Source organism: Chenopodium album, chromosome 17 (genome assembly GCF_948465745.1).
Source record: "Chenopodium album chromosome 17, dcCheAlbu1.1, whole genome shotgun sequence".
Classification (NCBI taxonomy): domain Eukaryota; kingdom Viridiplantae; phylum Streptophyta; class Magnoliopsida; order Caryophyllales; family Amaranthaceae; genus Chenopodium; species Chenopodium album.
Genome location: NC_137850.1, coordinates 15,165,796 through 15,237,884, shown reverse-complemented (window position 1 = coordinate 15,237,884; position 72,089 = coordinate 15,165,796). Strand labels below are relative to the sequence as shown.

General features: G+C 36.4%; 3 protein-coding genes across 5 annotated transcripts; 1 reads left to right on the top strand and 2 right to left on the bottom strand.

Annotated features, from left to right (window-relative positions):
- Window positions 1-2,927: 2,927 nt before the first annotated feature.
- LOC145588701 (protein FAR1-RELATED SEQUENCE 5-like) lies at window positions 2,928-4,678 on the bottom strand. Its single transcript, XM_081645313.1, has 3 exons — window positions 4,123-4,678; window positions 3,646-3,868; window positions 2,928-3,585 (listed from the first exon to the last, which is right to left on the bottom strand). The coding sequence occupies exons 1-3, from the start codon at window positions 4,676-4,678 to the stop codon at window positions 2,928-2,930; spliced, it is 1,437 nt and encodes a 478-aa protein (XP_081501439.1).
- Window positions 4,679-18,219: 13,541 nt separating this feature from the next.
- LOC145588700 (protein FAR-RED ELONGATED HYPOCOTYL 3-like) lies at window positions 18,220-18,930 on the bottom strand. The gene is made up of 2 exons (XM_081645312.1): window positions 18,521-18,930; window positions 18,220-18,469 (listed from the first exon to the last, which is right to left on the bottom strand). Exons 1-2 carry the CDS (start codon window positions 18,928-18,930, stop codon window positions 18,220-18,222), a joined length of 660 nt encoding a protein of 219 aa, XP_081501438.1.
- A 25,862-nt stretch (window positions 18,931-44,792) lies between these two features.
- LOC145589517 (protein STRUBBELIG-RECEPTOR FAMILY 3-like) lies at window positions 44,793-60,460 on the top strand. Of its 3 annotated transcripts, XM_081646117.1 has the most exons (17): window positions 44,793-45,178; window positions 45,584-45,788; window positions 46,640-46,769; window positions 46,864-46,935; window positions 47,298-47,363; window positions 47,436-47,507; window positions 47,599-47,670; window positions 47,748-47,819; window positions 47,901-47,966; window positions 48,086-48,151; window positions 48,696-49,201; window positions 49,330-49,754; window positions 50,469-50,740; window positions 51,895-52,033; window positions 57,821-57,957; window positions 58,045-58,201; window positions 59,846-60,460. In XM_081646117.1, the coding sequence occupies exons 2-17, from the start codon at window positions 45,668-45,670 to the stop codon at window positions 59,945-59,947; spliced, it is 2,475 nt and encodes an 824-aa protein (XP_081502243.1). In that variant the 5' UTR covers window positions 44,793-45,178; window positions 45,584-45,667; the 3' UTR covers window positions 59,948-60,460. The 3 variants fall into 3 exon arrangements, with proteins under 3 accessions (XP_081502243.1, XP_081502244.1, XP_081502245.1); XM_081646118.1 differs by lacking the exon at window positions 47,599-47,670; XM_081646119.1 differs by lacking the exons at window positions 44,793-45,178; window positions 45,584-45,788; window positions 46,640-46,769; window positions 46,864-46,935; window positions 47,298-47,363 and having other exon boundaries at window positions 47,582-47,670.
- The last annotated feature ends 11,629 nt before the right edge of the window (window positions 60,461-72,089 follow it).

The following is a 72,089-nucleotide window of genomic DNA, read 5'->3' as shown; positions in this document are numbered from 1 at the left end:
GGTACCCTAACAAATTACAGTGGTATTCGTACAGTGGTATCTTACACAAATGTAGTAGTATCCTCCTAACTGAAATTTTTCAATGTCATTCCAATACTACATAATTAACCTTTACGTAGTTTCACCTTTAAGAAGTTCAGTTTGACCTTTGGTTGGAGTTGGACCTTTACGAATTTCATTTGGAGCTTTAACGAGTATAGTGGAACAATGGTGGGTCTGATTTTAAGCAGTTCCAGTTGGGTTTTAAGCAGTTCCAGTTGGACCTTTACACAAATATGTGAATATCCTAAGTTGGGTTTTTAAGCAGTTCCAGTTCAACCTTTAACCAGTTCAGTTGGACCTGTAAACAGTTTTAGCGGAACAAGGGTATGTTTGTTTCACTAAAAGTTTGATATGAAAACATTTAATCATCTCCTCTTCACAACCTGCTAATCATATCATTTGCAAATAATCAAAAACAAAAACATCACAAAGATATAAAGCATACAAAAATAAAATAATTTTCTCAACCATCCATCATGTGTCTAAAAGATTTAGGCTTGGTTTTCTTTACAAAAAATGGCAACACATATACCCACCATCATATTACCCACCATCATATGCCTTATCATAAATACAAGTTCCCAAAAGATATAAGTTAGAATTTCTTTACAAAAAATTGACCTTTAAGCCCCTACTAAAACAAAAGGCTCGAGGTGGCTGTTATTAGGTGTTAACCACTATCATAACCCACATCCCAGAATTACTGCACAAAAAGGGTGGGGCGTTGCTAAGCTAGTCTGTTCTGTTGTTAGACCGAGAACGGTTGGGAGTTTGGCTTATACTTCCAGGCGTTGCTGGAGTTGCAGGCCTCACCAAGTACGGGTACTGAGATAAAGTCGTATTAGGCGACATATAACCACCCTTTTGCATCGCCATTCCTTGCATTTGATAGTACTATTGGTACGACACAAAATATGGGGGATAAAAGGGCCTCTGGGATGGAGAATTAGCAGCCCTAGAAGAAGGAGGACGCTGCACTCCAGGCAAAGAGGTGAAATACCCCAAAGAACCACCGCTATCTTGATGAGTGTCATTTATGACACCCTTAGGCTAGATTTTTCTCTATAGTTTTGTGCTTTTAGTCTTTTATCTCGAATTTTTAGGGAATAATGCTTGATTTGCGTGTTTGTGTGTTAGTTTAGAGAAGTGCATGCTCTTAATGGTTTTCTTTCTATTTTATGCATTTCTCGGCTATTTCTCCCGCTTCTTCGTTTCTTTGACTTGTTTTGTAGGTGCGTCGAGTTTCCCGGGATTTAATTATCAAGGAGGAAGCTCGAGCGCATTCAAGGAGTTTGATGGAGCAAAGTTCGGGAATCCAATCATGCAATTTAAGCTAGCTCCGCAAGCATAAGAACCTTGGAAGCAACGCTTTAGCTTGGGATATTCAAGCGCTTGGAGGTTAAAGTTGCTGCCCTTCTCACGAGCATCACCTCGAGTGCACTGATGATAGGGATGCTCGGGAGCGCAGAGTTTTATCGAGCAAGCGAAGGAGCCAACGTACAGACCCAGCTGTGCGTACGCGCGGCTATTGGGTGCGTGCGCACGGCCTTGTGCAGCCTCCTTCGCTCGATTCTTCTATTTATAGCTTTTGACTTTCTTTTTTTACGACGACTTAACTTTTGTACTTTAGATATAATTTTCCAGAATTAGTAGAGAGAGAAAGTCGAGAGAGAAGCTTAGGATTTACTTGTTTTGTACTTGAATTTGATCTTAGATTTCAATTGGATCCTGAAATTCTTTCTTCAATTCAATGAAAATTTGTAAGAATTCTTTCCTTTCATTTACTTTCAATAAAATTCTTTCTAGTTTCTTGAATTTTGGTTGAGATTACATTCCTTGCTCTAGAATTTGTTGATTGATTGATTTTCCTTTTGATTAAGCTTGAAATGAATATGATTTTTATTGAATTTGTTTTGTTCCTTAATTTCTCCATGATTAGTGAGTAGATTAGTTGCTAGGGAGAAGGGGAAGCATGCTTGATTGATGATTTTTGCTAGTTGATGATAGTAAATTGATTGAATTGTTGCAATTAAATTGGTTGACATAGTTGTGCATGTGATTAATTAAACTAGGAGTGATCAACCTATAAGATTAATCTAGATTGCATTGCAAATTTCAATGACATGAACCCTTAATTTGAGAATTGCTTTAATTGATTGAATTTGATTGTGATTTTCCTTGTTAGCCATTCATAGTGAACCCTAGCTTGGCTTATAGGAGATAGCTTTTGGATTCCTTTGATTGCAACTATTGTTTGTCCCTTGTGATTTGAATCGATTGAGTAATCTATAAATTAGCATAATTATTGAGCTTGCATGTGGAACTTATATCCCTAGTGTTTAGCATATTGAATCCTTCAATTTGTCTAGCTTCTTGACACTTTAGTTACCAACCACAACCATTTATATTCTTCGAATTAGCTTGACATAGGCTATGCATCGTTCCTACTCATTCCTTTGGGTTCGACCCTTGACTTACCATATACTTGTATTAGGTTGGTCGAGTGTTTACAAATTAGGTTTGGCTCTAGGGAGAGGTAGATAACGACCTACATTTTTCTCTTGTCACATCTGTCATTTGTATGCCTCCTACACAATGAGGACTATAACCCATCATCAAAAATGGTAAATGTTGATCCTATGTGAATAAAAAACCATCAATCAATAAACAAGCACCTTCAAATTCAAATTTAAAAAATGTATCAGTTCATTGTGGCAAGAACTACCAACTGTATACTTGTGGAATAAAGGATTGCGGGTTGTTTTGACTACCCCAACCAGCAGCTGTGCATTTTTTCCCACTGCTCCTCTTATCCGGATTCTTTGATTTTTCAACACATGACTTGTACCTCGAATTAGTCGTACGGTGAGGAGGTTTCTTCGGAATTAGCGGTCCTTTATGGTAGCAAGTTGTAGAGACAATTCCTTTGCACAACTCCCTTTCTTTTCAGTAGTAGGTGGTGTAACCTCCTTCTCCAAACACACAGAGGATGGTGTCCCGTTACAGCCCTCAGATCTATTCCGGGTCAGCATGGACAATGTCTCTTCTACTTGGATATCAAGCAACTGCAGACCGTTCAGCACAACATCCGACGCACTCTTGCAAATTAATGCCTTAGAACAAATGGGAGAAAGCTTCCCCATCATCTTATCAAATCTACACACCGCCTCCGTCTTGCTCGGATCATGGTACTTCACTTTCACTCTAGTGTGCTTCCTAATAACATCTTTCTTCCAACGACGTAGGATGTACTTGTCCGGAATTTCTCTACAGTTGTTCATTTGATACACCATAATCATATGGCGACAGATGATACCATGGCAGTTAAAGTACCTGCATTCGCATTCTGCTTCTTTGGTGCTGCTATTGTATGTAACCTTATACACATGTTTCCTCTGCGAGGGTACTTCTTTCCTTGAATTCTTTGGTTTCAAACAAACAATATCCTCAAGTACATGTTCTATAACTGTGTCAAAAATTTGCTTCTTCTCCAGACCCGTCAAATATAGCAGCCTACTGCACTCCCTTTGAACTTCTTTGAATCTGGCATCGGTATAGATTTTTCAAAACACAGACTCAGCTGGGAAGGCTGTCATGGGTTGCCTAACATATCTGGAATTGTTATCATCAGCTCTTTTCTCACTAACAACTCTAACCTTCAGAGCTTCACAATATTGCTCCGCAAATTCACAAAGCAATGTATGCTTGCTCAAATAACCATCAAAAAAACTGTGTATACTCTCAACCCTCTGGGTTGTTTTCATGCCGACCCAAAACAGATGCTTCACCAACGCAGGTATCCACATATCGTGTTCAACATACAAGCCTATTTAAATTACACAAACAAGTCAAACCAAAGATAAAAGGCTAACATCAAATATAAAAAGTCATACAAACAATAATAACTACTAACAACAAATAATAATAAAATAATTACTAACCAAACTAAAATAGTACCACCTGTAATAAAATAATTACTAACATCAAACAGTAATCATAAAACCATAAAAACACAAACTACTTTTTATATCATATATTAAAACCAAACAAAAATAAAGGAATAAATAACATCAGACCTACCTTCCAGCCATACGTCCGTTTCACATTTGTATTTCTTGATCACTTCTGGCCACCGTCTTTCAAACTTTTCACAGTCCAAACTATCATACACAACACTCCCTAACTCCTCCTTCAACTCGGGATAATTAGGATGATTTCCCAACTTTGTAGAAATTTTTTGCAAAATATGCCAAATACACCAGTTGTGTGTAGTCCCTTTCATTGTAGTCTTCAGAGCTTTCCTCATAGCAGGGTCCTGATCTGTATGTATCACAACAGGGGTTTTGTTCTGCATACACCGCAACCAATCATTATACACCCACTCTAAGGTCTCAGCAGTCTCTCTATTGACAAGTGCGCACCCAAATAGAATAGTTTGACAATGATGGTTAACTCCCACAAAGTTGTAAAACGGTAACTTGTATTCATTGGTCAAGTAGGTTGAGTCAAAACAAACTACATCTCCAAACTCCTCGTATGCCATGCGACACCTTGCATTTACCCAAAGTACATTCTTCAACCTACCCTCTTCATCTACTTGATATGTGTAGAAAAAATTTGAGTTATCTTCAACCATTGTTTGGAAATAGGTAAACATTGCTTTAGCGTCACCTTAATCAAATATTTTTTTCTCCTGCTTAGCCACTTCATCATGAAGATCTTTCTGTGCAAAGGGCATGTTCTCCACCCCGTTACGCTCCCTCGCCATTTTGTTATAGATTTTCGCCACGGGAACCCCAGATCCCCGTTCATTGAAAAGCTGCCCCACAACATGTGGATTCTCCACCAGAAACTTTTTCCTCAACCTACTAATATTCTTAGCCTTCCCTGGAGTGGGGGTGTGACCACCATGCTTAAGATCTGCCCTCTGAACCACCCATTCCCCACGTTCGTTCACATATGCATACACATTCACAGGACATTAAACTTTCTTACTCCTCCTCTTCACACCAACCGCTTCATCCTCAACAATCTGAGCATCAGTCACTAAACTATCCTCCACCTTCTTCCGCTTCCTATTAGGCAACCTAAAGCACTCACAATTCCACAAACAATTCCTTCTCATTTTTGCATTAGGCCCTTTCCCTACCTTATAAGCACTAGTACGAACTACCCCAAATCCATTTTGCTTCCCATACTCCCTAAAATATTCATCAAGTTCCTGCCATGACTGGAAAACCATCCCAATTGCAAGATGAGGAAGACCAACATCCACTTCAACATACTCCTCTATCTCAAGTGATATTGCAACACTACTAAAGCCTTTCTTTGGAGTCTTATAAGACTCTTCACCAACCACAACCTTCATATAAAACACAAATAATTGATAACCACAACGAAATGCCATGGAACTATAACAATTATAAACAAAAAACAAAGACCAACACCAACAAAAAATTTAACAGATACAAAACATGGAACCATAAACCCACAATTCATGAATAACCAAATTCACACATTAAACCATAATTTCACCTCTTAACATTAACTACAAATTTCAACACATTCAATTACATAAAACATTTTCATGTTCCGAGCTAATTAAACCCATATTCCCAAATAAAATTTCACATTTTCTTTATAAATTATTACACAAAATCTGGGTTCATTTCCTTACAATTAACACATCTTTTACAATATTTGCTTTACCACATTCTTATTAATAACTTCTTACCACAATTTCAATTTTTGACTCCCACTCATTAAACCCTAATTTTAAGAATTTATCTACTACTGAACTCTAATTTTATATACTTACCCCTTTCAACAACTCCTTTAAAGCAGCACCGTCGCCGGCCTCATCGTACTCAAATCCTCGTTCGCCGACGACTCCGCCACCATCCTTCACCAGAACCAGCACCAGAACATCATCATCGCAGGTGTTACTAACGACAACTACGTCGTTAGTAACACCATCCATTGTATTCACCTTAATTCCACACGACTAACAAGTGCTTTTTGCCTCCTTCGAGTTTTTTCCACCCTCTCCCATGGGGTTTTCAAATTTTGCCTTTTCCAGTGAGAAGGGACAACGGAGAAAGGAGAGGGCTGAGCTTTTTGATTTTCCAACAATTCTTTCACTTTTTTAATCAGCTGTCACTATCCTTCTTTTGGGACCACACCGTTCAACATTTTACTATACCGTTTTACTTTTTTTCCACTTATTTGCGATTTTGCCATTGAGAGACACTTCAAAAATTTCTCATAACCCTAGAATAATACTTCCTCTAATAATACAAATAACAAATGAAATCTGTCACCCTTCCGTTTCTAAATTTTTTTAACATGCAAAATAAAACATAACCTTATTAATAATTCTTTAATGTATTTTATGATTACTTCATATCCGCCTCTAACTTAATACAAACTATATATGGGTGCAATGCAATTGTCACTGCTTCCTCTCCCTTTTAAAATTTTCATTTATTTCAAGAATAAACAATTATTAAGTAAAGGTAAATACAATAACATATTTTTTTCTAATTTAACTAATAACATTATTAGCTCGTGCATCGCACAGGCCAAAATGCTAGTTATTAAAAAAAATGCTTGTCGACACCTAATTGTGTCTCCTCGAAATAAAAGTGATGAATGACCTTTTACCGTTAATTTTTCAAATTGCGCATCAAAATTAAAAATTCCTTGAACTTCTAGCACAAACATGAATTCAAACCCTTTTAATACCCTAAAACCCACAAACCACAGCCCAATTTTTTCTTATCTTCACCACAATCTAAAACCGAGCAAATCTGACTTTTGTAGGCCATAACTTTGATTCAAATCTTATTTGGTTGAATAAGCACTCAAAATAAACTTTTCAATGATGCATCATAAGCTCAAATCCAATTTAAAACGAAAAGAATATGAGCAAAATATTAAAACTCGACCCAAAATCAACACCCTTGCACTCAAACGGCCATATTTTTAAAAGCGACAAAATATTTTGACCTAACTCTTATTTGTATGGAAAGTAGACTTCCATTTATTTCTAGCAATATATTATATGTCTTATTTCGAGAACATATCAAAATTTCTGAAAGTTTTAAAAATATGGCAAAATTAAGTGTCCCGCCGTGGCACAATGTACTGTGTTACGGTGCATCCACTGTGTCACGACAATTTTTTCCTTTTTTGTTCTTCTCTCATACTCTATAAATACCGAAATCTCTTTTTAGGAAATTTTGTCAATAAGTACCATTTAAATGATCACTTATGAAATACCTTTTTAAAAAAAAAACGAACTGCCAAATAATCTTTCCTTTAGGAACCCCTTGCTCATGAAATCTTAACACAACGTTGAAGCATGCCTTGCCATCTTAGAATCACTCATTATCATAATCATCATTGCATCATAAAGTATGAAAAACTTATCCTCCGTGCCTAAGTTATCTAAATACTTTCATCATCGAGTCAATTATTGAGATAGTCTAGGATGCTACAATCCTTGCACCATGAGAGATAACGTTAAAGCATACACTTGATCGAGCTCATTCAACATGCACCATTAAATACTTTACTTTTTTCTTTTCACGACTTTCTTTTTTCGGGAGAAAGTCAGTATCCTCCACAAAAATGACATAAAGTTTTTGTTTTTCGGCATTTTCGAGTCACACAAGAACAATCACAATACAATGCACACACGAGTCATGTACACATTGAGTCATGTCGTGTCATCACATCGAGTTAAGTCTATGAACACGAGTCATGTACACTTTGAGTCATGTCGGGTTATTAGATCGAGTCAATTTGAGTACGTCGAGTTACACATCGAGTTAAGCAAAAATGTTAAGTTTTACACAATGAGTCAAGTAACACCAAGCCTTGAGTAAACCTTAAGCAAATCAACTGTTAAGGTCCTTTGGCAAAATTTGATCTCTTTTGCAGGGCTTAAGAGCATCTTCTTCAAACGACAATTTTTCCAAGATTGGATTGTCATCTCAAACTGACAATGTTTCCAAGAGTGGATTGTCGAGCATCTTCTTCAAGCGACAAATTTCCCAAGATTGGATTGTCACCTTTGGCAATGTTTCCAAGCATGGATTGTCGTGCTCTTTCTCTATTTGGCAAGTTTTTCTAAGATCGGATTGTCATACATTCATCCATTCTTCAACAATTTTTCCAAGATTGGATTGTCATCTCAAACTGGCAATGTTTCCAAACGTGGATTTCCGTGCTCCTTCTGGTAATTTCTTTCAAGTTCAGATTGTCATACACACGGAACCCTATGGCAATATTTCCTAAATGATTGTCGCAGGACTTTATTCAACTTAATATTTTGGCAAAGGTTCCTCAAACGTGGATTGTCATTCATTTTAGTAGTGGCAAATTTTCCCAAAGTGGATTGCCGATCGACTCTTTTTTGCAAATGTTCCAAGACGCGGATTGTCAATTATGGCAATATTCTCCTAAAAGGATTGTTGCATAGCATTGGTAAATTTCCAAGGCGAATTGCTTTCAAGAGTTATGTTCCAAGGCGTTGATTGTCGATCGTAGCAAAGTTCTTACGACAGATTATTACGCAACATTGGAAACTTTTCCCAAATTGGATTTTGGCAAATTTTCCGAGATGCGGATTGTCGTTTCATCGTAGCAACATTTCCTAGGACGGATTGTTATGTGGCATTGACAACTTTCCCTAAACCGAATTGTCTCTCATCATTCAAGAGTTGTGTTGGCAACTGTTCCTAAAGAAAAAGAGGATTGTCACCACCCTCAAAGCACGCATTCAAACGAAGCATCAACAAATTGAGGATCACAAGGTATCGCGGTCTTTGATGATGTTCCCTCGGATATGGAAGATTATCACAGCAAAACTGAAGATAGCTACAAGCAGCGGTTTTCGACGATGTTCCCTAGGATGTGGAAGATTGTCGCCGCAAAATTAAAGATGGCTACAAGAAGCGGTCTTCGACGATGTTCCCTAGGATGTGGAGGATTGTCACAGAAAATGGAGATAGCGAGGCACTATTACCTTCAGATGGCGTTCACGAGGCACTGTGGAGGTCGTCACAACAAAATACAACAAAATCGGTTACTTTCGAGACGTGTGCTCAACAGTGCAATATATGCGTTTCTAACTCTTTTGCTTGTTTAACTAACGCTGGTTTGCAGGTTTCAACGTTAAAAGAATGATTTAGGATCACAAAACGTTCCGAATCATTCTCCGTCCGTATCTCTACTTTGACTTTTGTTTTCGAAACTTATGTTTCTCCAAACCCAGTCAAAGTGGGGCTTCTGTAGACACTTGATTGCGTCTCCCCAAAAACCAAACGCAGTGATGAGTACTTTTCACGTCATTGAATATGGAACGAAGTCAAATGAGGAAGAGTCTCATAATTCCTCTGTTTTTAATAAAAATACTTCTTTCTGTTTTCGAAAATACTTCTTTTCATACCCTATTTATGAAAAATGTCCAGTAAAATTTAATTTGGTCCATGATATGGGTCCAATAATTGTGTAGTTGGAAGGGGCTCGAAAAAATCTTTCCAACGATATATTCTAAGCCCAATTCCGATAAATAATGAGGAAGTTATGGTCAAAATACTAAATTGGATGTTAAATGTGTTTTATGGGTGACCCATTGATCAAGTGGAGGGTCCATTAATTATTCCTAAAGTCATTAGGAATTAGTTTAATTTTCTAGGATAATCTAGAAGGTTATTTTTAGTTCTAAAGAGATTAGGATTAATAATTATATTTTTATTTAATTTAGAAAAGATAAAGAATTTTAGTTGAAATAAAACAAATGTTTTTAAAAAGACTTAATCTGATTTTAATGATAAAATACGGACTCTAATTACCCAATTATATTGGAAAAATGACTTCGTACAACAATTTTTATCATGCAGCACCATCGCGCTTCGGCAGGTCCATCGCGTCGCTATAGCCCTGTTGCGTCGCGATGGGAGCAGTTTTATTCCTATTAGAATTCGATCTTTTCTGATCGTTTTCGGACGTTTTTCTCTGTAAATAGGGTCGTATTTCCCCGTTTTCAATTATCAACAATCATCTTTCTATTCTATTCTCTCTTTCTCTCTCTCAAATCTAGAAGCTTATTCTTTCTCTCTCTTTCGAAGCCTTGCCTTTTTAAATACAATATTCCTCCATCACAAGACTTAAACACACCTAGCCAAACTCGAAGTTGCCTTCACCCTAGACATGAAAGGTTGATAATTTCTGAGGGTTTGGTCCCAAATCCCTCTTTCAATTATTTAAGTTAATTGTTTGATTAAATATTTTTATTGAAGTTACTAACGTGTGTATTCTTTTGATACAAAGAGGTATGAGGCATCAAAGTAAGTAATTAGATTGCTTCTTAATAATTCTTTTGATATAGAAATCATGCTTAGATTATTTTTATTAATTTCTTATATCATGTATGTCTCTAGTATCATGTTGGGGTTAAAGTTTTGATTTTTATTGTTTAGCGACGTGCTAGGATTTGTTATTAATCATGTTAATATCATACTTAGGATCTTGCTAATATTGTTCTTCTTTGATGAGAATATCGTTATGATGATGATTGTTGTGTCAATAATATTATGTTGCTTGATAATATTGTTGTTGCTTGATCACGCCCTCTCTTGTAGGTTTAATGGGAATTTGTACTTGAAATCACGCTTAATAAGATAATTAATTATTTTATTTAAGATAATATGATTTTAATTCAAGTGATCGCCAATAATAGATTCCCAACAAGAAGTTGATGATTTGAGGCAAAACATGAACAATCTGACTAAGATGGTGAAGACTCTCGTTCTTCAAGTCAACGATCCTGTCAAGCAAAAACAACTTGAGCGCATGGAAGAAAGCCTTAGCAACATTTCCAACGATTACAAGTTTCAGGGGATTAGCTCACAAGGGGTCTCGGTGGACAAAGAACTTCTTCCATAGAAGTTCAATGCCAATGACATCCCTAAATTCAAACCAACTGACAACCCTTACTTCCACTTAAGAGACTTTGAAACTATAATGAACATTAAGGGGATTGATAGGAAGGTTTTCCACACTTTGTTCTCACTATCTCTAGAAACCGTTTGTCAACAATGGTTCTTTTCCCTTGAAAAAGAGAAGACCTCTTCTTGGGATTCCATAATAAATGCTTTCGTAGATAGATACAAGTGCAACGTTCAAGTTGAAAATGATCATAGAGAACTTGAAACGTTGAAGCAAAAGGAGAACGAAGGATTTACTTCTTTCTTCAACAAGTGGAGGGAGACTTTGGCTAAGATGGTTGAAGTCCCTACTGAAAAGGAATCTGTGAGGATGTTCATCAAGAACCTCCAGGACAAGTACCAAAGGTACCTAAAATATCAATGCAATTTAAACACTTTCAAAGTTTTCTATGACATAGGTATTGATATTGAAGACGATCTTGCAAAACAGAATGCTACTAACCATAGTAACAATAATGGCTGGAAAGGAAAGAAGAACGACAATCCTTCTTCTTCCGAAAACACCTACTCTAGTAACAATGTTAGTACCTTTGACCTTAATGAAGTCTTAGCCATGGATAACCAAAAACCTAAGAAGCAACTAAGGAAAGAGTTTACCCCTATTGGGATGCACTACGATACTACTTTCGATCGACTCCATGCCAAAGGATTCATCACTCCTATTGGACTTCTTCAAGATCCATCACCCGAAAACAGGTCAACCAACTGGGATTCTAACACTCATTGCAAGTACCATCAAGGTAGACGGCATACTACCGAGAGTTGTTGGAAGCTAAAGGAGGCCATCCAATATTTGATCGATAATAACAAGCTTCCTATACCTCCAGTTGGCAACAAGACCAATTGATGATAAAGCACATTAAGACACAAGGCGAGCTTCATCGACAAGATTTCGCGACCTCTTTTTCTTTTGTTCCTCCTTTCCCCAATAAGTCTAGCATAGGCACCTTTTATTTCCCTTAGTTTTTATTTTGTAGGATTTTTTATTTTTTCCTTCTAATAAAATGAGCATTTCTTTCCTCGCATATGATCATTGCATTGCATTGCACTCATAAAAAAATTAAAATAAAATAAAATAAAATAAAAATCCACGTCAGACTAAGCACAAGGTATACTAGTGATTTGAGGCACCCCTTGTAGCCATATCATATCATCTTTACCTTTTAAAAATATACAATCCTTTCTTGATAAACCACTTTGAGCCTCGTCTAACGATAGACCTCTTATTTTTTCAACCCACATCTGCCTAACCTTGGGATGGGATGGTGTGCAACTTATGCAATTTCAAAAGCTTGAGTGATTTCAAAAGATTAAAATAGCAAAAAGCAAATAATAATAAAAGAGTGCAAAAGGGAAAGTGTTCCAATGTCATTAATATGAACATGTCTTTGATATGAACACGTCTCAAATTCAGTCTCTTATCGAGTGCTCGGTACCGTGCCTGAGAAACATGAATGCCAAGTGAGTGATAAACCGCATGATCGGGATTGCCCACACTTATCAAAATATTAAAAAAAAAATGCAAAAGCAAAAAAGAAATAGAGCAAATATATATATATATATATATATATATATATATATATATATATATATATATATAAACAAAAGAGAGTTCAAAAGTGAGAAACCTCAAATAAAAAGATTCAAAAGCAAGGTTACGCACCTTGGGGGCTTATCTAGGGTCTTGAGCCTTTATCCCTTTCTTCTTCGACCTTTAGCCTAACAACGTTACAACCCTTTAAAGACCTCTTTGAGGTATATACACACTTGTGCGAGGTTCGGCTAGAGGTACGTTCAACCTGATTCCTAACGGATACATAGGCAACCTCACATTGGGGTGCGGCCGTAATAAAAATGCATTCATTCACATTAACATTCATACAAGATCATATCAAGGGATCTCTAATGTTCATCCCTATCCATTTAGAGCTAGACTTGGGGGCTTGATCCTTACATCAATAGCCTACCCAGCCTAAGAGTCACCATTATTTGACTCTTTTTAATATATTTCCACACCCTTAGCCTTTGCGGCCTAACTTTAGTATCACTTTCGCATACATCACAGATACATGACCAAATAAACCTTCCTTTAGGAACCCTTTGTCATGAAATCTTAACACGACGTTAAAGCATGCCTTGTCATATCAAAATCACTCATAAACCTCATTGCATCACAAAGTATGAAGTACTTAGCCTCCGCGCCTAAGTTACCCAAATACTTTCATCATCGAGTCAACAATTGAGATAGCCTAGGATGAATTAATCCTTACACCATGAGATACAACATCGACGCATACATTGACTATGCTCATTCAACATGCACCGCAAACACTCACTTCGATTCTTTTTCGTGTCTTTCTTTTCGGGAGAAAGTCGGTACCCTCCACAAAAATGACCTCCACAAAAATGACGGAAAATTTTTGCTTTTCTACATTTTGAGTCGCTTAAGCACATTACAATACAATGCACACACGAGTCATGTATGTTAAGTCATGTCGTATCATGTTACATCGAGTTGAGTCTACAGACATGTGTCAAAACACATTGAGTCAACCTCAAGTCAGTCAATGACTAAACCTTGAGTCAACCTCAAGTCAAAGGAATCATAAAGCACAACAAACCTTAGGTCAAACTTAAGAAAAACATAAGCAAAGTCCTGTAGTCCAAAATATAGATGCAGGTACACTAAGTCCCAGACGGACAGGTGATCTTTACAAAGGTTTAAGGCAAAAGACGCAAGTTTTTTCAAGACATGAAAAGCTATCACTTCCAAAGCGTGAAGATGAGAGAATTTGACAAGACGACTCAAGGCGTAGTGGTCTTTGACAATATCCCCTAAAGATATGGAAGATGTCACCTTAATTTGAGAAGATGGCTCAAGGCGTAGTGGTCTTTGACAACATTCCCTAGGATGCGAAAGTTGACACCCAATTTGAGAAGATGGCTCAAGGCGAAGCAATCTTGGACGACATTCCCCAAGATGTGGAGATTGTCGAACAAAACAACTTTGATTCAGCAAAAAATTTGTTGTGTCCTAAGGCATAGACGACTCACACAGCAAGTTTCTCAAGGCGAAGAGACCCATAATTATCGAACAAGTTTTCCCAAGACGAAGAAAAATTGTCGATTGATGCACACTTCCCGAGGTGTAGAGGTTAGCGTTTGCATCCCAAGGCGCGGGTACTTAGTGGAATTTCACTTGCGAGCTACTCAAGGCGTAGGAGCTCACGACAAGACTCTCAAGGCGTGGAAACTGTTAAACTATTAGACTTCCTAAGGCATGGAAAATCATCATTCAGAAGACTGCTCAAGACGAAGGAGTCTACGACATGTTGCCCGAAGCAAGGAAATTTGTCATCATTCATTTGTGAGTTACTCGAGGCGCAGAAGCTCATGATAAGAATTCCCAAGGCGTGGAAAACCATCATCCAATGGATCGCTCGAGACGTAGTGGTTCACAATAAGAATTCCCAAGGCGTGGAAAACCGTCATTTAGTGAATCGCTCAAGACGTGGTGGTTCGCGGTAGAATTCCCAAGGTGTGGAAGATTGTCGTCTAGTGGATCGCTCAAGGTGTGGTGGTTCACGATAGAATTCCTAAGACGAGGAAGGACGTCACAGCAAAGCTGAAGACGGCTACAAGCAGTCGCCTTCGACGATGTTCCCTAGGATGTGGAGGATTGTAACAAACAATCGAGGATGGCTACAAGTAGCGATCTTCAACAATGATGTTCACGAGGCACTGTGGAGGTCGTCACAACAAAAATGCAGCAACAAAATACTCTAGAGACGTGTACTCGACGGTGCAAGATACGCATTTCTTAACTCACTCATCTGTTTAACTAACGCTAATTTGCAGGTATCGGCGTTACAAGAATGATTTAGGGTTGTAGAACGTTCTAAATCATTCTCCGTCCCTATCGCTACTTTGACTTTTGTTTTCGAAACTTGCGTTTCTCCAAACTCAGTCAAAGTGGGGGCTTCTGTAGACACCTAATTGTGTCTCCCCAAAAACCAAACCCAGTGATGAGTACCTTTCATGTCATTGATTATCGAACGACGTGAAAGTTGAAAAGTCTAGTGATGCTGTTATTTTTAATAAAAATACTTATTACTGTTTTCGAAAATATTCCTTTTCGTACCCTGTTTATGAAAAATGTCCTGTCTAATTTAGTTTGGTCCATGATATGGGTCCAATAATTTTTTATTTGTATGGGGCTTGAAAAGAGCTTTCCAATGATATATTATAAGCCCAATTCCGATGAATAATGAGGAAGTTATGGCCAAAATACTAAACTGGGCCCAAACCGGATTTTACCTACGACCCAATGATAATGAGGAGGGTCTAAAGGTTTAATCCCATTTCTAAAATAATTAGGATTAATTGGAATCTTCTATAAGTTTATAAAAGATCTTAATTATCCTTTTAGAAAAGATAAGATCAAAGAATTTGAAATTGAATAAAACTCCTCTTTTTGAAGTGCTTGTCCTGTGCGAAATCAAAGATGATAAGATGTTATTTTCGTGCCTCATAATTTTTATCCAAATCTTATATGGTTGGATATATGTTGAAATTATATTTCCAATGATATATTATAATACTAATTCTGAGCTATAACGAAAAAGATATAAAAGAAATACGAAACTCTATCCAAAACTAACACCTTTCCACTATTTTGGCCATATCTTTTATTCTAAAAAAGATTTTAATCTGATTCTAATTGGGTTGGAAATTAGACTTCAAGATCTTTTCAAAGAAATATTATATGACATATTTGAACTTCTGGATCAAAAGATATGATAAAAACAAAATCCGCAAAAAACTGTCTCAACGCGAAACGACAGCTATGTCGCGCCGCGTGATTTCTGTCGTTTCGTGACAGACTCTGCCGCACGCGACAACTCTGCGACAGAACCAATTTTATTCCAATTCAAATTCTAACTCTTTTCTGTCGTTTTCGAACTATTTTCTCTATAAATAGAGTCGTATTTCCCCGTTTTCAATCATCAACAATCATCTAATTTTATTCTCTTCTCTCTCTTAAGCTAGAAGCTTATTCTTTCTCTCTCTTTCTAATCCTTCCCCTTTTCAAATAAAAATACCGCGTTTATGAGTTCTAGACACACCTAGCCAAGTTCGAAGTTGCCTTCGCCCTCGACGTGAAAGATTGATAATTTCTGAGGGTTTGGTCCCAAATCCCTATTTCAATTATTTAAATTAATTGTTTGATTTAATATTTTCCTTGAAGTTACTAACGTGTGTATTGCTTTGATACAAAGAGATACAAGGCATCGAAGTAAGTAATTTAATTGCTTAATTATTCTTTTGATATAGAAATCATGCTTAGATTATATTAATTTCCTAGTATCATGTTAGGATGCTTTTGTTGCTTTCTAGTATCATGTTAGGGATAAAGATTTGATTTTTATTGTTTAGTGATCGACATGCAAGGATTTGTTATTAATCTTGTTAGTATCATGCCTAGGATCATGCTAATATTATTATGCTTTGATGAGATTGTTATTATGATGATGATTTGTTGTTTCAATATTATGTTGCTTGTTATTGCTTGATTACGCCCTCTCTTGCAGGATAAAGGGGAATTTGTACTTGTAATCACGCTTAATAAGATAATTAATAATTTTATTTAGGCTAATATGATTATAATTCAAGTGATCGCCAATAAAAGATTTGTTTGCGCATTAATGTTCAACCAACATAGGTTAAACAGGTTTAGGATTAATATATTGATTGTATGTTAGTCAGAAAGCACACATGAATATGAGAAAAATAAAGTAGAGGCTTATTTTTAGGGCAGGTTCAATCTCTTTTAGGTTTGATTTGTACCTTCATCCCCAAATATCCAGTCATGGTTCCAGACCACTATGGAGTTAACGATCTCATGGATCGTGAAGGGGTGTAACCTTCACCCTGTGAACGGTTTACAAGTTTCTAAAACTTGTTGGCGACTCTTTTGCTCTAGCTTCCTTCCTTTTAGACGCCACCATAATTAAGTGTATGATCACAGTGGGTTTCAAGTGTGGGATTCTTGAAATATTCCCTACAGGCACGAAAACATCATCTGAACATCTTTGAACGTCTTTCATTTCGAATAGAATTAGGACTTAAAAAGGGAAAGTTTTATTCAATTTCAAACTCTTTAATCTTATCTTTTCGAAAAAGGATAATTAAGAATTTTTAGAAACTCGTAGAAGTTTCTAATTAATCCTAATTGGTTTAGGAATGGGATTAAGCCTTTGGACCCTCCACATGATCATTGGGCCGTAGGTAAAATCCGGTTTGAGCCCAGTTTAGTATTTTGGCCATAACTTCCTCATTATTCATTGGAATTGGGCTTATAATACATCGTTGGAAAAGTATTTTCAAGGCCCATCCAACTACACAATTATTGGACCCTTATCATGGACCAAACTAAATTGTATTGGACGTTTTTCATAAATAGAGTACGAAAAGACATATTTTCGAAAACAGCAAGAAGTATTTTTATTAAAACATTTTAGAAAACAGATGCATCACGAGACTCTTTAAAATTTCACCTTACTCGATATCAATGACGTGAAAAGTACTCATCACTGGGTTTGGTTTTTGGATTGACACAATTTAGTGTCTACACAACCGTGTCTTTACTAACCTGCAAGAATTAACATATTATGTTACTTACGCCACCTATTTTAGTGTTAATAATCACAAGGTACTGAACACGTTAATACCTAAATGGAGTTTGTAAAGGTATGTGGAGACTGTGGAGAATGAACACCTTCGGTAGTGTTTTCTTTCCCTGCAGCCTTCTTTCTCGCAAGCTCATCTCAAGCCTTTTTAGATGCATATTTTTTCCTCTGCTCTTCCTTCTGCCTTCTATCTTCCTCAACTGTCGTCATGAACAGACTGGACCGCACACAACCTGGACCCCTCTTGCTAGGAGTATCTACAACGCTGACAGGGTTTGGTTGAATAAGAGGTGGATTGCATTCATCACTTTCCACTTCTACAGCTCCATAAACAACACTTCTAGCAACTGAAGATGGAGTTTGTCTCGATGGATCAACACATTTCTTCTTGTTCACACTTGGAGGAGTAGTCTTGTTCCCAGTCTCCCCAACACTACTTATTGGAAGGGCTGGTGTGGTTTTTTCCTTGACCTTCATCTCCAACTCTTTAGCCCCTCAATAACCATCTGCATAGTATTGTCCATGTATCTAGCAAGACATGACAAAGGCTCAAATGCTAACATCATTTTATCATATCGAACAACTTCTTGAGTTTTTGTTAGATCATGGAAGGCAACTTTAACCCTCGTGTGCTTTCGGTAAATGTCTTTGCGCCATCTATCCAATATGTACCTACTAGGCACATCAGCCAATTGCTGCGTTTCAAGAGCATTTAGGCAATGTCTGCAAATAATCCCAGAGCATTCAAACAACTTGATCTCACATTCTACTTACTGATCTTCACTGTAGTATAAAACACAGTAAATCCGACACTTGTTGATCGACTTCTCCTTCTTCTCAAAATCATTCCACACATATACTCTATCTTTTATTAGATGTTCAAAATAGCCTGGAGATATCTCATTCATGCTACTACTAGTGCAGTACATGAGCCTCTTGCATTCCCTTTGCACCTCCATAAACTTTGCATCAGTATACACATTTCGAAATGTTTCCTCAAACTTGAAATCAGTCACTTGACCACGTAGGAACACAGTAAAGTTACCATCTACCAACCTCTCATACTGCATTCGCTGCTCCATAGCAGCCACATACTTCTCGGCAAAGTCACAAAGTCTAGTGTTCTTGTCAAAAAACTCATCAAAAAAATTATGAATGCTTTCTGACCTCTGTGTAGCCTTCATTCCAGCCTAGAACAAATGCTTCATTGCAGCCGGAATCCATATTTCCCTCTCGGCGTACAAACAAGCAAGCCACAATATGTTACTGAATAATTTATGCTTATGAATAAATTCATTCCACCTTAGTTCAAACTCCTCCATAAATAAACTGTCATAGATGATATTTTTCAATTCCTCCTTAAAGTCAAGGTACCCCTTACACTTCCCTAACTTTACACCAAATTTTTATGTAATGTGCCACAAACACCATCTGTGTCGGGTTTGTGGCATAACAGCTTTTAATGCTTTGCGCATCTGCCGGATCTTGGTCGGTTACTATAGCCATAGGAGGAGAGCCACCAACAGCATCAAGCCATGTCAAAAACACCCACCTGCATAAATAAATAAGTTATCATCATCATCATCAATTAAGGAAGAATTAGCAGCTAGCAACAAAAAAGAATTTAATTAATTAAGGAGGAACGCACTTAAAGGTTTCAATGTCCTCGTGTGAGATTAAGGCGCAACCAAGCAATATGGTTTGCCCGTGATGGTTAACACCAACAACATTTGCAAAGGACAAGTCATAGTTATTCATAAAGAAAGTGGTGTCGAAACAAACAACGTCACCAAAATCTTCATACGCAGCCCTACTACGTGCATCAACCCACAACACATCCTGAAGAACGCCATTACAATCCAACCGATGTACATGTTAAAAGTTCTTATTGTTCTTCTGCGTCATTTTAAAATAATTCATCATCACATTTGCGTCTCCATCCTTAAATTTTAATTTCTTCTCCTTCGTGGCCAAGTTATTCAAATCCTTTGTGGTGAAAGCAACATTTTCATATCCATTTCTCTGACTAGCCAACCACCTATGGAGTTTCACATTAGGCAACCCAACATCATTACCAAACTGGAGTGCACGCCTAACATACAGCACCTTTTGCAGCTCTTCTAATCTATACTTAATCACGAGCATTGACTTTTATGGGGAATAAGTATGGCTATGAATTAAGCACACTTTCCTCAACTCCAATTTCCCATTAGAAGTCAAGCTACCATACATCATAGCCCCACAACCACATTTTTTTGACTTTTTAGTGGCAAAAGGTTCCCCTTCCAACTCCCTAGCAATTCTTTTACCACCAACCTTCCTTCGAGTATCAGGTTTACCAGCACAGTCACATTTCCATGTGACTGCCCGTTTTATTTTACTTCCATCTTTAAAGTGCTTAGATGCACTTTGGCCACGTACCACCCTAAAGCCTTGTTGCTTCCCATAAGCATTGAAATAAACATCTATTTCTTGCCACGAATCAAATATCATCCCAATTTCAGGAGGGTCGACATTCAAAGACCTCATATCAACCAAATTACCTTCACCATTCCCCTCTCCATCCACCTCCCCTCCAGCTTCATCTATAGACCTTGAGTCACCACTGTCACCAGCCCCTTCTCCATCATAATTTATAAGCTTCAACATTTCTTCATCGTCATCATCAATTGATAAAGGAACGTCATCTTGCGTAACGACTTCCTCCTCCTCCTCCTCCACATATTCCATGTTTGTAAAACCTAACATCCTTATTTTCAAACACAAAAATAACAAGAAGCAGCAACATTCTTATCTTAAACTTAATCTTAATCAAAAACAACTATATCAAACAAATCTTAATCTTAATCAAAAACAACTATATCAAACAAAGCATGACAACGATTAAGACATTCTGTTTATAGAATTTATGTGATTTAATATCTTTAATATCTGTCATTTATATCATTATCATTCTTGTCATTTGATAAATATAATATTGTCAAATATGTCTTTAATATTGTCATATATATCTTTAATGATAATTGTCATATGCATCATAGTCAGCCATGAACAACACATTCACACCATGAACAACACATTCACATCAATTTCACATCCTAAAATAATATAAATCAATGCAGGGTACGTGGGCAGTAGTGCGCGAGCTTAGTGCTTGGTGCGAAGGGGCAAGCAGCCATGGGGGCGTGTGCCTAGCACCAGGTAAACCAAAGCAAACGCTACTAGGCTCGACCTAACTAGTGCTACGTGGGGTGGTGGAGGCACATGCACCAAGCCGCATAGTCCGGGGTTGCCAGACGACCTTGGCTTGCATATGGCACGCAAGTAGTGCATGAGCCACTTGAGTGCGATTGGCTTAGTGTTTGCTTAATTTTTCCGTTTTAATTATTTTTATTAATTTAATTTGGTTTTAATTATTTTAATAAATGTTGGAAGCTAGGCCTCGGTTTTTGAGCAGCATTCAAAATTTAATTTTGGCAAATAATTGGGTTTACCGGCTTAATTAATTGGATTAATTAAGATGGATGCGGAATTTAGTAGGAGCCTCAATTATTAATTGCGCTAAATTACATAATCAATTAAACAATTTTGACTAGTTTTAATTAGGCATGTTAATTGGATTAACGACCTAAATTAGTTACTAGTTTACGCGCGTTTTATGCATTGTTACTTGTTTTATCGTTGTAAAATGCATGGGCCATTCACAAATAGTGAATGGGTGAATGGAATGTGTATTCTCTCACAGGTTTTATAAAATGGCAACTAGTGGGGCCCGATTAGGATAGAAAATACGGACTGCGATCCGTGATGTATTTTTGTAAATCTAAATACGGTCTACGAACCGTTGAGTATTTTGTACCTTAATATTTAGATTAGTCCTAATCGTAGATACTAGTTTTTTGCATAATTATGGTCATGTCTTGAAGACGGAGGTTCTTGGAAGACGAAGCCATGAAGTTGCAAAAGTCGTCCCTTGAAGACTTGAAGATTCAAGGGGTCATGCTAGTTGCCAAATGCATCTTTATTTATGTTTTCGATATATATTTATGAATATTTATATATGAATTATATGTTAGATGCATGTTTAGGATTTCGAATGTTTAGGATTTCGAATGTTGTGATGATAAATTATATGTTATATACAAAAGATCCGATCTATATTTTATCACCATCACAGACGACTATAGTAGATGTGGTTATGTCTGCCTCATGTCGCACAAATCTGAATCGTTTGAAAAGTTCAAAGAATTTCAAAGTGAAGTTGAAAATTAGCTTGGCAAGAAAATCAAGGCCTTTCGATCGGATCGAGGTGGTGAATACTTAAGCCTATAATTCGATTACCATCTGAAAGAAAAAGGGTATGCTTTTAGAATTGACACCTCCAGGAACTCCACAATGGAACTGAGTATCCGAAAGGAGATATCGAACCTTGTTAGACATGATACGATCAACAATGGGTCTTAGTGATCTTCCTATCTCTTTCTGGGGACACGCACTTCTAACTGCGGCACTAACACTGAATCGTGCTCTATCAAAAGCTGTAGAAAAGACTCCATACGAGTTATGGACGAAGAAACCTCCTATATTGTCTTTTCTAAAGATATGGGGATGCGAAGCATATGTCAAGAAATTGATTTCTAACAAACTTCATCCCAAATCTGACAAGGTTTACTTTGTGGGCTACCCAAAAGAAACCAAAGGGTATTACTTCTACAACAAATCGGAGAACAAAGTGTTTGTTGCTCGCGATGGTGTCTTTTTAGAGAAGGAGCACCTTTCCAAAATGACAAGTGGGAGGAAAATCAAACTCGATGAAGTTCGTGAGGATGAGCAACAAAATCAGAATGACAGTCAAAGTGCTCAAAGAGCATTTATTGACGCAGGTCAAAATGATCAAAATGTGCAAAGTCAAACCGACAATGCAAATGCTCAGTCCGTTACCCTATGTAGGTCTTAGAGACCGAGATCTCAACCTGATAGATATCTTGGTTTAGTATTGATCGAGAATCAAGACATCCTGATTATGGATAGAGATGAACCGGCAACCTATAAGCAAGCGATGGTAAGCACCGACTCTGCTAAATGGCAAGAGGCCATGAGATCTGAAATGGATTCCGTGTTTGAAAATCAAGTCTCGAACTTGGTTGACTTACCCGAAGGTTACACACTTATCGGATGTAAGTGGATTTTCAAGTTGAAAACCGACAAAGATGGAAATGTATTCATTTACAAAGCTAGATTGGTAGCAAAAGGTTACAGACAAGTTCATGGTATTGATTACGATGAAACCTTTTCTCCAGTCGCAATGCTTAAATCCGTTCGGATCCTCCTAGCGATTGCTGCATATTACAATTATGAAATATGGCAGATGGACGTCAAAACCGCCTTCCTCAATGGTATTTTGGAAGAAACTGTGTATATGACACAGCCTGAAGGTTTTGTAGACCAAAACAGTGCTGGGAAATTTTGTAAGCTTAAGAAGTCCATTTATAGGCTGAAGCAAGCGAGCAGGAGTTGGAATCTGCGATTCAATGAAGCCATCAGTAATTTTGGTTTTATCAAGAATCTAGATGAATCTTGTGTTTACAAGAAGGTTAGTGGCAGTGACATCGCCTTCCTAATCTTATATGTCGATGAAATATTGCTCATTAGAAATAGTATTCCGTTGTTAGAGTCTGTAAAGGCCTGGCTTGGAAGGAGTTTCTCAATGAAAGACTTGGGAGAGGCTCAGTACATACTAGGCATCAAGATCTATAGGGATATATCGAAAAGGATGATTGGATTGAGCCAAAGTACTTATATTGATAAGGTACTGGCTCGATTCGGCATGGAGGAGGCTAAGAGAGGTCACCTACCCATGTCACATGGCATAACCCTAAGCAAGAAACAGTGTCCACAAACACCTGATGAGCGGGTAAGGATGAATCAGATTCCATATGCTTCACTTATTGGATCGATCATGTATGCCATGATATGTACTAGGCGAGATGTATCGTATGCCTTGAGTGCTACGAGCCGTTACTAATCAGATCCAGGAAAGGCCCATTGGACTGCGGCCAAGAATATCCTAAAGTACCTAAAAAGGAACAAGGATAAATTCCTCGTGTATGGTGGTTCAGAGGAATTAGTTGTTGAAGGTTATACCGACGTGAGCTTTAGACAGACAGAGACAATTTCAAATTGCAATCTGGATATGTGTTTTGTCTAAGTGGAGGAGCGTTTAGTTGGAAGAGTGTCAAGCAGAGCACAACTGCAGATTCTACAACAGAAGCCGAATGCTTGGTAGCTGCTGAAGTGGCTAAGGAGGCTGTTTAGATTCGTAAGTTCATTTGTGAACTTGATGTTGTACCCTAAATCAAGGGTCCAATAGCCCTCTATTATGACAACAACGGAGCTATTGCTCAAGCCAGAGAGCCAAGGGAACATCAGAAGGTCAAACATGTCAAGCAGCGGTTTCACATGATTAGAGAATGGAAATCAGAAGGTGAAATCAGAATTTGTAAATTTGGAACGGATGACAATGTAGCCGATCCACTTACTAAACCTTTGCCTCATGTGAAGCACAACAAGCACGTTGAGGCAATGGGAATCAGGCACATTGGAGACTGGCTTTGATTTCCCTATTTAGTGTTTTAGTTAATTTTTTAACATTTAATGTAAGACACTAAGAAAAACCATTCAAGTTTTGGAGTAATATAAATTCATGCAATATTTTATCACTCCTTTTGCTATTTAATTGTGGTTAGGATTAAATAATGAGTCCATTCAATTTTAAGAATATTCAAAATAGGGTATCAAGACAAGTCTTGGTAAGGAAACACCTATTAAGTGAACATTGAATATTATAATCGAGAATTATCCCTAATTAAGGTCATTTAAACGATGGACAATTAATCACCATTTGAGATTAATGTTTGATTTATAGCACCGTTTCATGTGCTACAAGGACATGATCGTCATAAATCATTTGCATAGGTATTGGTTTAGAACCATACTGGATCGACCTTTGAGAATACTTTAAGAGATTAAAAATCGTCATAAGTATACCTCTCATTATGGCTATCAGAACCTATTTCCTCGACCATGAGTATTGTGAGCTCTCTTGTTTGACTACTAGTCCGCTTTGATGTTGTCAAACGTCTGTCGTAATAGGGGATTATAACGGCAATACTCGGGCGGCTAGGTCCTCTCAGTAAGAGAAGCTACATTACAAGACTGGGAATGTCTCCCTACTAAAATAGGGAAGATGTCTTTGATGTTTACAAGGCCTCTCGAATAGCGATACTGTAAAATGTACGGCCGTGCTCGGATGGATTTTAGAAATCATCTGTTTATTGACAGACGGACTCGGGATCGAGAAACACTTTTGGACATAATAAGGATGACGAATAAATCTTACCTTATAGTTCATGAAGAGACATTAAGTGACATAGGAAAAAGGTTATACACTAAATGCGCACTTGTCCGGAAGGACAAGTTGGAGATTGAAAGGAATGGTGTCCTTCGAACAAGTGTATTATTCCGATAGAGGGTTCAGAATTATTAGAAAGCTAATTATTCAGTAAGGTCAAGTGATCGGAATGCCTGGGTGGAGGCTGCTTCCGATCAATAACATTAATATATAATTAATATTACAGCTTAATCTTGACTGAACCCTTCGGGTCACACCCAAGCAATTAGCGAACCGAAGCGACGAATTAATTCGGAAGGAATTAATGAGTCGCCCGAGTAATTAATATTTAAACGTCGGAAAGTCGAGCTTGGAGCGTCGAAACCAGAGTCGGAAGTCGAGTCGAAAATAATAAAAGACGAGACGAGAAAATTACTAAAAAAATCAACAATTACCCCTAGCATCGGAATGCCCCGAGCAAACCGAGTGCTAGAGGCATATGGCCTAGCATGGTGGCTAGCATGCGCACCAAGCCGAGCCTAGGCTGGCTGGTGCGTGCTAGCTCACCTATGCTAGCAAGGCTGGCCGCAGCCATGTGCGCGCATGGGCTAGCATCCATGCCGAAGCAGCCAGCCCGCGGCAGCTAGCAGCAGCATGGTCGCGCCATGTTTGCTTGCTAGCAGCAGCCCACGGCTACGCAGCCCGCACGCAAGTGCTGAGCCTGCTGGCCGAAGGTAGCAGCAGCCATGGCAGCCTTCTTAGGGTGCCTTGGTGCCCGAGTGGGGCTGCCATGTGGCGCAAGCTAATAAGGGGTTAGGGGTGATGTGTTGGCCGGTTTTTAGAGAGGGAGTGGGGAGCAAGTTTGGTCCCCTCCTCCTCCAAATGGTCCTCACCTAACCTCTCATGTGAGCTTGACACTTGTTAATATATTAGTAGCTTGATTATTAATTTTATTTTAGATTTAAAATAAAATGGAAAAATCAAATCTCCCACATTGATGGGTGAGCTTTTCTCACTCTTGTATTTCCCTATAAATGCCCAACTTGGGGTATTGGGAAAAGCACTTGACTGAGTGTTGAAAAAGGCATCACAGTGTGAAAACCTTGGAACACAATTAATTACTCGGGTTTAGGTCAGGACTTGCTAATCCAAGGCAATAGATCGAGTTCGGTGCTCACGTTGTGGGTGGACTTCGTTGGAGGTCCTCGTGTGAGTGGGGCTTAGAGCTTTCGAAGTAAAAGCTCAATTAAGTGAGCGAAGCACGCTTCAAAGATATTAGTTTCCTACTTAAACTTGTGTTTATGTTAATTATGCTTTATGGTTATAATTATTGTGAGTTTGGTTTTGGGTCGGGTTTCTTTCCGCGGTGGGTCGGACTCACCGAAACCCAACAGCGCACATGATGGATTTAGTTGTAGAATGATTCTCAATCTTATTCCATCCATGTTACATTTTAGCTCATCCAGTTTCACTGAGTCTTGCTAAATTGTTTGCTATGTGATACGGTTGAAAGTCTCCACTAGAGTCTTTCTTATTTGACTTAGTGTTTAGCTTAGCTTATACTTAGTTCAAACATTTACATAGTTTTATACATATGGGTCGAAAGCCTTTCAAAGTCCTTCATGTTTAACACGGTAAATCCCTTTACTCGTTTAAACATTTTATTAAATCTATACAATAGATCTTAATTCCCAATATGTACTAAGTATCATCTTTTGCTTGGTCCATTGTCGAAAATACTTTCAAATCTAAGCATTTAGCATTTGATAGTTAATTTACAACAAAGTTCGTAAACTTCTTGTTAGACCTTACAAGATTGACTCTTGCTCCCACTAAACTTCTTATCCACAAGAATTTCTATGTTTCTCCATAAGTCAATCCTTTTATTAACTTTATGAGAAAACACGTTCCAATTCCTTTATGCAATGATACCTTCAATCCCATAATGGATTTCTTGAGCTTGCTTTCAAATCTAGCATTATTTATATTTTCAAAACCGTTAGACTAATTTCATAGTCACTTCCAAAAACCTCTTTTAGGAAGGCGATTTTGGTATCTATTTTGCCATATTTCATATGTGCAATAATAATCATGAAAAGACTTGAGCATTGCGATTGGTGAATAGGTTTTTATTAAAATCAACTCCGTGAATTTAATTATATCCTTTTCAACCAATCTAGCTATGTATGCATATACATTTCCACATTTATTAGTTTTCTCCTTGAAAATTTATTTGCGATCGATGGGTCTTTTACCCTTCATGTAAATTAATCAAGTTTTAAACATGATTTTTAAACATGGAGTCTATTTCAGATTTTATGGCCTCTAACCATTATTCGGAATTTGGATTTGTCGTAGCTATCTTACAAGGCATTATTCCCTTACTATCTAATAGTTAATAGTATGCTTGTAAGTCTTAAGTTTATTTCTAACTTAATAGAAAATTTGTAAGATACAATCCAAACCTTTGGTGAATTCTATACCTATATGGGGTAATTGCATCAAACATTGAGTTTCGAGGTGCTTTCAAAGCCCTTTCATTATGTTGATCTTACTCCAACTTTTTAGAAGTTTTTATGAGTAATGAATTCTCTTTTAAGGCACTTGTAAATTCCTTTTGAGTATTCTTGATCAATCATTCTCATGAATCCCTTTTAAGTCTTCCGAGATTCTCAGTTCTAGTTTGTTGCTAAGCTCGATGGTTATCGAGTTCATTTTCCTCCCACTTGTCATTTTGGAAATGTGTTACTTTCCAGAAAGACACTACTTACAGCAACAAACATTATGTTCTCAATTAGGTTGTGGAGGTAATGTCTGTAGTCTCACTTGAATGCTTACAAAGAGACATGTGTATTGTCTTTGGGTAAACGTTCATTGTGAAACAAACAGTTAGCTCCCACTTGAGCTATCTTAGCCTTTAATGAGCCATTAAGCTCCCACTAAGCCCCCTAGCTCTTGCTAAGCCGGTGAGCTCCCATTGAGGCTAAGAGTTTTAGACATATACTTGAAAAGACGTTTAGTAGTTATTTCTATCCATAACTGAATATGGTGTCCTTTCTTAGCTTCGACATTTGGTTTAGTGTAACATTAGTCATTTGTGCAAATCTTTAAGAGTTTTATAGGAAGGGATGTGATCCATCATTGTTCGAATCATTTTCAAATGGCATCGAGGTCTCCGTGAAGACACACTATGTTCTTTGTGGAGTTATTTATGAAAATTTCAATTTTATAACTTTGAGATAGTCACGCTTGGCTCAAGAAAACATCGCTCGATCTAATCTAGACGTTTTGATATCTTGCCCAGTCGATTCTGTACTTCATTGAACTCTTGAGCTATTCAAGGTCAAGTTTGTTCACATTTGATGAATATAGCCATGTTCTTTCAGGTTCTTCGTGAAACGTTGAAGTAATTGAATCCTCTTTAGCTTTTGGAGTCAATTGTCTATACCAAGAACAATAGCTCTTTACTTTGTCGGTTTTTAACATATAAGACTTGCTTGTCTTAGAATGATTCCTAATCGATCAACTGTCAAGAGCCTATATAGCCTTGAGTACGTTCTTGTTAATGTCACATTGCTAAAGATGCTCGGAACACAAATCATGCCTATGATTTGAACTTTGTGAGTTTTCATGTTAGGGAAATGTTTGTTTATAATCAAGCATTCTTGACTCATGATTTAGATAACCTTGCCATTCAAATAAATTCGCAGCTATTGCTCTTTACTTCGAATGTGAGTCTTTCCGTGTGTAAACGTCTTATTTGCTGATTATGGAACATAATAATAACCATTATTTATTCCAGCCTTAGTCTTCAAAAGGTCTTTAAACAAAGCATACAACCTTACAACTGATGTAGCACCACTTGCTTCATTCTAAGCTTGTAAGTCAATAACTTAGCTTTACTTCAATAGTTTGAGGTCACTTTTAAAGTGGAAACCTCAAGCAGTATTCGATACTTGCTAAGATAACGAGTTTCTAAGTTAACTGTAATAACATGAACTCTTTAGTAGAAATGGAATCTTATTCTTTTTCTATGTTCCATGTTTCCTATATTTCTTATCATACTTCATCTCATAATCTTTAAGAACCATTTCTTTAAGTGTCTTTGACATTTTTTTACTTTGTTAGGCATAATTAAGCATCTAGTGCACCGTATAACAAAGTTCCATCTTTTCCTTTAATTCGTACTTGAATTAATACATCAATGAGTTGTACTCACTAGTGTATAAAGCGAAAAGATATGTTGGTTGTCAAGCATTGACAATTTGAGTTTTCAACTCAATACTTCATGTTTATCAAAACTACCTAGCATTTTGAATACATGATGTCCAACCGTCCTTTTGGACTTAGTTATAAAAGTCATTTATGAGAATTGTATGTTAGAAATGCCTTTCCTTTCTTTGAGAACTATTCTCAAAGATTTCCTTTACCAATCATTGAGAACAATATAGTTTGATTTGGAATTCTAGAAATATAAGTGCAAAGTATAACCATTTATCAAGAAAATAACATAATAAGTTTGAAATTTAAAAGCATTCATGCAAACTTTCAACCTTATTAAGCGTCTTATCCACACATTAAATTTGTCCCCATTTGGCGAGAATAAGGCGATTCCAAGATCCAAAGAATCAATGAGTGATTAAGCATGCTTTGGCTTGTCTTAACACTTATTACTCTAAGGTAAGAAACTCTTTGCTAATGGTTCCAAGCCACTCTTGGTTAGATAAATCGTCGCATCTAATGCTCTCTCAACAATTTATCCCCTTTGCCACGACATGTTAGGAGTCCATCACTCATATCTTTGAGTATAACCAAAACCAACATGTATGCGATGTCTTGCTTTGGCAAACCCATCAACATACCTTACGTTCCTAGGAGTAATAGTGATGCTTTGCTTTAGCGTAGCCCATCACTACTCTCATTAGGTCGGTAAGTGTTGTTTTGAAATAACAAGTTTTACTCAATATTTTAGGGACCTAGGGTTTCTATGTTGGTTGATTTAAGTGAAATTAATTAATCATCACAACATTCGAAATCCTAAACATGCATCTAACTTATTATATATATATATATATATATATATATATATATATATATATATATATATATATATATATATATATATATATATATATATATATATATAAGCATAAGCATAAATATATATATCGAAAACATAAGTAAATGATGCATTTTGGCAACTAGCATGACCCCTTAAGTCTTCAATGATCTTCTTTTGCAACTTCAAGGCTTCATCTTCCAAGAACCTCCGTCTTCAAGACATAACCAAAATAATGCAAATACTAGTATCTAGGATTAGGACTAATCTAAATATTAAGGTACAAAACTACTCAACGGTTCGCAGACCGTATTTAGATTTACAAAAATACTTCACGGAATGTAGTCCGTATTTTCTATCCTAGTCGGGCCCCACTAGTTGCCATTTTATAAAACCTGTGAAAGAATATACATTCCATTCATCCATTCACTATTTGTGAATGGCCCATGCATTTTACAACGATAAACAAGTAACAATGCACAAACACGCGTAAACTAGTAACTAACTTAGGAGGTTAATCCGATTAACGCGCCTAATTAAAACTAGTCAAAGTTGTTTAACCGATTATGTAATTTAGCGCAATTAAAATTGAAGCTGCCACTAAATTCCGTATCCATCTTAATTAATCCAATTAATTAAGCCGGTAAACTCAAAATTTTGCCAAAATAAAATTTCGCAAGTGCCGCTCAAAACCAAGGCCTAGCCTCCAAAATTTTAATTAAAATTAATAAACTTTATTAAAATAATTAAAATGACCAAACGCAAATTATAGCCCAACGCTTTCGTGTGCATAGAACCAAGCAACAATGCTTGGTTTGCTAGGCACCAAGCCTCGGCTAGTCGCGCACTAACCTCCCTAATGCACCAAGCACCATACGCACATGCTCATGCTCGCACCAGCCGCATACGCCTCACACAGCCACACACACACGCAGCAGCGCGCATGGCGCACACAACATGCTGGCTGCTGCTGGCTTGTTGGCTGTGGCGCGCCATGTTGCTAGTTAGCAAGCAGCAGCTAAGCTTGGCTGCACGCACCAAGCAGCCACATGCGGGTTGCTGTGCAGCCCGGCTAGCCAAGGGTGGTTTTGCCTTGGTTTGCGTGCCAAAATCTCGGGATTAAATCCGAATTTTGTGTGATTTAATTAATTAATTTCAAATTAATTTTAGAATTAATTTAATGAGCAAAATGAAAATTATAACAAGTCCAACTTAATAAATTCATCCAAGTGCACAAAACCAAAATTATTTCCAAGAACTATTCTTTAATAAAATTGGTTCAACTTGATGTAATAAAATGAATAGGGCTATTCTCACTATTAATTTAATTAACTTAAATTAATCATGAGATTTGACAAAAATAAACGGAAGTTGGAATTATGAACACAAATATTCAAATAAAGATTCCAACTTTAACTTGTGAATCCTTGAAAATTATATCTTCCAATATGAAGATAAATTAAAATTCTATCACAAGATTGAAACTTTATGATTCCAATCAACTTAATAAATGATTAAATCAAAAGGTTCAATAAAAATTCATGGAATTTAGTAACTCAAAGTTCCAACAACTTAAAACAATTAAAGATTGCATCTTTAATACTTAGAAGCCTCAAATAATAAATTTTTCACACTTAATGCAATGGATTTGCAATTATGTGAAAATTTAACCAATCTTTCAAGCACTAATTACTACAAAGTAACCATGCTTAAAGAGGTCAAAAAATGAAGAAACGTTAAGGAAAGAACCAAATACATAATCACCATAAATATGCCATTAAGATTCAAGGTTAAAAGATTTAAAATTTTTCATCAAAAACGAAAAACCCTCGAAAAAAGGCATTTTTGGTCAGATTTTGGCTTTTTCACAGTCCTTAAAGGGATGAAAACTTTCCATAACGCTGTTTCCACCCAAAATTCACTATTTTTGGGCGAAAGTTTGGGTTTGGGGCCAAAAATCACATTAAAACGTGATTAAAATTAATAAAACAAAGCTACTAATCTAATTAATAACATAAACCAGAAAATTAAAATCATAAAAACACCTTGAAAATTTTTAGTTATAACAATAAATGAGCAAGTCACCGATACCACGGAAATAAAACCCAAGCCCAAGGAAAAACTCACAATTAATATAACCAAAATGCATAAATAACAAGATTAGAGAAAAGACTAAATTACCCTTGTAGCGTTCTTCGCTCGACCACCGGAGCTCTTACTTGAGAAAGCTAAGCCTCGCAAGCGCAACGAGCTCCAACAATATCCACCCACAACACGACCGCGACGGATCTCTTACTTGGAGGTTAGCCAAGTCGGACCAAAACACTACTCGAGTAACTAATGAGCTTAAAGGTTTTCTCTTAAGTGGAGATGCCTTATTGAGCTCTTACTCAAGTGAACAATCCCAAGGTATGCCTTGGCTATTTATAAGGAGTGCTTCCTTGTGAATTCCTCTCATCTTTCAATGTGGGACTTTTCACAAAAAGATCCCACATGGAAAGAATGTTGAATTCAATTCCTAGTTTAATACACCAAGGAATAACTAGGTAACAAGTGTCACATGGTTAGGTGAGGACCACTTCACCACTTGCTCCCCAAGGCAACTCATATCCATTGTGAGCTAATCATGTGGCACCCACCTTGAGCCCCAAGATGGGTTCGGTTAGGCTGCCACCTTTCGGCCCGCGTCCATGACCCGTCACCCGGGTCCGCGGTCCTTGCCATATGGCGCTGCCATTTGGCGCGCTGCCACGTGGCACACTTCTATTTGACGTGCTTCCCTGGCGTTTCGCGCGGCTAGGGTTTTTACTTGTTACTTGAAGCATTTTCCCGTCTCGACAATTCCTAAATTTTGGCTTGACTTTTAAGGTTCGGTTCCGACGCTCTAAGCTCGGAATCCGACGTCTTTGTTCACAATACTCGAGTGACTCATTAATTCTTTTTGGATTAATTCGTCGTGTTGGATCGTTAGTTGCTTGGGTGTGACCCGAACGGTTCAATCAAGATTAAGCTGTAATATTAATTATACATTAATATTATTGATCGGAAGCGGCCTCCACCTAGGCATTCCGATCACTTGAACTTACTGAATAATTAGCTTACTAATAGCTCTGAACCCTCTATCGGAATAATACACTTGTTCGAAGGACACCATTCCTTTCAGACAGTGCCTCGGTGGATTTGTTGATGTTTTCAATATCTTCCTTAGTGGCCATTGGAACGAACTAAAAGTAGTTTGAAGGTGATAAGTGATGTGGAGATGGCGAAGTTTTCTTTGAACGCCTCTTAGGTCTAAGAGGTTGCTGCGGTAAAGACACAAACCGTACCAATCTACCCCTGCTTCTTGACCAAGTACTGTGAAATGAAATAAATTCACTTAATGGTTTGACGCACTGATCAAAATCGGGAAAGGAAGAGGGAAAGATAGACATTTGAAAAAAGGTAAGACAAACTCCACTCATTTTTATGACGGAAAAAAGAGGTGCATGAACCTTGTATACGATCATAAACTACATGGTGCACGACTTGAGTTGAAAATAAAGAAAGTGTGTGGACTATACTTGACTCGTGAGTGACTAAGTGATTTATAAGACTCGTTGTATGATTGCATGGCTAGACATGTAAATAGTAACCAAAATGACTGACGCAAGGACTCAATTAGCACGGAAGACTAAATAAATGAGCTGACTGGACTAAACCCTAGGCACCGTTGTGCGGTGCTCTTTGCTGTGACACGGTGCTAACTGCCGTGACGCGGCGTTATTGCCGTGGCGCGGTAATCAGCTCCATGTTCTATTTTGTGCATTTTTCTAATTTTTTTTAGTTTTATAGTTTGCACTAATTACTAAGTGAGTACGATTCATTGACATTCGTTAGTCATAAAATAAACCACCATAGACAAAGAAAGATCGTTAATTTTAGGATCAAAACGATCAAATATACACACATAGGGCACGTAGGCACAATAATGCAAAGAAGAGTTCGCAACCTAAGGTCAAAAACTATGTTCTACTATGGTCGAGTTTATTTTGTGTCGAAAGGGTACTATGGTTAAAAGTTTGGACGCGTTAGAAAGGCAGCCACAAGTTCGTGATTAAATCAAACTCGACTCCATGGTTTGGGTGGATTTAATAACTCGGATACCCTTATTGCCATGAGCGTTTTTGGGTCAATAGAGCTTAAATCCCTCGAGGCTAAGACGTATGAAGAACACACACGTTTTTTAGAAAAATCGAAGGTAGCTAATAATGAGAAAAAGAACATAACCACTGGAAGAATTTTGCAGGCACAATGTCACGGTGGAAAATGTCGCGACACGGTACAGTTGTAATCCCCCGTATTTTTTAATATTTTATAAATGAAATTTTATTTTATTTATTATTTTATTTATATTTTTCCGGAATTTAATTTCAAAAGTTCCAAATTATTTTTGGGTTGATAAACGATTTTTATTACAAAGAAATTTTTATGAACCATTATTCTATAATTTATACCCATATAAACAAAGCTTACTCCATTTTTGTTCCTTAATTGACCCATTATTTTTATGAGGCCCGATATTCCTACTTACCCTACAACTCTCTCTCCTATAAATACCCTATAAATTCCCAAAATTTTCTCCACACAAAAGGTTAGTTGATTTCTTTTCTCTTTATTTTAATTCTTTTATTTTTCCTTTATTTTTTTTCTTTCTTTTTTGCTTTCTTTCTTTTTTCTTTTCCTCATCTTTACGTGAGGAAGTGTGGCTACCCCACCTGCCACCTGCTGCCGGCTAAACCCACCTGCCGCCGTCGCCGGCGACCACCCACCTAGTGCCTGCCGCTGCAGCCACCGCCGACCCACCTTGCTCTCTCCCCTTTTGTTTTCTTATTTTGCTTAAAATTATTAGTTTTTTTTATGTTTGATTTTGTAGTATAAGGATTATATTTTTAGTATCAAATTCACATTTTTGATAGCTTAAACTTATATTTTCAGATTATAATTGTTGTTATAATTTTCAGATTTTATAAATTATAAACCCGGGGTTTTAATTTATTGAAATTAAGATTTTAGGGTTCTAATAATCAATTAATTTTGGGTTGTTCCTATTCAATTTCTATTGATTAATTAAGCATAAAACATGTTTTAAAGGAAGTTTTAAGGAGTTCAAATCAAGTTTATATTTCTGGAAAGTTGTTTGGGTATTAATTCTTGATTATTTGTTGTTTTCTAGGAAGTGATTTTTTCCTAGGAGACTTTTAAGTGATTAAAAGTGGCACAAAGAATTGTTTATACGAGGTACATACATGTCTACTTCATTGTAAGTAGTATCATGTTTAGGTACCAAAAGGAAAGAACTTAGTTTCATGTTTAGAGAACACTTGGATGGAAATTGTTTGGTTATACATTTAATTAATTCATGTGCTTATGTTTATAAGATATGTTTTAGTGAATTGATTATGTTTGTATGGAATTATGGATGCAAGCATGTTGAATTATATTGGATTAATTGTTTGTATGGAATGTTAATACAAGCATATTTTTATCGTATTGGTTTGTTAACCATATTTTGATTATTGAAGGATTGGAATTAAATGAGTTTGTGGAATGAATTTATTAATTATTCCACAAGGTTATTATTATTTTATTTCTTACTCAAGCATGACTTGTTAGTATGTTGAGTAAAAGTGGATTAAGCCGAAATGGCTAGGTGGGTTGAGTATGTTCAACAATTTGGATAATTTGGAATTTAAAGGAATTAAAGGTCAATTTGTGATTGGGGAGGGGAAAAGACTAGGTCGTTGACTAATCCTCCCTAAGTCAAACTAAATTTATAAACACTTAAAAAACCTAAATACAAGTATAGAGGTAAGTCAAGGGTCGAACCCAAAGGAACGGTAATGTTCAAATGCTTTCAATTTGGGCGCCTAAGCTAGGTCGAAGACAAGGGTAAAGAGGTAATACTAACAACTAACAAACAAACAACCAAACAAATAAACACTAGGAATGGGGATCAACAAGTAATCATGACAATTGCAATAACTTGGGACAAACATGCCAATCAATGGTTGCGAAGACTAATGATAAGAGCTATCAATTGGAATCAAAGAGTTATTTCCTAATCGTTAAGCTAGATGTCTCTACGAATAACAAACTAAGAGAATCACAATCCAAACCAATCCGATAATTGCTATTCCTAAATCAATTGGTCGTGTCATTAGCAATTACAATGCAATCTAGCATAATTCTCAAGGCCTAATTGAATTACACACATGCAAACTTACATTAATCACTTTAATCTCAACAATCAATCAACACAATTCCCAAATTAATCACAATCAATCAATCATACTAGTTTCACCCAATTCCTAGCCAAACAACTACTCAACAATCATCATCTATCAACAAACAACTACAGAAATCAAGAATCAACAAAATATCAAGAACAATTATTCTAATCAAGAATCAAACATCAAAATCAAACTAAACAAACATGAAATTAAGAAAGCAATAAAATGAGATAGAGTTAGAAATCCTCATTGATTGATTATGGAGATCTTCAATACAATTGTCACCTTGAATCTTCAATCTTTCAAATCCCCAATGAAATTCCTTACTTTCTCTCTCTAACTCTACTCCTAAAACTAACCCTAGATCTAGGGAGAGAAGCTCTCAACTAAGCTAAAATTATGATCAAAATTATGTCTAAAACTTCTTTCTAAAATCGGCTGAAAAGGGTATTTATAAGAGGCGCGAAAAAGGAAATCAAGCGAAGCCAAAAACAGGGAGGAGCGCCCGCGCGGGCAGAGGCGAGCGCCCGCGCTTTTCTGGGTTCTTCTGACTTTCTCCGTCGCTTCGCGCACTCGATAATGACCCTGTGAGCTCCAGATGATGCATGATGATAGTGACAGTTTCTAAGGGCCTCCACGGTGGGTTCAACACCACCTCTTCATGGGAGCACGGCTTGAGAGCGCAAGAGCTAGAACTTGGAGCATCCACTTCCTTGCATCTTGAGCTTTCTCAATGCTATGAGCCTACTCCACAAGCATCTTCCAACTTAGAAAACCATTAATATCGAGACCCGAACCTCGTACAATACCTACAACCACGAAAAGAGAAGAAATAAAGGAGAAAACACTAGAAAACCCATAAAAAAACACAAATCAAGAGAGAAAAGGGAAATAAAGAGAAAAACTAAGCATTTATTATGAAAGAAAGCTATGAAAAGAAGGTAAAAACAAGCTAAATACTCATCAAATGAAATGGCACTCATCAGTGATGTGATCACCATTGTCTTTAATAAGATTAAAAGTTAATTGATGTATGATTGTTATGTATGGTCCACTTGAATGAGTCGACTATTAATTAAATTTGTAATCACGTAAAGTGAAATATGGATGAGCAATAAAACTCTGGAAAGTGTGCACTTCTAGAGTATTGACAATTATGGGTTAGGGTACACGGTGGTAGCTCGTGGCTTTCTGAGGCTTGTTTGATCAACATGTCCTCTTCTCTTTTGGTAATTACATTTTTATTTTATAATGAAAGTTAGATGTGATCCTGGACTAACTTTGTTAGAATAAAGTCGCGCCCATTCTTGCATTGCGCTAAATTTTCATTTTAAATGGTCAATTAGGACCAAAATGATTTGGTAGGTTGGACAACCTCGTCTATTGCTTACTCCAAATTAAATTAATTAAATTAAATATAAAGAGTCAAGTGTGTTGGAATTGGTTAGTAAGTATATTGAGTCAATTAAATTGTTTAAGTGTGGAGTCTTGATTAATGAATTAGTGTTGTACGTTTATTTACTTTATTTAATTGAGCATGCTAGGTTTGATACGTTGTAGCTTGTATATATGTACTCAGTTTTGTTGATTACGTGCTTTTATGTGTGTTTCTTTTGGTCATGGCCTTCGCCTTTTAATGACCCTGTGATGATCCAATTATTACACTTTTATTATTGGGGAGCAGTATTGCACAGGTTAGCTTGATAATATGATGTTCGGGGATTTGACATACACATTGTCAAGGGATTGGTGTGATTGAGAGTATTCGTTCTTTGTGTCGAACTTATTTATGTTTTACTATTTCATTTATGTTTTGGGATTTTGAATATCGGTTTGGGTTTTAATAAGGGCCTTTATGGTTCCAATTTGTAAGCTTTGACTTATTGATTTTCTAAATTATATTATTTCAAGATTTAAGTTGGATTTTCCGCTGCAATACTTTGATAAAGCCTTAACGTTTTAACACGTGTCGATGACATGTCAATGGTTCTCCTATATTATTATTTAAAGTAAGTGGTTTGGAAATGGGAGAATTCTTGGGGTGTTACAACAGTTCACTGTGTCACGGTGTTCTGTACCATGTCACGGCTCCTCTGCCGTTACATGGTGCTTGTAAAATTCAAGCAGTGCCTCGTTTTCTTCGATCGTGATTAGGTTATCCAATTTTTCCTACGGGCGAACCTAAAATACGACATTAAAACGTCTATGAAAATGCAAAAAATGCCAATTTAATCACAGGAATACGATTCAAGAATCTTTCAAGTCTCATCCACTCATCTTAATTAAATACCGATCACTCAAATTGATAAATAACCAAGAATCCTCCCCAGTGGAGTCGCCAAATTGTAGGCGTCATTCGAAGCGCGCCTGCGTTAAGTATGTGGTAAATATGCTTGGCACTCATAGGAAGTGGGAATTGACATATACGATAGGGACAAGGAAAGTAGGGAGTCGTCAACAAGTTTTTAAGGAACTTGTAAATCGTTCATGGATCATAAAAGGCAACCACGATTAAGAGACAATGATAGGCAACAACGATTGACCCGTGAAGGTTACACCCCATTCATAATCCATGAGATTACTAACTCCATATGGTTCGGAACCACGAAAGGAGGATTGGGGATGATGGTACGAAGTGAGTCATGGAGACACATTCGCCCGTATTGGCCTTTACTCGATTCTTATTGTGAAAAGTATTCTAACGATCTCAAATGCATGCAAACAAAGATTCAATTTGCTCCAAACTATTATTAGGCTGAATTAGTTGAATATTAATGCACACCTAATTCTAAAATATTGTGATAACTTTGACTAAATAACAAGATTAAAAAGGAACCTAAACTCGTTGTCTAAATTATCTTATTAGGTGTGATATTCAATTATATATTCCCTTTAAACATGCAATATAGTGATCATAAAAAATATAATAAAATCAACATTAATATTGGAAGCAATTCAACAATAAATTGTTAGTCAAATCAAATATAAATAAACCTAATCATGATACTAGCAACAAGAATAAAAATAAGAGTAATAAAAGGAACCTAATCATGAATAAATTGTTAGTAACTTCAATAAAAATAAATCAAATTGAAATAATTAAATTAAATAAAAAGTAGAGTTGATTTGGTCCAAACCCTCAGTTAATTCTACCTTTCACGCCTTGGTTTAAGGATGAAATCTCGGGTGTTGTATGGACTCCTTGGAGTTCTTAGGGGAAGTATGATGAGAGAATATGGACGCTAGTATTTAGGTTAAAGAGGGAGAAGAGAATGATTGTTGGTGTAAGGAGAAAGAGAATTATTTTTGGTACCCGAAAACTGGAGAAATCAGGAGGGTATTTATAGAGGAAATGAACAAGGGATTCCACGAAACCCTAGAAGGGACAAGCGCCGTGGTAAAACCCTAATTGAGCACCACGTCACGGTGTGTGCACCGTGACGCGGTACTGTCCACCGTGACACGGTAATGCACACCGTGACACGGTGTACTGTTTTACTTAAAAAAACGTCCAGATTCATTAAGTGCGTGATGTTTTAAGCGTGGAGAAAACGTGTGAAAACACCGTGTCACGGTATGTGTACCACGACACGGTGCAAAATACCGTGACACGGTACAAAGCACCGTGACACGGTACTGTCCACCGTGACACGGTAATGCACACCGTGACACGGTGTACTGTTTTACTTAAAAAACGTCCAGATTCATTAAGCGCGTGATGTTTTAAGCGTGGAGAAAACGTGTGATAACACCGTGTCACGGTATGTGTACCACGACACGGTTCAAAATACCGTGACACGGTGCAAAATACCGTGACACGGTACAAAGCACTGTGACACGTCAGCATATGCCATGGCGCAGCAAATCCAATTTTTACGCATTTTTAATTAAAATTATGATTAGTTTAGATCCGTAACTTGGAATAAGGTATATAATATATCGGTGGAAATCTTATCAAGTCTACTTTCCAACCCAATTAAAATCAGGTCAAAATATTTTGTAGATTTTAAGATATGGCCGTTTTAGAGAAAGGGTGTCGGTTTTGGGCCGAATTTAGTGTTTTTCTCATATCTTCTTCATTTTAAGTCGGAATTGAGCTTATGATATATCTTGGAAAGATTATTGAAAGGCCTATCCAATCAAATATTAATTGGATCAAAATTATAACGCTAAAAAATCAATTTCTCTCGGTTTTGTGATGTGGACACGAAAAGAGGAAGATAAATTATGGTTTTAGCAAAATGGGCTAGGAATTTGGTTGGTCTATGAAATGTATTAAATTGAATATGGATTTGAGCACTCCATAGATTATATACTCAACCCTACCAATGATGGCGGTGAAAGGTTCTTCATCATCGAGTTTGGTTTTGGGGAGACATTTTTAGGTGTCTACACATACCAAACCAGTTATAGGGCTACAAAATCAGTTTAGCTCGATTTTGTGATGTGGACACGAAAAGTGGAAAATAAGTTATGGTTTAGGAAAATGGGCTAAGAATTGGGTTGATTTGTGAAATGTATTGGATTGAATATGGATTTAAGCACTCCAAAGATTAAACACTTGAGCCGACTAATGATGGCGGTGAAAGGTTGTTCATCATCTGGTTTGGTTTTAGGGAGACAATTTTTTAAGCATCTACAACACCACAAACTTCATAATAAGTAAGTTTAAGCACTAACTTACCAGAAGAAACACAACACAACCACCACAACCAGACCTAAAACCATCCCATAAAAACTTCTTCTGAAATCAAGCAACGATATCACAGAGCCAACTTAATGCCAGTTACGAATAGAATGCTTTCTAACTTGGAAAATAGACTTTTTGTAACTGGTGTTAGGTTAAGCCAGTTACGAATAGTACATTATTTGTAACTAACATTAGCCGGTTACGAATAATATTCACCGGTGGCATTTGCAACCAACAATGCCGGTTACAAAAAGTCAATGTCGCCAGTTACAAATAGCACTTTTTCTACTAGTGCATCTCAACATAAAAGAACACCAGTCAAAATTAATTGCTCTAGAGGCAACTGTCACAACAGGAACTAGAGACCTAGCTATGTTAGAGTTATTTGTTGTTGTGCATATTAGTTTTCCAAGCACCACTATCATGAAAGCAGTCATGAAATCCTCTTCATCCTGCTCATCATCACCCAAAGGCAATATTTTACTAGAACTATCAAGTGGACACATTACTTTTGAAGCGGCAACCAATGATATGGTTTCCTTCTTAGACCCAACACCATACATGTCAATGATCCTATTAACCTTCTCCAAATCCTCCGCACATTCCATATCAACGTGTGTGGGCATAGGATTTGCTCCCATAGGTATACCAAGTATTGACCAAACTTGTTTTGCACCCAAAGGCAACATTTCTCCATCACCAAAAATAACAGTATTATCACCTCTTACACTATTCATCAACCAGTAGTAGAACTACCGTGGAATATTCTTCGTATCCAAACCCAACAACCCTTCAAAACCCATCCTTCTAACTAATTGCCGCTGCTCATCGTCAAACTTCTCAACTTCTAGACAAAATGATTCCACTGTACAGACAATATTCGGCTGCTGCAGAATTAAAACACAACACCAACACAATTACGCACCACATATCAAATCAAATCACAAATATACACACCAAATCCATATCCATACCAAACCACACACATCCAAAACTAACCAAACACATGAGAATTTGTCAATAAAGGAAACACACAGATTATAAGTTCATACCTTGCCAACATTCTCAAATTGTGTCTTAAAGACCTCACCCCTAGCACACACTTTATGTCCTTCACTTTTTTCGGCCTGCAAACATCAGCCAAACCATCCCATTCATATCAATTACTTGACAAATATATGCATCATATCATTTACTTGTTATATAAATCAGCATAAGCAAAACAAGGGAATTAAGTACAATAATACCTTAGGCATTTTCATTGAACCTTTATCAATATGTTTTGACTTCCTCTTCTTATTGTCTCTCTGTAAGAAATGCATCAACAGTCCTTTAAATACTTCAGAGCTTAATTGTTCATCTTCCCCCTCCTCAACATAATCCTCAGATTGGGAATTACTCGAACCATGGTCATCTTCCTCCTCATTATATTTCTTAAATTTAGTATACTGCTTGGAAATTTTTGTTCTTACCATTTGATTTGCTATTATAGATAGCTACTTAAGAAGACCCTTGTCCCTTCACAGGTCTTTTAAAAGACCCTTGCCCCTTTACAGGTCCTTTACAAGACTTCAAAGTGACCTAATACCTAAAACAAATATTTCATATTCATATCAACCATTTGCAAGGTAAAATGCACACAAAAAAATCCTTACACAAAACTTAACCCCTTTTGCCAACTTAAATTCCGAACCACAGACTTTTTCTTCATAATTTTCTTCTACCTGCATTTTTAATAAAGTGGCAATAAATATTTTGAAACCATCAAAACCAACAAACATCAAAAGCCAAAACCACAGAACGCATATTTCCAAACAAATCATCACAAATTGACAAAGCCTAAAAATTTGATTACGAACTATATCTATTACATTCAATATATACATAGGCAAATTGTTAACAGCTAACTCCAGCGGTTAACAGCCAGCTCCAGTGGGGGGAAAATCCTAAACCCTTACAATCGATTTGGGAATGATACTTTCACGCTCACATTGTAAACCATAAAATCGATGCGAGGGAGTAAACAATTGGAGAAAGAACGACACTACATAAAACTGTAAAACCCTAATTTTACATTCTTACAATTGAGAAAAATAGATAACTTCAAACAATTGAAAAACCCTATAATCGTTGTAAAGGGAGTAAATTAAGGAATAAAACAAACTACAATCAATTGAAAAGGAGTAAATTGAGGAACAACACAAACTACAAACAATTGAAAAGCCCAAAAATTAAAATTGCCCAGTATCAAGTGCAATCACTGTCAAACCCAAATCAATTTCAGAAACTATAAATTCTACTTCAACCATTATCAAAATCCTAACAACACGTCGATTTAGGTTATACCAATTACGTTTTCATCATAAAACTTACTTGTTTGGAGGGTTGAGCTATCTTACATGTAGTGTTCTTTAGCTCCTCCACAACCACCACCACGACGGAATGTGGACAATGGTGTATAATTTAAGAACAACAAAGGGAGGGGAGAAGGAGGACGGTGAGCAAACACAGAAAGAAGAAGAAAATTCGACCACAGAGGAGAGAGAAAGAGAGAGGGAAGAACAAAATTCAAAATGAGGAGGAAGATAAAAAGATAACATCATATACGTAAAACGTACGAGATACATTTTACATACGAAAAGAAATACAACAGAAATACGTTAAAAAGCACAACGGTGACAGACAAAAGCAAAACGGATGCCCTGCTGGAATTCCACTAAACATCGCGAAAACTCTTTGCCCCTAGTTATGCATTTATAAATGCATAACTTTTCTCCCTTTAAAATGTCTCGTGTACGAGTATACTCCGTATATATATTTCTCTTTCCTTATAACCTCTTGCATTCTTTATTAATAAATTTTTCTTATAATTTTTTTAAAGATCACATTTTAATATAAGGAAAAAGATATATGCAACCCTTAGGGTTGCATATAAGAAGCTAAAAATGGAAATAATTGACAATAAATAAACATTTATTACACTAATTTACTTGTGAATCGTCGATAAATTCCTAACATAATACTTAAAAAAAAAGTATATTATTAACGGTAAATACAAGTTAATCTCCAAGATATTCAAAATTTGATCATCACATGACAATTTTGTAAATAAATCAACAACTTTTTCAATAAAAGCGGGTCCCACAGTGATGATGACCGGATAAACTTGTTGATTTATTTACTAAAGTGCCATGTGATAAACAAATTTTATTTATCGTATAGATTAATTGGAGGTTCTTCTATTATTAAATATTTATATACAACCCTTATTATCCTTAATATAATCGTTCAACAAACCAACTTATATAATTCTCTTGAAATTTCATGCGAAATTTAAGACGGAGTAGTCACTTCAAAAAAAAAAAAAAAAAAAAAAAAAAAAAAAAAAAAAGCATTATTTTCAGAGTTTTTATACGTCAAACTTTCAAAACGGAATTATATTTTATTTGTTTGTTTCTAAAAGGTGTCTATCCATTTCCTTAGCGTACACAGTTTACTCAACAAAACAAAGATAAAGATACTACAATTGGCACTCTGGTCTACTCAACTAGTCATTTTTTTAATTTTTACCCATAATCCAGTTCAACACCCAATAAAAAACCCAGAAATAATTACATTAAAAAATAAAAAGATACTCAATCAAAAAAAAAAAAAAAAAAAAAGATGTTGAAAAAAATGGTGCTTTGCTTTGGCAAATTTGATGCAGCAGAGCAGAGGAGAGTTTCAGAGCAGCTTCTCTTTCACTTTGTTTGTCTGTTTGTTGTTTCTCTCTCTAAATTCTCACCTTTCACTCTTTCTCTCTCTAACTTTCTAACCCTTTTACTTTCTTTCCAGCTCTTTTCAAGCTATCAATTAAGCTTTCTCTTTCATTCTGCCGTTTTTTCCCTCTCTTACTTTCTCTCTCTTCATTGATGCATTCATTTCATAGCTTTCAGCTATTATTTCAGTTAGACAGGGAAAACAACATACCAAAACATTCTCTGGGTAGTTGAGAATCTGCATTTTTATCACTGATTTTTACTTGGTATGTCCACTTGATTTGTTTTCTCTCTCTAGAAATTTTTTTATTTTTACTTTCTCTCTCTAGATTATCTTGCTTGTTGTTTGTTTTTCTGATTATTTTGTTGAATTTTTATAATGGTGGGTTTTTTTCCTTTTGAATTTTTGAATGTGGGGTTGGTTTATTTTGATTGTTTGTATATTATATGGTTTGATCTGTATTTTCTGTAACAATTTTTGGAGTGTGTCAATTTCAGAATATAAGAGAATTACTAAAATAATTTCTGGGGTTGATTAATTTGATAATTTATTGATAAATTTAGGTGTATTAATTTGATGCTTTATCAAGATAAAGTTAGAATTTAATTTGCTGGAATTATTACAGTTGAGGCAGTGTTTTTATGCTTATTGTGTTACCTTGAATTTACAGATTAAAAGTTGGTGCTGCATTTTAGTTAGATTTGTAGATTTGAGAGATTGAAGTGGGTTATCAAAGAGGTTGAGCATTGGATGAATGGGTTGGAAGATACGTATGATGAACTGCCCAGGTGTAAAGATCTGGGCTGAAGTTTGTTTTGTTTTCGTGTTCGTTTTTCTGCTGCATTTTGCAAATGGGTCAACAAATCCCACTGATGGTAAGTGTTATCCTCGCAATTTAGTTCATCTATCAATTTCGATGGTTTTGTTGGCGTTTTTCTGTGTTATGAAACCAAGTGCATTGAATTATTTGGAGTGTATGTTTGTTAATGCTGCTTATAGCATGGGATAGGTAGGTAGGTGGTCAATTTTAATTTGCATTAAAGGGGAACTAAAGTAGTATTCAATTTCGAAAATTCGAACTAAACCACAGTGCTTCTCTTGTACAAAGTAACATATTGTTCATGGTAATCATTATTGGTTGCCACAGGACTAATTCCCTAAGGTGTATATGTGTAATTGAATTTTATCAACTTTCCTAAGGAATTCACTCAACTTTTTTTTTTCTTTATTAATTTTCTTATACCACAATTGTTCATAAAATAGTTCGAAGTGGTCACAATTGTCCACAGAATAGCTTAAAAAGACCAGAAAGATTTTCTTCTAGATTTCCTAATGTATGTATGAGGTCCACAACAGCACTAATAAATATTGCCGTGAAAAATGACATTTGTGGATAATAAAGCTCTATGGCACTGGCTATTACCTCGGGGTTGAGGTGGTTACCTAGGCTAATTGAGTAAATTGCTCAGTTTGATATCTGTTCTTTGTCCTGTAAGCTTTCTACTAGCTAGTTTATTGAGGTGTAAATTGTGCTATGCATTGCAGTATTATGCTCATCAACAATCATAATTTCTACCAGTCTATATTGTCCTGATGTCTGCTTCTTTTTTTCTTTTTTTGATTTAATATTTGAATTCTAATGTCTATGCATTTGACTCTTTATTTTGAATGCTGAATGAATGTGCATGTGTCTAATTAAAAGTTACAATATGTTGTTTCAACATAGTTGCTGCAATTAACAGCTTATATGCTGCTTTGGGTTCTCCAAATCTCCCTGGATGGGTTGCTGCTGCGGGAGATCCATGTGGTGATGCTTGGCAAGGCGTCCAGTGTGATGCTTCAAACATAAATTCAATGTAAAAATAATTCTTCTTTGCTCCAAATATACATTGTATAAAGAATGTCACCTCCTCAGTTTTGGTAATTGTAGTCCGAATATGTTCTTTACAGAAGTCTTGTTGGAGCCGATTTGGGTGGTGAATTGGGTGACAGCATAGGATTATTCACATCTATTAAATCAATGTAAGAACTCTCTTTTTGTTGTATGGACATGTAACTTGATCCTGTTAAAGACTCCATGTTAGTTTCTAGGTGATTTTGAAAAAAAAATTCCAAGTCTTGGAGTAATTTTTGCCGAGCTTTCATTTCCACAAGTTGGCATAAAATAATCATCCTGTTTACCAAATACCAATAGTTATTTGTAGAATTTTCCAAATCTTTGTGAGCTTGGTCTTTGGTTTCTTATGCTTTCGTGATAAAATATGATGGTTGTCTCCTCAAATTTGAACTGCATACGTTCCAAATATTGCCATTTTGCTGTGTTGTGTTAAGTTATATCTTTCTTTTTGAGCTGGTCATGCCATGATAGCTACTTTCTTTTACAGTGATCTGAGCAACAATCATATTGGTGGAAGTGTTCCTTCCAGTTTGCCAGCTTCCTTGGTCACATTGTAAGTGCACATCAAAATATCTTAAATACGTACCGTGTGATGCAAAACAACTGATAGTCTTTACCTTGCCAGTTTACTTTCAAGTAATAATCTAACTGGAAGCATCCCGAGCACTATATCCGCTCTTCCTGCTCTTGCTACATTGTAAGCTCTTTTTATTACCCCTTTTTTTTGGGAATTTTATACTCTCCTGGAGGTATCTTTATCGATTTGCTTAGAATATTATGTTTTATAGGAAACTTAATGCCAACCATCTTACTGGAGAACTACCAGATGGCTTTCAGTCTCCTTCAGCTTTGACCAGCATGTAAATAATCTGATTCGACTAGCTTTTAATTCCACTCTTGCAATCATGATTGAGGATTGAAATGCTTTTTTCTACAGAGATTTGGGTCAAAATAGTTTGAGTGGAGAGCTGCCTCCTTCGATGGAGAATTTATCTTCTCTAATCAGCCTGTGAGTTCTCCCTCTCCTTTAAGCTCTAAATTCATTATTCATCTGCAATTTTATGTAGTGAAACCAGCTCTGGTTATGCAGGCACTTGCAAGACAATCAGCTGTCCGGGACACTTGGTGTTCTTCAGGATCTTCCCCTGCAAGATTTGTACTCTTCTATTTACTCTCTTTAAAACAAAATTTAACATGAATACTTCCTCTTCGTTTCAAATTTCTAATTTGCTTTGTTGATAGTTGACTCGATCATTTTTTTACCTCTTTGATTAGGGATATAGCAAACAACCAATTCTCTGGACCTATACCTGACAAGTTGTTGAGTATTCCCAGCTTCAAGTGAGAGCTCTATTGCTAGTATTTTCTATTTAGCAATTTTTTTTGTTGTATTTACAATTTTTTTTTTTTTTTTTTTTTTTTTTTTTTTTTTTTTCTATGTTGGCTATGTTGGTGTATCTTGCAAATGTTGTTGTAGCGTAACATGCTATGTAGTATACAGCTAAAGTCACCATTGAGCTTGAGTTCTGCTATCTTTTTTTGTAGTGAGATTGTTGCTCAAAAAATTGAAAGTCTATAGATGATAAGTTTTGAAAAACGTGAATCTTTCTTAGTGATGCCTCACTACTTTATAGAATTGTCGTCCCTTTTGTGATGAAGTACTGAAAAGACCACTCTATGTGAAATAGTGAATAGCATGTTAACTTCTTTTATTTAATTTTTCAGTCAATAATTAGCATTTCTCTTGTTCGGTCACTATTTATAGCAGATCGTGACTATTCTTGCAATGATATATTATGATAATCTATAACACAGCAAGTATTTTCCACTCATGTATACTAGGACTTTCTGGCCTAATCATGCTAGTGTTATACAATTTATGCAGGAGGGATGGGAATCTTTTTAACACCTCTGTCTCTCCAGCGTCATCACCAACAGCTTCCCCTGTGACGCCTTCACCTTTTTTTCCAGGGGCACCAACTCAGGCCCCACCTCGTTCAGGCACAACATCTTCCAGTTCTGGCACAACTTCCTCCAATTCTAGCACTTCTCCCGGCTCTGGCATTATTTCTTCCAACTCTAGCTCAACTTCTGGTTCTGGACAGAGGCCTGGAACTCGCACAGCTCCATCATCTACTCATGAGGATCCAAATACTGAAAAGAAAACACAGGCCTCAAAAACGAAAAGGATTGTTGGGATATCAATTGCTTCGGTGATTGGGTTTATTATTATGGTTTTGGCACTTTTGCTATGCTTACCATGGTGTTTTAGCAGAAGTAAAGACTATTTCCGAACTACAAAGAGACATGAAATCCGACCATATATGGGTCCAAGAGATTACCCTCCCAACAATCCCCCATCACGTCTTCCTTACAATCAGCCCGAGAAAGGTAAGCCTACATTTGTTGAGTGTTTCTATCTATCTATTATCTTAGAGAATGACATACTGCTCTAATTGAGTTGCTAGCTACAATGTTACATTACTCTTTATCAACGAATTCTGAAATTATGTGGTCAGCTCCAAAAGATGCTGTTGTGGAAATTAAAGATGAGCCGCGAGCAGAAGTTAGGACTACTGCTGCAATTGCAAAACAGCATAGTGAAGAGGGACTTTATTCTCAAAGATCTACAGTCCCGTTGAGGAAGCTTGACAGTGATATGAGCTTTAGTGACATTGATTTTATGATCAATCCCTCACCACCTCCGCCTCCTCCACCACCACCACCACCTCTTCCATTTTCCACTGAGAGAGTTATTGTGAAGCCCATCACGCCAACAGGATCTGTTGCTGCAAAGACTTCCTCTAGGCCTCTTCCCATGACATCAGTGAAACCTTTCACAATTGCTTCACTTCAGCAGTATACTAACAGCTTTTCGCAAGATAATCTCTTAGGAAATGGCATGCTAGGAACTGTATATCGGGCAGAGCTCCCTAATGGAAAGGTATGATTTTCTACTATGAGCTAAGTAGCGGTTATATTTTTTATGCTCTAGATTTTATCTTGGAAATTGGAAGTCTGAAGAAGGGCCTTTGATCTGATTTTCTGTTAAAAATGGTCATATTACTTAGTCTAGCTTTTGTTTTGAGTCTTAACTCTCTTTGTTATATATTGAGTGCATGACTTGGTGTGAATACTAGTTGTGAGTCTTGTGACAGATTATGATAGACTGTAGGTGGAGTAAGTTTCATACGTGATGTTGCATTGTAATGTAGAAAATCTGTTATATCATGTCAGTCCATCTATGATGATGGCTTACTCTTAAGAGAATCTTTGGTGATGGATTGAGCTAGTAAATGCAGCAAAACTAGTTGGCTATTTTATAGGTACATGCATGTGCTTGTATGTATTGTGGAGCTTGTGGAGGCTTATGGGAGGATTTACCATGTATGGCTGTGAGCAGCGGCAGAGCCACATTGAAGCAAGTGGGTTTAATTGAACCGACTTGGAGTAAAATCATTTTTCTGTGTAAACATATGTGTCAACACTTAAACAATCAACAAAGCGAACCTACTTAATAATATTTGAACCAACTTATCAATATATATCTGGCCTGCCACGGCTGTGAGATGGGTGGGAGGGTGGTGCTCAGTTAATCAGCTTGTCTAAATTTCTCAGACAAACATTTTTAACGTGGTATCTGCGGTTTGATATGCAGCTATTGGCAGTCAAGAAACTTGACAAGGGTGTCTCTAGTCGCCTGAAAGACCACGAATTTCTTGAGCTTGTAAATAACATTGATAGAATTCGACATGTAAATGTTGTGGAACTGGTGGGCTACTGTTCAGAGCACAGCCAACGGCTCTTGATTTACGAGTATTGTAGTAATGGGTCTCTACAGGATGCACTGCACTCAGATGATGAATACATGAAGAAGCTTTCTTGGAATATTCGCATGCAGATGGCACTCGGAGCTGCAAGAGCACTGGAGTAAGTAGATTTTTCTCTGCAATTGGCTATATATGGTCTCAAATATTTGGATTTATTGGTCATAATTATAATGCAGCATTTAGGCAAATACTCCCTTCTTCCCTTACGTTTTTTGCCGCATTTGCTTATTTTGCGGTCACCAAAAACATACCATTAATAATATCTTCAAAATATTTTGTGTACACCCGGTTTACAACAATATTAGAGTACATTGAACAAAATTGGGTAACTTTGGGGTATTCTCAAATCTGATATGATTTTAATATATAGGCCATGGGATAAAATTTATAGATGTAGTATACTTACCTTCACACACTAAGATTTGATTTTTACTACTTTAAAGAGAAAAATTAATACTTCGTATCAATAAACATTGGCAACTTTTTTTGAAATTGAGGTAACCTTTGATCACTTTATAATAACTTTATAACCAATATGCTATAATTATTGGATCTTGCTAACAAGCGTCCCGTGGCTTTTGATAACTAATTCATACTCCCTCCGTCCCACATTATATTTCCTATTTTTCTATTTTGGAGTCCCAAAATGTTGTTTCTGTTTATAATTTTTGATATTATGTAAAGACCATTGTACCCTTCATTTTTCTTTTTATTTTATTCATTGTACTTCCTAAATACCCTTGAATTTTCCACTTTCTCTCTCTAACTTTTGTCTATAATTGTACTTTGCACTTTTTAATGTACTTTATCCACTTTCTCCTCCTATTTCATAAATTACGTGAAAAAATACAAATAAGAATTATGAATAGGGACGGTGGTAGTATATTACTTAATATAGTATTAAGTTCGGAATGCATGACAAAATCACTAGTCAATCGGTGTAATTACTGTTAATTGTACTTTAATCTTTCCGCATTTAGTTCTCTTATCTAACGCCCTCAGCGCGCTCGTTAGCTTTTTCCATAATTATTTACCACAATATTTTCCCCGCTACAAGAAAAATATCTTTGATTATGTATCATTTTGCGGCTCTTAATTTACGTATTATTCACAAAATCATCACTTTGCTTTGGTGTGATAATTGAAGCTTTATTTTGTAGGGTTTTCCTTAGCCCTTCTTTTAGTATCCACTTTGGAGCATTCTCCATGTTTGGTTATGGATGATTATTCTTCTTCTTCTTATTATTAATCCAGGTACCTGCATGAGGTCTGTGAACCACCTGTTGTACACAGAAACTTCAAATCTGGAAACCTTCTTCTTGATGATGAACTGCAAGTGCGGGTCTCTGATTGTGGCTTGGCAACTTTGATAGCATCTGGTTCTGTTAGCCAGGTAAGAAAATACAGTGAAAATCATCTAAATTATTCATATGGGCATTTTGCTTTTGGTTATGTGATTAAGAATCCCTCCTCTATTGATGATGGTAAACTAGACCATGATATTCACATCCTTGTAAAAACCTTTCAAAGATGCTTGAGGACATTTTTCTGCTTCTTGCAGAACTTAGTCTATACTACCTCCGTTTCTTTTTTAGTTGAAAACGTTTTGACTTTAACACTATTCACACCTCTCTTTGACCGTGTTTTGTGATATAATGAAAAATAATCAAGTGGGGTCTTATTAGATTCGTCGTGGGATATATTTTCAAAATATCAACTTTTTATAATTTTTGCTTTTCGGTAGTTTAATATATTAACGATTGAAGTTGTGCATTGGCAAACGTGGCTAAAGAAATGTGTCAACTAAAAAGAAATGGAGGAAGTATAATTTTATGGATGGGCAACATGCTAGGAATTAGCATGGTTTCTCACAAGATTATAGCTCTAACTATGGCAGAAATTAGGGAAGAACAATGATGCTTATATTGATAATATGTGAATTACACTAATAGAAGGATAATTCCACTTTCGAGAGGTGGATTCTCTCCTAATATGAGCTTTCGAGAGGCTCACTCTCTCCAATAAAATAACCTCAACAATATTCAACATGATGATTATTCCTCCTAATGAGGTCTATTTATAGAAAAACTCTCATAACAAACTCTAACTTATTCTCCAAGCTACTACTAATAGGCTATGACTAACATACCCTTCCACTAATATGGATTCCTTGCATTACTTGCCGCCCAAACTTTCACCTTGTCTTCAAGGTGGATAAGTCGGCACTTGGCAATGATGAGCTGAGTCCAACTTCTTGTGACAATCGTAACTAAGCTCCTTCTTAAGTGAGGTGCTGAACTCGGTGGAGAATTTATCCTGTTCTAAAGCCTTGTAGCAGTCATCAGGTAGTACATTCTGAAATATATGCACAGGGACTAAGTAATGGGGGTCACAGAATTGATTTGTGGATATAAGCCTTGTGTTTTTAAAGCTGGATATTAGTCTTCCATCATATGTCTTACATGGGTTGGAGGGACACGGGGAAGGACTATCTTTTAAGATCTGTGTGGGTTGAAAAACTAAATGTGTGGAGTGGGATTGGTAAGTTGGACATAAGGAGTTAGAAATTTCACTAATGGGCCTTGTCCCATTTAAGAAAATTGGGCCCATTTCCTCCCTTTTCCCCTTTTCAGAAACCCATTTAATGGTTCGGTACCCACAAAGTCTTTCCTCAGCCATTATATCATAATTTTGGCAATTGACAAAATTACCCTTATTAGCATATTTCATTTCTGACTTCCTCTCCAAGCCAACAAGACCCCAAGCTTCTCTCAAACTCCATTGTTACGGGAATATTCTGTAGCAAGTTACACGGTGCCTCGCCACCCAAAAAATCACCTTCACTAGCACGCTCGCCAAGACCACCACCGGACCCGGTCCCTTCGGCACCACCACGCTCGAACATTCCTTCAGGCGGCTTCCCTGCGAGACTATTACATCCATCATCGTTGGCGACACCTCTTTGACCACTGCTTTCCTGGCCAACAGATGTTCCGGTGGTAAAATCATCTCCACCGGTAAACTCGATGTTACCACTGCCACCAGATCTGCCATCGTCGCTACAACCACTCACTGTGAATCTCGGCCCTGATTTGAGCTCTTCTTCGACCGAAAGCCAAATATCCCACCACCACTACAGTTTCCGACACAACCTTCTGGACCACCACCCGAACCACAGCATCCGGTGCCACCTCTCTCAAACATTCCACCATACAAACCACCAACAAAACCGCCAGTCTTAGTTCTCGACCCACTACTCTCAAAATTACCGCTAACACCACCTGAGACATGCACACCACCAGTTTTCCTGTACGATCACCTCGGCCTCCACCGGTAAATCTACCTGCAAAATCACTACGTCTTCCACCGGCAACTCCACCAAATTTCTCCACCATCGCGCCACCGAAGAAGCTGCTAATGACGGAACAAGAGTACTGTTCAGATCTGGAAATCTCCGGAAATACTTTCTCCTCCACCATCTTTTCCTCTTGTGATGCAATTTCTTCCTCACCACATGACAACTCGAAGGTGGCTGACTCACTGACGTGATGTTCTTCTTCCTCGAAGTCTTCTTGAATTACACCTATCCCTGATCTAATTCGAGAAATTGCATCCTCAAAAATCTTCTCTATGTTCTGGCACAATCGATCTGTAATTTCATGTATTTTTGCCTCAAATTCAGGCTGTGAGAACATGTCAGAGAACTCACTGTTCACCGGCACCTTCACCTGACTTCCGGCAAGGTCACCGAGGACCGTACTGCTCTGATGCCATTTGCTAGGAATTAGCATGGTTTCTGACAAGATTACAGCTCTAATTATGGCAGAAATTAGGGAAGAACAATGATGATTATATTGATAATATGTGAATTACACTAATAGAAGGATAATTCCACTTTCGAGAGGTGGATTCTCTCTTAATATGAGCTTTCGAGAGGCTAACTCTCTCTCCCAATAAAATAACCTCAACAATATTCAACATGATGTTTATTCCTCCTAATGAGGCCTATTTATAGAAAAACTCTCATAACAAACTCTAACTTATTCCCCAAGCTACTACTAATAGGCTATGACTAACATACCCTTCCTCTAATATGGATTCCTTGCACAATATTGTTAGAATCTTTGTTTTTGTTAACTTCCATAAGAAATTGCAATGTTGTATGCACAATCCTTTCAAAAACTCCCTTTGCCACCTTGAATTTTTGTAAATTTAGGAAGCCAACTTCTTTTACATCAAATTTGAACTAACCGTCATCTATGTGGTGTAACCAAATTTTAATTTTTCCAAGTTAAGTTTCATGGCTCTTATCTATTGAGAATAAGACTGTATGTAGAAAGTGCTGAATATAGTATGAGTTGTTAATCGTCCCATTTGATAATGTTATAAAAGAAGGATTCTTGTGGCTGATGGCAATTGGTTTTGTAAGAACCTTGTTATGAATATTTTTTTCTTGGGAAATTTCTATGTGGTGTAACCAAATTTTAATTTCCCAAGTTAAGTTTAATGGCTCTTATCTATTGTCCATGAGAATAAGACTGTATGTAGAAAGTGCTGAATATAGTTTGAGTGGTTAATTGTCCCATTTGATAATGTTATCTTGATATCTTAATCATTTATACAAGTTGGATTCTTGTGGTCGATGGCAATTGGTTTTGTAAGAACCTCATTATGAATGTTTTTTTTCTTGGGAAATTATTGAGGATTTGATGTTGGCTTTGGAAAACATAACTTTGGGGTGCACTTGGCCAGTTCCTGCAGTTTATATTTAATTTCTTGTGCAAATGGACATATTAGTTCCGTTTTTGGGGTATGGAAGAGCTAATCTCTATTGCCTGTGTGCACACTATGAAACAAAAGGAAAGAGACTGAAATTCTGGAGCTAGTATATTAAGAATTGAAGATTTCCAACCACCAAAACAATCTCTAATGAATACTATTTAGGAAAGAACCCATCTATGAAGGGATGTGACCCTTCAGAACTGTCAGATCATAGAATAAAGTCTTTCATGTCCATGTTTCTATTGAATTTACTCTTGAAGTGGATTCTAAAATGTTTGTTAGTCTTCAAAAATCATAAATTATCACTAGAAGTTAGCTATTCATAGCTATGTAACCGTCATAAAGAAGAAAGAAGAGAGTTTATTTGGATAGGGAGGCGGCACAGGCGATGGTGTCGAGTAGTGGTGGTCATTTGTATCTGGTTCTCCAGTTTCTCCCCTCTGCAGCTGTTCGTCTCTAGGCTCAGCCATGCTATTCATAGTCAAAGAACTTGACCATGGACCATAATGTGCATATGTGCATGGACACATATGCCCTTTTTTTCATCTTTGCATCCCTTTGTGTTCACTATTCATAGTCAAAGAACTTGACCATGGACCATAATGGAAATTCTTCAACATTGTCTACTGGACCTGGACTCTCATACGCCCTTGTTTCTGCTCCTTTCTCCAACATAGAAAGCTTTCACTTCCATAGACACTCCTCTGTAGCTGCCCACACCATGCTTTATAAATTGTTATCACAACCGGCCAACCGGGGGGGTGTGTAAGTGAGTGGGTAGCGGAAATCTAGTTCATTTTCTTTCCTGCTTCACCTTATTTTTTGGAAAATTTGTTAGAAAAACCTTTTAAAGCAACTTATTTGTTAGGAAAAACCTTATAAAAAATTTTTGGCAATTGAAAACCTTATTGTAAATTGTTTTGTTGAAGACAAGCAATAACCTCTAATTCACTTAAGTAATCTCTAATTTCTCTAATTTTTTCTAATTACCCTACAGGCTATAACTTTCACTTAACTATTTAATAATTAAATTTAAAAAAAAAAAAAAAAACAATCAAAAACCACCACCAGCCAGCCAGCCACCTCCTCCCTTTCCCTCTCCCGTGGCAGCAGACCCCCTTCCCCTTCCGAGCTGCTGCTCCTTCACCGGCCGGCCCCTCTCCCTTTCCCCCTCATTCCTGCTCTAACCAGTAACCACCCACCCCCAATTCAAAATTACAAACCCAGAATTTTAAAACAATCAAATCCAAAAATAACTGAAGCGAGGTGTTACGGCAGAAGGAGATCACATTCCAAATAATAAAGGCGGCAACAACGGCGGAAAGAGAAAGCGATGCAAGGAGTATTTTTAATTTCAGTGAGGGTAAAAAGGAAACTCAATTTCAGTGAGGGTAAAAAGGAAACTCCAAAACCAATTATAATCAGAAAGATTAGAATAAAAATGGAAGTTCTTGGGATTGAAATTATGAAATGTAATAATGTGTAGTTGCATCTAAAGAGGAAGAACAGGAGATGATAATCATCACTATTACAGCTTTTCTCTCTCTTTAATTTTCCTAGTTTTTGGCGTTTTTGGGTGTTATTTTTGTTCCTGGGTACTTTGTTTTCTGGAAAACTGCTAGTGGTTTTCAGTAGGACTGTCGGTGTTAGGGTTCAGAGACGCGTGGGTGGTCGCGGCGAGGGTAAAGGGGAAAGGGAGTGAGGTCAGCTAGGCGGTGGAGGTTGGCCACCGAGGGTGGGAGGGTTCTAGGTGGCGGCTCGGATGGAGGAGAGGGGCTGCTGCCACGAGAAGGGATGGCTGGCTAGTGGTGGCTGGTGGGGGGGGGGGTGGTTTTTGTTTTTTTTTTTTTTTAAAAAAAAAATTTATAAATTAATTAATTATTAAATAGTTAAGTGTGAGTTATGGGTAATTAGAAGAAATAATGGGAAATTAGAGGTTAATTGAGTGAATTAGTGGTCTTGGTTGTCTTCAACAAAAAAAAATTTACAATCTAGTTTCAAGTTGCCAAAACTTTTTTTTCAGGTTTTTCTGACAAAAAGTTGGTTTAAATGGTTTTTTTTAACAAATTTTCCTTTTTTTTCCTCTAATTTGTATTTTGTTTTCTCTCTTTGACTTGTGTGGGGAATTTTCCCATCAAGTAGCCAATCTTCTCTTTATTACTCCACATGATATTTAGAGAGGAGTATATTTTTTATCCTCTTTATCTTAAACTTTATAAAGATGCACTAGGTTGTTATTTATTGAATAAGCACTGGTAAAACTTTGGTTTTTAAAATATAGAAGTCTTTGTAAGAAGACACATCGTTTATTTTCATTGGCTTTTAAGAAAGAACTTCTACAGTATAAAATATGGAATTTACTTTGGTCTTGTACTCGACTGTTTTTCTTTACTTTCAGTTGTCAGGACACTTGTTATCAGCCTATGGTTATGGTGCTCCAGAATTCGAGTCAGGAATATATACTTCCCAAAGTGATGTTTACAGCTTTGGAGTGGTTATGTTAGAACTATTGACAGGTCGAATGTCTTATGACAGGTAAGAGAAGCCATTGCTCAAAAACATAGTTTTCACATAGCTCTTTTTTTGTAAAAATATAGTGTTTAATGAAAAAATCATCTCCAGGACACGGGTTCGTGGGGAACAATTTTTGGTGAGGTGGGCAGTTCCTCAGCTACATGATATTGATGCTTTGCAGAGAATGGTTGATCCTTCTCTGAATAGGCAGTATCCAGCTAAATCCTTATCGCACTTTGCTGACATTATTTCACGTTGTGTTCAGGTGACTAAGATTCCTTGGCCTTGCTCATAATTTCAAGTTGTTAGCTCTTTTTTTTTTTTTTTTTATGCAAGTCAGGATAAGCATTCTTTTTACGTATCATATGCTGATATGTGTAAAGCAAGTTGTTAGAATCTGCCCGTTGAATTTCGAAAAAAAGTGTTTGCGAGCATTTACAATTCAAATATTTATATATTGACTGCACATACAAATATACGGCATACACCATGATCAGTTTTAGCTATTTCATGTTCCATATAACCCTCGCACCCCCTTCCCCCCCCCCCCCCCCCCCCCCCCAACAAAAAAAAAAAAAAAAAAAAAAAAAAAAAAAAAAAAAAAAACAATACTCACTCTCACACACACAAAAGGAAGAAAATTTAATTAACAGACATCTTAGTGTAAGGTTATAGCCTCGTTTTCTGTTTTACTTCGTACATAATATATCAATTGAAAGAATATGTTTGTAAATTTAGTGTTGAGATTCAATTCAATTTAATGATTATTAGTCAATTGTAATGTTGAAGGTCTTTGCATTGATAAAAAAATCTCAATGTTGTGCATGTTTGAGTAATGTTTTTTCACATTCAAAGATAGATCAATGAACTTCCAGTTTATAGGCTACTTATCAACAATTTAGTTTTAGGATGGAACATTTGTTATTAGGTTTCTTTCCCTTGTCAACAAACTGGTATAATAGCTAGGATCAGTTGGGCTGTTTGCACCGTTTAATAGATGTCATCTTTAGTTGTAGGGCTAAACTCTGTATGGTTTGGGTTCCTTGTCTATCCACTTCCGTTCAAGGCACAATCAAGGGGAGATTGTTAGCTGCAAGTGAGATTATTACCTGTCCCACAATGAAAGGATGAAGCAAATAACTTCCATTTATGACCAAGCGGGGCTACTCCTCCCACTGCCAATTGATTAATTGTTTTAAAATGAAACTTCCCTTGGGCTTAGTTAAGTGCTTCTGTCTTTTGTCGGGATCTTGATGATAACAAAAATTTCAGGTTGCTAGATTTTTATTTTTGATCCCAGGAAAGAGTTTTAATCAATCCTAATGATAACTAAAGATTACTTTCTAAACAATAAATTTGGGGTATAAGGCACACAACTTTATAATATAACAATCGTAGTAATATATGAATCTGTATGAAAAATAATTGGAGGTTGTCCTCAGATTCTCACTTGGTCCACCATTAAATGAGCATTAGTGGTATGATCTTACTAGGGTGTTGGTATGCAGCCATTCTCAATGAAGCCAGACACTGATTGTATGCCTAGGAGTCCTAGCTCTGCAGACATTTGTGGACATCTGAGCATGAGTGTTTTTTCTATTTAGAAAATTGGGAAATAGTGACAGGGCATCAAGCTGTGGAAGATAATGTATTTCTATGTGATTGAGAGTTGTTAAGAGGATTTTAAAGAGAAAAATTACTACTAGTATAGTGTAAAAAAATAAAGTTTCAGTTGATTGAAGTCAGATAAGACTATTATGAATATCTAAAATTGGACCTTTTCAAAGGTCCAATTTAGCTCAAATTAATATTGGTGTAGCTGTGCTGCGTGCTTCTTGATTTGATATTATGTTATTGGCTCAATATCTACTTCTTGCAATTTGACAAGTATGAGGTGGTAATTTTGCAGACTCAACCAGAGTTTAGGCCGCTGATGTCTGAAGTCGTGCAAGATCTTCAGCACATGTTACAAAGAGGTTCACCCAGCAAGAGTCTGAACAATGAAGACTAAGCCTACAAGTGACGCCTAGAGAAACTTTGATTATGATGGGAAATGTGCTAAGTTTTGATGTCTAATTGGAGGACATGCAAATTTTGGAATTGATTTAACTGCAGGATTTCAAGCCAACTGCAACATTAGAAGTACAGATAGTTATCATGAAAACTGCAACTGTACATTCCCCATTAGATGCTGCTCTATTTATTCGATGCAGTTGACTACCTATTGTGACCCCTGCTGCTATGGTATGCCTTCTTCACATCAATAAATTGCCATATATCCGATGATCAACAAGTTGGCGATCCGAGCAATGCAGTGATCTCATTGTTTAAGATTTGACTGGGTAAAAAGTGTACTTAGCCCAATTTGAATGTCATAAGAATTTGTCCATATTGTATTTTTGTTACTATAGTTTTATAACATACCTTGTTCTTATGTTGCAGATTCATTTGATCCCATTCTTTGAATTTTTGAGTGACATTTGTTGTAAGCATCTATTTGGTGTATAATCGATCTTAGCTACTACTTGAGTTATTTCTATCATAAATAATTATCTATTGTGATTTGCCATATCTGCTTCTTCATATTTCTCTTTACTCATCCCTAAAATCTATATTGTAATTAAGAACCCTTAAGGGCTCGGGCTTTTCAATAATCATATCATTTAGTAATTTTTTTTTATTGCGACAATGTAATATTATATCTAGATGTAGGATGGAATTCCCCCTCCGGCCCTCCCCTTGAAATCTGTTGAAAAAATTTCCTATGAAGGTAATGCTTATCAAAAGATTTGAACTCAAAAAGCAATAAGAAATGATTTTAGATGTCTTATCATCTCAATTACGGATTAATTCTCTTATACTCATTAAGACTTAGGATTATGAAGGTAATGCTTATCAAAAGGTTTGAACTCAAGAGCACTAAGAAATATATGGCAATTATGACCATTAGACAAGAAATATATGGCCATGGGTACACTTGGGTACACAATTGAGGATTGACATGAATTATGGGTTGCTACCTATTTTTAGGTTATTGATTGAAGGTGATTGACATGAATTACTTAAACTAAGGGGACGTTGTGTCGTTGTGGTGTCCTTTGAAAAGGTCTTAATACTCCTCTTGGCTTATGCTGCAATGAGTCCTCAGCACATAGCTCCTATGTGCAAAGTTTGTATATAGGAGGGCAATGAGGTAAATTCTGCTGGCTGAGTCAGGTAAATCAAAGTTTTGTTTTTTTTTTTTTTTTACTTGATGACATGTCATTGACGCCGTTCCAATTTGAAATGTAACGGAGTCGTTTTTTTGGAGTGAAATGAAAAGGCAATTCATTGTTTTTGAGGTAAAAATTTTTGGTTCCCTTCTCTGCTTCTCTCTCTCCATTTGAGTCATTCCAAGCTTCTCTCCTTTCGTCTTCATTCCTCGTCCTTTCAAGCTTTTCTCCTTCCAGTTGTTCCTGATTCGTAGGCTGACGCTAGTCGTGATTCGTCATTGTCGGTCGTTCACCGTTCTTGATTCGTTATTCGTTGACTTTGAAGGTAAGGTTTTAATTCTTTATTTTTATTGTGTTTTGTGATGAATTGTATGGAATTATGGATTGATGTTGCGATGTTGATGTGTTATTTTTTTTTCTTGAATTTTGGTAATTTGTTAAAAAAAAAGGGGAATTTAGGGTTTGTTTGTGGCAAATAGATAACTTAATAATTGAATTAGGGTACTCTAGTATGGAATTATGGGTGTTTCTGCGATTATGATTTGTTGTGTTGCTTAATTTTTGGTCAATTTTGCTAAATGGTTTAAAATTGGGAAATTAGGGTTTGTTTGTGTGCGCAATTGAATTAGGTATGTTGGTTATTTTAGTTTGTTGTTTGAAGGTCGTGATTTTAGGGGTTAATGTTGTTGGGTTAAATTATAAAAAAAGAAAAAAGGAAAACAGTTAAATGTGGTACTTTGGTAGACTTGAATTTGCTGAGTTGTAGTAGCAAATTGCTGGTTTGTAGAACAATACTTTGGTAAGGAAAACAATTTGTTGGTTTGTAGTAAAGTACTTTGGTACTTTGGTTGAATTGAATTTGCTGAGTTGTTGTATAATGTTTGGATAGTAGGTTAGGAGTAATTGTAGAATTCAGCAGAAATATTTGTATAGTAGACCTGCAGTAATAGGATTGAGCAGTGAAATGATTAATTGGTGGTTGATTTGTGATTTGTTAATTTGTGATTAATTGGTTGTTGATTTGTGATTTGTGATTAATAGGATTGAGCAGTGAAATAATAGGTTGTTGATGTAATACCTCGTATTTTTATACGTATTTTAATTAAAATAAGTATTTTGAGAAGTATTTAATTAAATTGAATTATTTTATTTAAAGTATTTTAATTATTTATTTTAAATAAGTTTGGAAATATTTATAAAAGGAAAGTTTATTTAACTAATTAATTTAATTAAGTTGGGGTTTAATTTAAGGAAAGTTTATTTTAGTTTAGTTTTATTAGGGAGGGGATTAGGAAAATTAAAAGAGGAAAGTTTAAGGAGAAGGGTTTCTAGAGAAGGGGTATAAATATTCAACACATGAGGCAAATCAAACTTTGCCCAGAGTGGAGAAAACCCAAAGTAAACTTCTCTCCCTTTTCTCTTTATTTTTCTTTCTTTTTTCTTTCTCTTTTTCCCTTCCCCTTTTTTCGGCTCCCCCTTTACCACCACCGGCCGACCACCAGCAGCGGTGGCCGCCAGCCGCTGGCAGCAGCTTGGTGGCTATCGGCTGCCTCTTCATTCGAAAAAAAAAAAAATTAAAACTTTATTTTTTTTAAAAAAAAACCAATTTAATCCTAGATCTAATTGTTAATTATGAGTTTTGGGATTTGATTTTTGATGTTTGATTATGAGTATTATGTTAATTAATTTTCAGATTATGTTTTTAATTAAAAAGCCCCAATTTTTGAAACCCTAGGTTCTTGATTTATAAATTATTGAAGGATTATGATATATAATGGTGTAAACCTTTGATTAAAGTGTTTTAAGGCTAAATTACAACAAGTTTTCATTTTATAGTGCTGGAATTTTTGGTAGAACATTAAAAATCAAGTTTCTTTAAGGAATTTTAATTACCCATTAATTGGGATTAAAGTATGATGTTTTAAATATAATTTCAGCTTATTTTAATTAAATTATGAGGGGTTTTATAATAGTATATATCGCTGGAAATTTGTGTAGAGAGGATTTTAATACTCTTCTATGATTTTAAATTGTAGGAGACTTTGAAGTGAGTGATTTTTATTAATTGTGGAGATATTAAGATCGTATTCAAGGTACGTTCGTGTACTTAGCATAATTTTATTAATGTAGTAGCATGCTAAATGTGTTTAATTGATTACAAGTAGTATCATGCTAGATTTGGAATGAAAATTATGATTTGAAAGTTATTGGTAAATTAAATTATGAAGCATGATTTATTTGTGATGGATTATTGGATGGAAAATTATAGTTTGGATTATAGTTTATGAACCACATATTTATTTGTGGCATGTTAGAGAGCATGTTTAATTAAACTAAATGTTTAATTTGGTTTAAGATATTGAAAAGGAATTTTATTATAGTTCATATAATTTTTATTGATGCTTTAAGCATGAGGAATGAGCTATTTAAGTGTCTTTGTACACGAGGAGTAAATTATATTTTTGGTGCCTTAGTGCACTTAAGGTGTTTTCAACACCGAGGGATAGGATTTGTGGCGCTTTATGCGTTTAAGGTGTCATTGGCACCGAGGTAGAATTAAAAAGGGTTCAACATTAAATATTATGTGGTCATTAATTATTCAAGAATTAAATTGGTACATTTGATTGTTCGAATGATTATTGTTGATTGAATGATTATGGTTGAGAGTCATCACCAAGTTTAATAATATGTAAATAACGTAAAGTGAAAGAGATTACGCACTAAAACTCTTGGAACGTATATACCTTGAGTATGAACATATGGGGGGAGTTATGGGGTTTTATATTTTACCATAACTTTTACTAGAGTACAGGACGTTGTACATTCCTTTTATTATTATTATGCGCAGGAATTCCGCCACTTACGAGTGATTTTTGATGCTGGCACGGTTAGCTCCCGTGTCAGTAACCTCAATTTATTTGGGGGAGGTTAGGGGGAAACCCGTTCGATGCGTAGTCAACATTAAATAAATTATGTAGTGTCTAGTGAGAACTTTTATTGATTGTTGTATGCTTGAAAAAAACAGGTGCAACGAGGTAAGTTATGTATTTATAGGGAATTGTATGCTAGTGTGTTAATTACGCTTATGTACTCAGCTTTGTTGATTGTGTGTTTTGTGTGTTTGTTGGCCTTTTCTTTATCTTGGCCCTATGGTGACCCATTTTTAATGGAGAGTAGTGGAAATAGGTAGAGATAAGCTTTTCAGGTGATGAAACATATTCATGAATGTGCATGAGTGAAGAGCGAATCATGTTAGTTTCTATAAGTATATGTAGTATTTATTGCTTTAATTATTTATGACATTATTATTATGCATGACTAACGCAAAGGTTTTGAGTTCAGTTTGGTTTTAATAAGGGCCTATAATGGTTCCAAGTTGTAGATTGATCTAATTTTACTTCGTTTGACTTTGGTTTGACTTTATTTTCGTTGATTAACTTTTCAATGTGGACTTGGTTTGAATTGTTTTGAAATTAGTCTTCCACTGTGTGTCTTTGATAGTTGCCTTAGCCGTTTTCACGGTGACGGTAATGTCTTAGATATTCCTATTTAAAGTTTTAAACAGGGCAAAACAGGTATTTTAAAAGAAAAGAATTTCTAGGGTGTTACAGTTGATTTGTGATTTGATAATTAGTGGTTTGTGAAGTGTTAGTTTACATTTATTTTCAATTGCACCACAGAGTAATGCAGAAGAGGAGTTCTGTAGTGGTGGTGTGAAGAGGGATGTGTTGAATAATGTGGGTAAAAGCAAAGGGAAGAAGAAATTCAAACCTGATCCAGTGTTTGAGCAAGAGGAGTTGGAGGATTCTACGCAGGAGAGTGGTAATCCTTCTTATGGTTTTGCTGAAGAGTTTTCAGAGTATGAGGCAAGTGATGATGGTGAAAAGGAGGAGGAGTCAGATTGTGAGGAAGAAGATGATGGTGCTGAGGAATCAGAAGGGTGGAAGGAACTGTGTTTGAAGTTGATGCATGATCGGATTAATTATGGAAAGAGGAAGGGAGGTAAACAAGGGAGAACTAAAGCTAAAAAGGCTAAGGTAATTGTTTGGAATGGTAGTTAGTTGTGATTAACTACTGTACTAATTATTGATTAAATGATTTACATGGTTTGTACTCACCAGGTTGAGGTTAAGAAGACCCAAGGTGAAAAGGTTAAGGAGAGAGGAGTTGTTGTGAAGACCTAGTCTAGAACAACGCATAAGGTAAATTTATCATTTTTGTTGTTTATGTATTTGATGATAAGTTATTATAATTCATTTAATAGCTCGCCTGTGGTTATAATGTTTGATAATCAAAAAATAAATACACCTAAATTAGGTATGCTGAGTTGCATGTGTGTGCTATGATTTGGGAAATTTCTGATCTACATATGTAGGACTAAATTGGACTTATGTGCTGTAAATACGATGTTTTGGTAGTGGAAAGATGAATGATGATTGAATGGAATGCTGAAGAATAGGGTGAAAGTTTAGAATTGTAATTTAGAGGTGACCTGTGTTTAGGAGATGTGTAATTTTGTTTTCTTTGGTATTGTTTTGTGTAGGCACCAAACTTGAATGGTTTGAAGGCGTTTAGTAATTTGGTTAATAAGTTTGATGATGGAAGGAAAAAGTTGGTTGAAGATATGGGGTTTAGAGGGCTGCTAAGTACACCACTGTCTTATCTTCCCAGCAACTTTGCTTACTGGATTCTGTCAAGGGTTGAAGCAGATAGGTCCATGGTTTTTGGTGATGGGTATGTGCTACCGTTGATTGCTGTCCAGATGGAGTATGTCCTTGGTATATCAAGGGGGTTGAAGGCAGTGCCATCATCAATACCAGAAGATGACGAGGAGAAGCAAGCTGAGTCAAGAAGAATAGAGTCATTGTTTGCAAAGGGTGATAGAACTAATTTGGCAAATGCAGCTACTACATTGGTTCATTCTGATTCAAATGGAAAAGTGTTGCCTCTATCTACGGAGAGGGAGAAGACTGACTTCAAGATAGGGTTTTTAGTTGTTGCTTTGGGGTACTTATTGTGTGCAACAACAAACACAACTAATATGGCAGTAGCTTTTGCTCCAGCTCTATTGGTGTATAATGATGCTGCCAACTATGACTGGTGCACATTGGTGCATAAGTGGATGCGTACTGCAGCAAGGAGGTTCCAAAAGAAATTTATGGAGAAGGGCTATGTTGCGGGATCTGGTGGCTGTATTCTGTTTGCTTTGGTAAGTGCTTGTCATAAGTATGTCTTGTTGTAATTTTTGGAGGCTTGTTTGAATATGTTTGTGATGCGTATTCTTGTATTTTTTGCAGATCTTTTATCTTGATCATCTTAATCGTGTGCCTATGTCATGGGGGTTGACACCGAGGTTGAAGGCATGGTCTCAGGAAGAAATTAACAAAGTTGTTTTCGATGACAAATATGATACGGGTGACTATGGGCGTACTCCGGTAAGTTTATTTGACATATTGAGGGGGGTTAAATGTGTGTTTGTTTAATAGTTGCTTGTTCTAATTATTTTGTGTATATTCTTTAGTCGTTGAATATCGCTTATGGAGAGGAGCATCCATTGGGTCCTCGTGACTTTTCCAAAACTTGTGTTTCAAAAAGTGCTGTTTCAGATAATGTTTTATCAGAAGTGCCTGTTTCAAGGTCTAAACCTGTTGTGGATGTTGAAGGAATTATGGATAAGGTAGTAACTTTATGTGTTAAAGTTAAGGAATTAGTTCATGTGTATATTTGTCAAGGTTATGTTATTTCAATATTGTTGGTTGTAGGTGTTGGAGAAGGTGATAAAGGGCGGATCCAAAAATTATTTATAGACCGGGCCAAAACTATAAAGAATTTCAAATAATAAAGCCACACAAAAAAAAAAAAAAAATGTGCAAGCAAGGAGAATTGAACCCTTGACCTTCCAAATCTATGCAATAAGTAACTAACCAACTAAGCCTACTATAAAACTTGAATATTTGTACAAGTTTTTTTTTTTATTTTTTATTTTTATTTTTTATTTTTATTTATATAATATAAAAATCTGGGCATTGGGGGGGCCAAGGCCCGGGTAGGCCCCCCCCCTTGGATCCGCCTATGAAGGTGATAGATGGGGTTTCTCCGCAGTTGAGTTGTCAACCTGCAGTGGATGTGGAAGGAATTATGGAAAAGGTAGTAACCTATTATGTTTTATGTTTCTCATGAATTGCGTAAATTTGTGTTTCTTTGTCAAGGGTTATTGCATTTATTTCAATATTGTTGGTTGTAGGTGGTGGAGAAGGTGATGGATCGGCTGAATCAACATTTGAGTTCTCAATCTGTAGTAGATGTGGAAGGAATTACGGGAAAGGTAGTAATCATGTGCTTTAGTTTTCTCATGAATTGTTTATAACTTGTGTTTTCTTGTTTATGGTTACGTGATTTATTTCAATGTTGGTGGTTGTAGGTGGTGGGTGATGTAATGCATCGCCTTACTCCGCAGTTGATGTCTGCTATGGACACGAAAGTGTCTTGTCTCTTTAAAGGGGTGACTGATTTATTGTCACAGGGCATCGCTTCGGTGAAGAGAAATAGAGAACTGGCTAGGACTTCTCAGCAGAATGTGGGTGTGTCTGTTGCAACTGTAAGTGAGTGTCAGAATAAGGGTTGTAGCTTGTCTGGTAAAACCCTCGAAGAGGCGGCTGTGTTGAATGCAGTGGATGGGTTGCAGGGAGGTGTAGTTGATGATGATTTAGGTAAGAAACCCTCGTTGGAGATAGTTGCATATACTGGAGGTATGGATGGAAGTGGTGAACTAGAGGGTTTGGTAGGTTTGGGGTCTGACAAAGAGGAGGTAGATGTGAATGTTGTGGAAGATTTTGGTGTGGTGGATGATGACATGGTTTAAAAAGTTAGTTTGAGTGGTGATGATTGGGATGAAGAGGACAATGAAGGGGTTAAGGGTCTTGTGGTGGGGTTGTTAGGTACTAGGGGCACGACCGTGTACGTCGATAGGGAGACAAATGAGTATTCTTCTAAAGGTGAACGAGAGGCATATGGAGATGGGGCTGGTACTGTAGAGAAGCGGGTTGTTAAACCTACTGAAGCTGCTTGCTCCAATTGTACACAAAGGCTTTTGACAGCAGACGGCATACTATGTTTGAGAGTCGTATGCTCAAGTATGTGGGTCGGTGGAAGGAGCTTAATGTCCCTTTGTGGTACCGTTCTTACTTAGTAGTTATGAATTTTATGAATATAAATATGTGCTGTCACCATTTGCGTGAGACGTGAAATAACTGTATTTGGTTTATTGTGCAGTCCTGGTCTCGTTTTAATATCTTGTGGTGACAACACAGCAAATCAAATGGATTGTTTTACCGTTGTTCACCCTAGAGCCAGGGTTGGAGATCAGTATGTAAGGATGGCTAGTAAGCTGTACATAAATCTTTGGGCAACCACGGAGTTTGAGAACCGCAGCAAGCGTATATGTTGGATCTGAGCTTCGCTGTGAGTAATGTTTTTCCACGTACATAATTGGTATCTTGGTATGAACTTGTGTTGTTATGACATGACCTCCTACCCAGTTCTTTGTTTCTGCAGAATCAGCTGTTGTTGAAGGAGAATAATGAGGAGCGTGTGGCGCGGAAGTATGGCAAGTTGTTTCTAACACTACTACAAAATATGCTTTACAAAGCGCCTCAAATAGACAAAATAGAACGCTTTAGAGGTGTTCTTCAACTAGGGAGCCTTATAAAGTATACAAGTCGCTTTTTGGAGGCATTCTATAATAATAAACAAACAGAACACCTTTCTTAGTTAAATGTTTCCTTTTCTATTGTTAAATAAATTAAATAAGAAAGAAAAGGAGGTGCCTATTTCACTTAGGCGTTGCATTTTATGGGAAATGGAAGCGCCTATCTAACCAAACTGACCTATTAATGTCTAGAAGATAAAGCACCTATGATACTTAACCGTCCTCTTTTCTTAAATTTCTTTTTTTTTAAAAAAAAAAAATTACTGTGCAATGCTAGAAGAAACTGAAATTACAGTAAATTCATCCCCAAATCTTTCGATTTAGTCAATTAAAAAATTAATGTACAATGCAAGTATTTTAATTGCAACAAGTACAGAAATAAAAAAAACAAATGAATAAGATTCAGCCTTCTTGATTTCTGAAAGAAAAAGTTGTCATCATCTTTGTTCAATCTGCAAAGAATAAACAAAAAAATTATTATTTGAACAATTAAAATAAAAGTTTATGAGACCTAAAAATTCATGTTCAAACAAACACATCAACAATCATACATAAATTATATCACGGTAAAATAATTAAATCATTGATACTAAAATGATATAGAAATTAAAAAAAAAGCACAATTAAACTTTGTAATTATCAAAAAAAAAAAAAAAAAAAAAAATTGTAAAAGTTCAAACAAATAAAATTAAATTCATAACACTAAACCTACTTAGACTTGGCAATCTTGACCCAGACCCGATGACCCGACCCGAATGACCCGACCCATGACCCGAAATCGACCCGAAACCAGTGACCCGAAATTGACCTAAAACCCGAATCAACCTGACCCGACCCATACCCGACCCGAAGTGGAACTGACCCGACCTTGACCCGAAACCCGAGATGACCCAACCCGAAACGACTAGAGCCGAAGTTGACCCGAGACCCGAAACGACCCGACCCGAAGTTGACCCGACCTTTAACTTGAATTAATTGACCCAAATAGACTCGAAACCCAATACCCGAACCAAAATTATTTTATACTTGAAATGATCAGAATCTATTTAAGTTAAAGACTTGTCCTTAGCAAACCAAAATAGAAAAAAATCGCAATCAAATTGAATTAATTGACCTAAATCTATTTAAGCTAAAGATTTTTTTTTTCTTCTTATTGTTTTACTTTTTTTTTTTTTTTTTTTTTTTTTTTTTTTCCTGTATTTTAGAATTTAGTCACTTTACTTTTACTTGTGGAAATTTAGAGGGAGTATTCCCGCTCATAATTTACCTCTTGTCCTCATAATGAAATACTTTTGTAGTTTTAGCCATTTGGGGGGAAGAATTTCCCACAATTTTAACCAAGTTAAAAGTTTTATTTTGTTTCCCTCTTAAATTTTCACTTTTAAGTTATAACTTTGTTAAAATTGAAATTTTGAAAATTTTTAATTGATCAACAACTGTGTCCGTAATCTTACATCTGAATATGAGAATATTTCACTTAATTAATAATACCTCCGTTTTTTTAGTTGACACGTTTTGACTTTATTCATACACTCCTCTTTGACCGTATTTTGTGTTTTATATGTAATGAAAAATATAGTCATGTAGGATCTTGAGTTCTTTAATTGGATAGTAGACTAGTAGATAGATACAAGCATAGTTGCATAACTGTAATACTTCATAATTCATTAGTTCATTATATACTAATAGTGATGAGACATCCTATGAAGTAATTTGAACCGAAGAGTCAGAGACTGAGCTATTAAGTAGCCCAGAAAAGGTTTACCTAATCGTATCAAGTTTGAATTTGAGATCAAATTACCTTGAAAAAGAAAAACCTTATTATGAGTTTTGTTTGAAAAAACTTGAACAAGAAAAACCTTATTATGAGGTATAAGCCGTATAACTCAATTAGTTAGAGCATCCCTCTTAGTTTCAGGAGATCTTGAAATTGATTCTCAATCTAAACACAAAAAAAAAAAAAAAAAAACAAGTCAATAAAAGTCAAACAATTACTATATTCCATGAAAAAAGTATCCTTAATAAATGTAGTGAGCTTTTTGTCAAAAAATAAATAAAAATATATACAGAGTTGAATTTAACCCAATGCATTGACCCGAATATGACCCGACTTGAAGTTGACCCGACCCGAAGTTGACCCGAAAATTGACCTGACCTGACCCGAAAATTGACCCGACCCGAACTAACCCGACCCAAACTTGACCCAACCCGAACTCGACCCGAAGTGTTGACCCGATACCCGACCCGACCTGATTATCAGTCGACCCGAAACTCGAAATGACCCGACCCAACCCGAACATGATCCGATAACTTTTTGACCCGAACTTGATCCGACCCAAAATGACCCGACCCATACACGACCCGAATGACCCATTTGCCAGGTCTAAAGCTACTATAGTACTAGATTCTTTAATAATCTGAAAAAAAAAACATACAGCATACCCATTTCATCTAATTAAAATTTTGACTAATTTTGAACAATTAATCAATAAAACAATCGAAATTAGAAAATTATAGCTAATTTGAGCAAGTAGATTCAAAATCTAATTATGGAAATTCAAGATGTAAACTCAGAAGAAATATTATACATACCATCTCTGAAACCGTCGAGGCTCGCACCAAATAATGCTGATTTCAAGCAATTACAAACGCTGCCGCCATTGATGTAGTTTAAGGCGAAGGTGGAGTCGATGGTGGTAGTAAAAGTAACACAATTGATGAAGTTTTCAAAGGAATGAAGATGAAACGTCCATGGTGGAAATGAAAGTTTCAATAATGGAGGAGATGAATAGGTAGTGGAGGGTTAAATTAGGGAACGTCGAAAAGGGATGGAGGTTAGAGAAAATAAGATGGATTATTATAGAGAGAAATTTTTAAAAGATCGAAACCAGGATTCGTTAATGAAATTCAAGGATTTTGATGGGGAAGGAGAGTTATGGAGATGGAGGAGAGAGAATTAAGGGAGGGTTCAACGGTTTGAAGGTGGCGGTTGGCAAGTAAAGAGAGAAGAGGTTTTCAACTATTGAAACTAGGGTTAGAATAAGATCAATTGATTTCTTTTAAACAATTACAGTAATTAAAATAAAATAAAAAGATTAAAATGGTAATTCATGAAATAGAGCGGTGGGGTCTTGTACCCGTTTAATTTTAAGTCATTTAGAAGGCGCTTCCCATACTTAATCGTTCTCTTTTCTATGGAGATCGGTCATGTCACCTGGCGTTTAGTATTGTGC

Bases quoted from the DNA above. Each gene is read 5' to 3' on its own strand.
- LOC145588701 (XM_081645313.1), bottom strand. From the start codon at position 4,678: ATGGTTGAAGATAACTCAAATTTTTTCTACACATATCAAGTAGATGAA. The intron at 3,869-4,122 runs GTAGGTCTGATG...TAATTTAAATAG, and splicing joins AACGGACGTATGGCTGGAAG to GCTTGTATGTTGAACACGAT. The intron at 3,586-3,645 runs GCAACCCATGAC...TACCGATGCCAG, and splicing joins AACAATTCCAGATATGTTAG to ATTCAAAGAAGTTCAAAGGG.
- LOC145588700 (XM_081645312.1), bottom strand. From the start codon at position 18,930: ATGAAGGCTACACAGAGGTCAGAAAGCATTCATAATTTTTTTGATGAG. The intron at 18,470-18,520 runs GTAAGTAGAATG...GATTATTTGCAG, and splicing joins TTATACTACAGTGAAGATCA to ACATTGCCTAAATGCTCTTG.
- LOC145589517 (XM_081646117.1), top strand. From the start codon at position 45,668: ATGGGTTGGAAGATACGTATGATGAACTGCCCAGGTGTAAAGATCTGG. The intron at 49,755-50,468 runs GTATGATTTTCT...TTTGATATGCAG, and splicing joins CAGAGCTCCCTAATGGAAAG to CTATTGGCAGTCAAGAAACT. The intron at 52,034-57,820 runs GTAAGAAAATAC...CTTTACTTTCAG, and splicing joins CATCTGGTTCTGTTAGCCAG to TTGTCAGGACACTTGTTATC.